General features: G+C 51.0%; 2 protein-coding genes and 1 long non-coding RNA gene across 3 annotated transcripts; 2 read left to right on the top strand and 1 right to left on the bottom strand.

The window, feature by feature from the left end:
• The first annotated feature begins 28,974 nt into the window (after positions 1-28,974).
• On the top strand, positions 28,975-45,250 carry COL1A1 (collagen type I alpha 1 chain). Its single transcript, XM_031469629.2, has 51 exons — positions 28,975-29,212; positions 30,742-30,936; positions 31,071-31,105; positions 31,205-31,240; positions 31,330-31,431; positions 32,247-32,315; positions 32,554-32,598; positions 32,759-32,812; positions 32,993-33,046; positions 33,577-33,630; positions 33,747-33,800; positions 34,133-34,186; positions 34,274-34,318; positions 34,436-34,489; positions 34,605-34,649; positions 34,813-34,866; positions 35,122-35,220; positions 35,306-35,350; positions 35,452-35,550; positions 35,682-35,735; positions 35,854-35,961; positions 36,040-36,093; positions 36,361-36,459; positions 36,618-36,671; positions 36,762-36,860; positions 37,610-37,663; positions 37,872-37,925; positions 38,044-38,097; positions 38,207-38,260; positions 38,718-38,762; positions 38,855-38,953; positions 39,226-39,333; positions 39,765-39,872; positions 40,081-40,134; positions 40,347-40,400; positions 40,635-40,742; positions 40,830-40,883; positions 41,005-41,058; positions 41,196-41,357; positions 41,443-41,550; positions 41,716-41,823; positions 41,924-41,977; positions 42,075-42,182; positions 42,610-42,663; positions 42,779-42,886; positions 43,236-43,289; positions 43,619-43,726; positions 43,816-44,098; positions 44,208-44,398; positions 44,682-44,924; positions 45,040-45,250. Exons 1-51 carry the CDS (start codon positions 29,104-29,106, stop codon positions 45,184-45,186), a joined length of 4,398 nt encoding a protein of 1,465 aa, XP_031325489.2. The 5' UTR covers positions 28,975-29,103; the 3' UTR covers positions 45,187-45,250.
• Positions 45,251-50,597: 5,347 nt separating this feature from the next.
• LOC105104824 (histone H1.9) lies at positions 50,598-58,785 on the top strand. Its single transcript, XR_838604.3, has 4 exons — positions 50,598-50,686; positions 50,812-50,920; positions 52,762-52,918; positions 56,937-58,785. It is a non-coding gene; the product is annotated as a histone H1.9 (long non-coding RNA).
• Positions 53,805-63,437, bottom strand: SGCA (sarcoglycan alpha). Its single transcript, XM_010998583.3, has 9 exons — positions 63,384-63,437; positions 62,434-62,553; positions 62,177-62,331; positions 61,929-62,001; positions 61,370-61,568; positions 60,778-60,940; positions 59,641-59,849; positions 59,424-59,450; positions 53,805-53,985 (listed from the first exon to the last, which is right to left on the bottom strand). The coding sequence occupies exons 1-9, from the start codon at positions 63,418-63,420 to the stop codon at positions 53,805-53,807; spliced, it is 1,164 nt and encodes a 387-aa protein (XP_010996885.1). The 5' UTR covers positions 63,421-63,437.
• Between the last annotated feature and the right edge of the window lie 6,090 nt (positions 63,438-69,527).

The raw sequence follows: 69,527 nt of genomic DNA, 5'->3' as shown, positions 1-69,527 counted from the left end.
GTCAACACTCTTCCTTGGATCCATCATGGGGCAGATTGCTGCCCTTCAAGCTGGAGAGCAGGCAGGCAGGTAGGTGTTGAAAACTCACAGCTTATCCTTGCAGAAACCCATGAGCAAACACCTGCGCAGGAACCAGTGCTGATGTAGGAAAAACCTAAACTATAATTGATGAATTTCAGGAGACACAGTGTGAACAGCCTGAGAATTAAAAACTTCAGGGACCCAGTTATGGTAATTCTACTCTTTAGTGAATTTCACTTCCAAGACTCCACAAGTTTCTCACAGTAAATATTGGGGGAAAATTCTCACGCTTCTGGCAGGAGGAGGGGAAAAGTAACCAATTTAAAATAGCCAGAGCTTTCTGTTCTTTTTAACAAGGCTTGCCCTCAAGAGAAATGATTTCAATAGAGCCTAAATTATTGGAGTTTTTTTAGAGTCTAACTGACTTGAGGAAGGGAAATACCCAATTCTAGCCACTCTAACCATCCTGTCCCACCTAAGAGAGGGAACAAAAAGCACTTATGAAGTTCATAATCCAGAGGTACAGATTCATTAAGAGACTAAGACCTCCTCAGAGGACCATGGATGCTTCCCCTCCCCCCACATCTCACCACATTACTAAAGGCTTATTTACTGCAGTTGCTTTTACCCAACACATCATATCTGGCTATCAGGAAAAAAATCCAAGGCATACTAAAAGACAGAAAACACAGTTTGAAGAGACAGACAGCAAGCATCAAAACCAGACTCAGATATGGCAGGATGTTGGAATTACTAGACCAGGAATTTAAAACAACTATGACTAATATGCTGTTGATGTGGTGTGATGGCTGATTTTATGTGTCAGTTTGATTGGGCTAGGGGATGCCTAGACAGTTGGTAAAACATTATTTTGGGGGTGTGTCTGAGGATATTTCTGGAAGAGATTAGCATTTGATTCAGCAGAATGAATAAAGCATCATCCAATCTGTTGAAAGTCTGAATAGAACAAGGAGCAAGAAATGACAAATTTTGTGGAAGATAATAAAAGCAACAATGTATTTGATTATATATGCTTATGTGTGTGTGTATATATACTATATATATATATATATATATATATATATATATGCTTATGTGTAAGTGAAATGAGTGACAGCAATAATACAAGGGACTGGGAAGAACTGGGATTATTTTGTTTTTATAAGGTACCCATACCACACATGAAGCTGTATAGTTATTTGAAAGTGGACCTGGATTAACTGTAAGGGTATGTTGCAAACATTAAGGCAACCACTAAAAAAAGAAATATTATTAATATGCTAAGAGAGGAAAGAAAAATGGAACCATATAAAATGCTCCATTTAAAGTACAAAAGGCAGAAAAATTGCGGAAGACAAAAATAGGAACAAAGAACAAGGGCAGCGAATATAAAACAGTAACAAGTGTGGTAGATATGAATCCAACTATACCAATAACCACTTTAAATATCAATAATCCAAATGCCTCAATTAAAAGACAAATAATCAGAGTGGGTCAAAAAACAAGACCCTTTGCAGATACTAACTACTATATAAAAAATAGATAAACAAGTTTATACTGTATAGCACAGGGAACTATATTCAATATCTTGTGACCTATTATGAAAAAGAATATGAAAAGAAATATATGTATGTTCATGTATGACAGAAGCATTACATAGATGCAAAAATCCTCAGCAAAATATTAGCAAATCAAATCTAACAATGGATCAAAAGAATTGCACACCATGACCAAGTGGGACTTATTTCAGGTATGCAAAGCTGATTCAGTATTTGAAATCAATTAATTTAATCCATCATATCAACAGGCTAAAGAATAAAAATCACATGATCCTATTACTAGATACAGAAAAAGTATTTGACAAAATCTAACACCCACTCATGATAAATATTCTCAGAAAACTAGAAATAGAGGGAAAGCTTCTCCTCTTGATAAAGCATATCAACAAAAATCTATAAACAACAAGGACCTACTGTATAGCACAGAGAACTGTATTCAATATTTTGTGATAACCTATAATGGAAAATAATCTGAAAAAGAATACATATATGTGTATATACATATATATATACACATACACTGAATCACTTTGCTGTACACCTGAAACATGGTAAATCAATTATACTTAAATAAAAAAAGTTAAAAACAAAAACCCTACAGCTAAACACCATACTTAATGGTGAAAAACTTGAAGCTTTCTTGTTAAGATCAGGAACAAGGCAAGGATGTCACTTCTCACCACTCTTTTTCAACACTGTATTGGAAGACCTAGCTAATGCATTAAGACAAGAAAAGGAAATAAAATGTATACTGATTGGGAAGGAAAAAAAGTTCACAGATGACATGATCGTCTATGTACAAAATCTGAAAGAACTGACCAAAAAACAAAACCTCCTGTAACTAATAAGTGGTTATAGCAAGTTTGCAGGATACAAGGTTACTAAACAAAAGTTAATTACTTTCCTATATACCAGCAATGAACAAGTGAAATTTGAAAAAAAGAACTCACAATATTAGCACCCCCAAAAGAAATACTTGCGCAGAAACCTAACAAAATATGTACAAGATCTGTATGAGGAAAATGAGAAAACTTTGATATAAGTAGTCAAAGAAGAACTAAATGGATGTAGTGTTATTCCATGTTCGTGAACAGGAAGATGCAATACTGATGAAATCAGTTCTTCCCAATTTGATGTACAGATTCAAAGCAATTTCAATCAAAATCCCAGCAAGTTATTCTGTGGACATCAATAAACTAATCATAAAGTTTATATGGAGAAGCAGAAGATCTAGAATTGGCAAAACAATATTGAAGTAGAAGAACATAGTCAGAGGATTGATATTACCCAACTTGAAGATTCACTATAAAGCTATAGTAATGAAGAGGGTATATTATCAGTGAAAGCATAGACAAGTAGATCAATGGAAAAACCTAGAGAGCCCAGAAATAGATCTACATAGATATGGTCAACTGACCTTTGAGAAGAGAATAAAGGCAATACAATGGAGCAAAAATAGTCTTTTAAATAAATGGTGCTGGAACAACTGGACATCCATGTGAAATTAAGTATATCTACACACAGACTTATCACCCTTCACAAAAATTAACTCAGAATTAATCATAGACTTAAATGTAAGATGCAAAACTATGAAACTCCTAGATGATAACGTAAGAGATAACCTTGGGTATGGTGATGACTTTTTAGGTATGCCAAAGGCATGATCCATGAAAGAAAGACTTGATAAGCTGAATTTCAATAAAATTAAAATTCTTCTACTCTGCAAAAGACACTGTCAAGAGAATGAGAAGGCAAGCCACAGATTAGGAGAAAATATTTACAAAAGACATATTTGATAAAGGACTGTTACTAAAATATATAAAGAACTCTTAAAACTCAACCTTAAGAAAATGAATAATCCAATTTTAAAATGCACCAAAGATCCAAACAGACAACTCACCAAAGAAGAAATACAGATGGAAAAGAAGAATACGAGAAGATGCTCAACATCACATGTCACTAAGGCATTGAAAATTAAAACAACAAGATACAACTATACACCTATTAGAATGTCCAAGATCCAAAACACTGACAACATCAGTGAGGATGTGGAAAACAGGAACATTCATTGTTGGTAGAAATGGAAAATGGTATAGCTACTTTAGAAGACAGTTTTGTGGTCTCTTCCAAATCTAAACATACTCTTACCATATGATCCAGCAAATTGTGTCCTTTGGTATTTACCCAAATGATTGAAAACTTATGTCCACACAAAAGCCTGAACAAGAATGTTTACAGCAGCTTTATTCATAATTGCTAGAACTTGGAAGGAACCATGATGTCCTCAGTAGGTGAATAGATAAACTGTGGTATATCTAGATAATGGAATGTTATTCAGCACTAAAAAGAAATGACCTATCAAGCCATGAAAAGACATGAAGCGGCCTTAAATACATATTACTAGGTGAAAAGAGCCAGTCTGAAAAAGCTACATACTGAGTCCAACAATCTGGAAAAGGCAAACTATAGAAACAGTAAAAAGATCAGTGGTTTCCAAGGGGAGGAAGGGAGGTGGAATGTGGGATTTAGGTGGCAGTTGAGTTATTCTGTAGAATAATGGTAGATACAAGATATTTTACTTTTGAAAAAAAAAAGAAAGGAAGAACACAAATTTTTCTTACAGAGAAACTCTTACAGAGAATAAAGGAGAAAAATGAAAAGCACTTCCTAACTTTTTGGATGAGGGCAGCATAACCTTGATATCAAGAGCAAACTAGGACTCTGCAAAAAGGATAATTACAGAACAATTTCTGTAAAAACATATGTATAAATCCTAAACAAAATAATAGAAACCAAATCCAGTATTATATAAACATGACAATGCATCATGACAAATTTGAATTTATTCCAGGAATGAGAGGTTGGCTTCACATTTGAAAACAAATTATGTAATTCTCCACATTAAAAGTATAAAGGAGTAAAGTCATTTTTCAATATATGTGAAAAATTTCATAAAAATACATTTATTTATGATAAATTTTTTTTTTACCAAGCTAGGAATAAAGGAGATTTTCTTAATCTGATAATATCAAACAGAAAAATCTACAGCAAATTTCACACTTAATGGTAAAGTATTGAAAAATACCTCCTTGAAATTAGAACAAATTGAGGATGTCTACCATCACCACTTCTATTTAGTATTGTAATGGGAAGTCATATCCAGTGCAATAAGGCAAGAAAAAGAAATAGAAGATGTGAGGCTTGATAAAAAACAAAAAAACCTGTGGCTATTCACTGATAGCATGATTATGTATGTTGGAAACTAAAAAAAAAACTACGGACATGCTATAAGAATGAATAAATTCAGCAAGGTTTTGGAAACAAGGTCAGTATACAATAATAAATTGTATTTTTATAAGTGGACAGTAAGAAGTTAGAAAATTTTAAAAATTACATCAACAGTAGCATTTTTTTAATTAAAAAAAAAAACAGAAACAAATCCAACAAAGTATAGTCATGATTCTACACATAAAACTACAGAATATTACTGAGAGGAAAAGAAGACTTAAAAAAAAATAGACATATACTGTATTCACAGATTGGTAGCATTAGTATTGTAAAGTAGTCAGTTCTTCCCCCAATTGATCTACAGATTCAATTCAACCTCAATAAAATCTTGTACACTGCTGATGGGAATGTTAAATGGTGCAATCTGTTTGGAAAACAGTTTGGCTGTTCCTCCAAAGGATAAATATAATATTACCATGTGACCCAGAAATTCGAATATTTAATAAGCAATTCTAATTTCCCAAAGGAAATGAAACCATGTCCACACAGAACATTGCACATGAATGTTCAGTGGCATTATTCTTGATAGCCCAAATATTGAAACAACCCAAATAACCATTAATTCAAGAATGGATAAATACAATGCGGTACATCCATATAATGAAATATTATTTAGCCATGAAACAGAATGAAGTACTGATAGATGCTACAACACGGATGAATTTTACAAACATTTTGTTAAATGAAAGAAGTCACAAAAGACCACCCATTTCACATTTATGTAAAATTTTCAGCGTAGGCAAATCTATAAAGACAGAAAATAGAATTGATGATTACTGAGAGTTGGGAGTGGGGGTTGGGGAGAGGAGTGACTGCTAATGAGCATGAGGTTTTTCTTGAAGGGTGGTGAAAATATTCTAAAATTGATTGTGGAGATGGTTACACAACTCTGCAAAAAAAAAAACTGAAGTCCATTGAATTATACACTTTTAAACGGGTGATTTGTATGGCATGTGAAATAAATCTCAAATCTATTATTTTTTTAACTGAATAAAAAAACCTGAATTTTTTTGGTAGAAATTGACAAGCTAATTCTAAAATGTATATGGAAATGCAAAAAGCCATGAATGACAAAGATGATCTTAAAGAACTACAAAGTTGGAGGATTTAAACTATCTGTTAGTAAGACTTATTACAAAGCTACAATAATTTAAACAGGTAGTATTGGCAAACTTGTTGACAAATAGACTGATGGAACACAATGGAAAGTCTAGAAACAGACCCACACCCATATAGTCCAATGGTATGATGAGCAAGAAGAGTGTTCTTTTTAATAAGTGGTATTGGATAAATTTAACACCCATATGGGAACAAAAATGAACTTTGACTCCTACCTCACTCTGTACAGAAGAACTAGTCCTAGATGAATCATTAATCCACATGTGAAGAACAATCAAAATATACCTTCAAAATTCTAAAGGAAAATTATTTGGCACCTAGAATTCTATACTAAGCAAAATTATCAATCAAGTATGAGGGTAAGTTAAAGGCAATTTCAATATTCAGAGTTTCAGGAAGTATATCCCTTTGTACTCCTTCTCAAGAACTTATTGGAGGGTACATTCTAAGAAACAAGAGAATAAAACAAGAAAAAAAGAAGACATGAGCTTTAAGAAATGAGGGAATCACATGTAAGAACAAGGCAAAGGGAATCCTAAAGAGGATGGTGAAAGGAAGTTCCAGTATGAGAGTTGTTCACTGGAGCTAGGGAGCGATTAGTCAGGATTGGTGTGAATCAAAGGTCTGAGGGGCATATAGCTCAGTGGCAGAGTGTGTGCTTAGCATACATGAGGTCCTGGGTTTAATCCCCAGTACCTCTATTAAAACAAACAAATAAATAAATAACCAAATAAATAAATAAGCCTAATCACCCCTCCCTCTGATCAAAAAACAAAAACAAAAACAAAAAACAAACAAACAAACAAAAAGGCTGCAGAGGAAGTTGCTTCAGGAAGAGGAAACTGACAGAAAACTTGATGTGCCTCAATGTCTTGACAGGGAATTTGGACAACTGAGGTTGAAATAGTGGTCATTCCATAGAAAATTAAATGAATGTCAGCAAAAACAAAGCAAGATTAACTCCAGGAGAACAAAAAGCAGAAGTGATCATAGTACACTGCACAGTTCAGACACCAATACCAATTGCATAATCAGAGTAAACACTGAATATTGGCCTAACCAAAATTAACATTACATGTTGGGAGGTTAGTGAGACTGGAAGTGGGACTGAGTGTAGTAGAGGGGAGGAGTTGAAAAGAAGTAACTCCTCATCTTCCATACAAGGAAGTCAAAAGAGAATGCCCAAAACTGAAAAATCAAGAATTGGCAACAAAACTTGTTATTTAGTGATAAGGAGAAGCTTTCTCAAAAACATCAGCTGAGTGAGTTGAAAATCACTGACTTTGGGGAGCAGGAAATTAAGTCTGAAGAGGTATGAGACTGCTGCTTTTCTTTACATGCCTTGTAAATTCTTTGCCTCTTTAACCATGTTCATATATATCTTTGTTAAAACTTAAAATTGCATCTATAAAAACTAAATGTGAACAGCAAAAGAAAAGGAAAGCTTCTAGAAGAAAACCATGGAAAATAACAAAAGACAGTAAGTTCATGACCTTGACATTAGGCAAAGAATTCTTGAACAACAACACACACATAGCTAATAATAAATTAATACATTGTACTTCAGTAAAATAAAAGACTTCTTTTTATCAAAAGATATCATTGAGTGAGAAGTCGAGTCACAGAGTGATAGATATCTTCAACATATGTATCTGACAGAGCTCTTATATCCAGAATTTATTAAAATTATCCTACAAAATAAGAGAAAAAGGCAGACAATCCCTTTTTTAAATGAACAAAAACTTCACATGTTTTTCATAAAAGAAAGTATCCAAATATCTAATAAATGCATGGAAAGATATTCAACATAGAGAAATTCAAATTAATACCACAATGAGATACCACTACACATTTACCAAGATGACTAAAATTAAAAAGACTGACAATACTAAGTGTTGACAAGGATGTGGCTACTGGAACTCTCATACTGCTGGGAGCAAATGTAAATTTGTGCAACCACTTTAGAAAAAACTGACAATAACTACTAAAGCTAAACATATGCATTTTGTATAATCTAGCTGTTCCACTCTTCAGTACATATCCAACAGAAGTGCACACACACACACACATATATACCAAAAGGGCATTGCAAGTTTATTAGTAGCCACATTACTCCTCGTGATAAAGAGCCATCAATAATAAATGGGTAGATAAATAGCTGCATATCCATTCAATGGAATACTATACAGTAACGCTAAAGAACAAACTACTGCTACATGCAACAATATGGATAGATCTCATAAATATAATATTGTGTAAATGAAGCCAGTCACAAACAAAACAATATATTATATGTTTCCATTTACATAAAGTTAAAAAATAAGAAAAGTTATTCCAGAGTGACAGAAGTTGGTTTATCCTGGGGAGGGCGATAATTGGATGGGGTATGAAGGAGACTTCTAAGGTGTTAGCAATGTTTTGCTTTGTAAAAATTCACTGAGGTGTGAATGAGCTTAACATTTGTGCATTTTATATAGCAAATATGCTACAGCTCAATTTTTAAAATTTCTCTTCCTCTCTCTTTCCCCTTCCCTCTTTCATTTCCCCTTTATTTCCTTCTTTTCCTTTCCTTCCATACCTGAACAATTCAGCCCTATAGCCACTGGGTGAGCCAGAGCAAGGTAAGTGCCTGTGGTGGTGCTGGTGAGAGCCACAGTGGTCCAGAGCAAAGAATCAGAGCCAGCATTGGGCAGTGAGGGCATCCACTGTGGAGGTTGGGGTGGGTGGTATCATTAGTCAGCCTGATGGGAGTGAGGGCATCCATGCAGTGGAATGGTCCATGCAGGTTATTAGAGCCTAGTGGAGGAGAGTATCCCTGCACAGGGACGATCTGGCATGGGAAGTCAGAACCACAGTATTGTTAAGAAGGGTTCCATGCATATAGAGTGGCCAGGGGTGAAGTGTCAGCCTGAGAAGAGTAAGGGTGGCCCAGTGTGAGGAGTCAGCTTCACTAGCATGGGAGGGCATCCATGCAGATGGGTGGCCTGGAACGGGATAACAGAGTCCAAGCAGAGAGTGGACAGTATCTACCAAGAATGAAGTGGCAGCAGAGACAGAAACTGGTTGTAAATAGGAGAACTGATCAAATAAATAAATATATTAAGGATAATGGAATCTAGGTTTCTTGCTGCTGGAGGATGTTACAAATAAGGGAAAGGGAGAAAACTAGAATGAATCCTATTGTGTTGGATTAGAATTGGAGGTATCTGTATGAACCCGTAATTTTCAACATATACAGATAAAGAAATAAATACTGACCTGAATATGTGTAGGTTTTTGTGTTTCCCCAGGTCCATCCCTTGAGAAGTCTTGGGAACAGTGGCATTGCAATAGCAATGAGCGCCTAGCACTCGTACCTTGGTTTCTAAGTACCATTTTCCGCTAAAAAGAACTAAAACTCTTTGGAGAAATTATTGGCCCCAGGGCTGGGGCAGGTAAAATACAAAATGAGCCAGGAACATCTTATGCCAGAAAGTAAGCAATTGCTCAAAGAATGATAGGGACTATATTCGTTTGCTAGGCCTGACATAAAATACCACAGACTGAACGGCTTAAACAACAGAAATTACTTTTCTCAGGGTTCTTGAAAGCCAGAAGTCCAAGATCAAGGTGTTGGTAGGTTTGGTTTCCCCTGAGGCTCCTTTCTTTGGCTTGTGGATGGCCACCTTCTGGCTGTGTCTTCACACGGCCTTTCCCTTGGCCATCCTGGTGTCTTTTCCTCCTCTTATAAGAACACCAGTCCTATTGGATTGGACTCCCAGCCTTATGACCTTATTTAACCTTAATTACCTCTTTAAAGGCTAAATTTCCAAGTACAGTCACACTGGGTGTTAGGAATTCAACATAAATTGGTGGGGGGGGGGGCATGATTCAGCCCATATCAGAAACAAAAAAGACAGCTGTCAGCTTGAAGAGGCTCCCATTGGTAGAATCTGGACAATTTGAGCATCAAAATAATAATCTTAATACTGATATAAAGAAGGAAATATAAAGCTTTTCCACTGAGTACAATGACAAAAGGAATGATGGCATTAGATAATCAACATTAGGGCACTATCATAATACAGAATATTTCAGCCAAGAGATATCATTGGATGCAAAAATTAATGGGTCCAAGTTGGATGAGGAATGGGACTTTACATAGTACCTTACAAAAGTACCCCCCCAAATTTGTTAATTATAATGGAAAAATAAGTAATTTTACAGTAGATAAATGTGGTAGACACTATTTTAATCAGAAGATCAAAATTAACATCATCATTAATGGGGCAAACTGAAGTCACTAATCACCTGATAAGATGCAGTGAGAACATAGCATTACTCCTGTGATATTCCTGCCTAAAATGCATAACTTGAATCTAATCATGAGGAAACAGACAAACCCAAAGTGAAGGGTACTCTATGAAATCGCTGGCCTATAACCTTCAAAATTTATGAAGTCATGATCGGCAAGAAAAGACTGCTTTCAATGTGGTCTCTTTCCACACTGAAAGAGACTGAAGAGGCGTGGCAACCAAATGCAAAGCGTGATACTGACTCGGGTCTTTTTGCTATGAAGAGCTTTATTGGGACAAATGGTGAAACATGAATAAATTATAGTAATAGATCTATAATTTGTATAGTTGCCTTGTGGTTATTTCAGAGAATGTCATTGTTTGTGGGATTTATGCTGAAGTACTTGGGGATGGTGGGATGTCATGTTAGCAATTTACCCTCAAATGCTTCAGGGAAAAAAAAAGCTCTTTGTACTAATCTTGGAACTTTTCTGTAAATTTGAAATGATTTCCAAATGAGAAGACAAGATGGTGATAAAAAGTTTGTAAATATTATGTGTATGTATATAAGTATATATAATATATAAGAATGTACATAAGTATATGTAAGTATTTTATATATATATAAATATATATGTATGTGTGTGTGTATATGCTACCAGCCAAGGTGTGGAATGTTTTGGACATCCATTGCTTCTGGCTTCCCTAATATTCATTCCTTCTTCCTCCAGAAATAGCATCCAGATTTTATTTAGGGGAACTGCCCCTCCCCAACTCTTTTTATAAACTTTTATTTTATTTTTTTTTTGGTTTATTTTTGGGGGGGTAATCAGGCTTAATTAATTATTTTTTAATGGAGGTACTGAGAATTGAACCTAGGACCTCGTGCATGGTAAGCCTGCACTCTACCCCTGAGCTATGCCCTCCCCTCCCCCAAGTCTCGGTTTCTGTGTCACTGATGTGGGCGTGTGCCCAGGTCAATCAGCATATTTCATCTGCTTGGCCACAGTCATTGGTTTAGGGAAGGGCTCAAGTTAGCTTAATATAGGTCAACGTTGGGACTTTTTTTTTCTGAAACTATTGTGAAAGAGGCTTTTTTGTTTTTCTTCTGGGGTTGCTTAGGTTTTAGAAAATAAACCTGGAGCTGCTTGAGACCACCACATGGAGCCGGATTGAATAAAAAGCCATTTCAAAGAAAAGCAAAAGAGACCGAGAAACTGAGTCTTCCTGGTATCATTTTAGCCCAGAGACCCAGTTGTGTTTTGACTTTTTGGTTAAACAACCCAAATAGATTTAATTTTCAGCTTAAGCCACTTTGAGTTAAGCTGTTGGCACTTGCAACTGAAAGATTCATGACTAATGTTAGGAAATTCCTAATTCAGCTGGACTGGGTCACGGGGGCGGGGGGAGGGGGCGGGGAAGGAGAGTTGGAGCTGACAGTCAGACATGGCAGCGCCTCTGAGCATCAGGATTCAGTAGGAATCTTGGGGCCCTCAGGGGCATGTGAAGGTACTTTGGAGAAGTGGTGAGAGCAGGTGGCGGGGACACAGGGACCAAGCAGTAGTCCTTGAGTGACTCTGGACAAAGCTTGGGCTTAGGCTTTTCCCCAGTCAACCCCACCTCACAACAGTTTGCTGGAGGACCCAGAGCCCAGTAGTCACACCCTTGGCACAGCCTTGACCACAGACGCCTGCAGGCTTGGTCCTGATCCACACTTCCAACTCCATGGTAACTGTGCCTTGCATTTCTTCACACTGCCTGTTTACAAAGCACCCTGTCTCCAGTTTGTGCAACTGAGCGTCAGGACAGCTCTATGAGGGAAGCAGGACTGGGTTTATTCCCATTTTACAGGTGTGGAAAAAGTAAAGCTCAGAAAGGTAAAGCGACCTGTCCAAAGTCACACAGCTGTTCAATGGCTTCCTGAACAGGGTTCCTCTCTCCAAATCCAGAGCTCTAGAAACAGCTCTCTGGGCTTTGAAATTTCTGAGAAGGGGCTGCAGGATGGGAGATGTGGTAGAAGACAGAATCTCTCCCTTTGGATTTTGGGGCTGTTCTGAAGTTGAGTGAGCAGAGGGCCAGGCTTTCAGGGATACATCATCCCTCAGGACAGGGGAGTAGGGTGGGAACACTGCCAGGGGTCAGGATGTTGGTTGGGGCCAGGTAAGGGAGCTTCACAGAATACTGAATTCTCAGGGCAGGACCCAAGGGACAGCTGGCATGCTTTGGGCAGTGCTCTAGGGAGTTAGGAATTGAGGATTCCTCCCACACCTAAAAAGTCTGCTGTTTAGTGGAAGAGACATATATGAAACAGTAAACTAACAGCAAAAATAAGGTTAATAGTAATTATAAAGTACCAAATATTATTTATGCCGGATACTGCTTTAAGTTCTCACAACAACCTCAAAAAAGATCTATTATTAGCCCCATTTTAGAGCTGAGGAAACTGAGGCACAGAGAAGGTAAGTAAGTTGCCCAGAGTCACACAGCTATAAGAAGGAAAGGTTGGGATTTGAATTGAAAGTCTAAGCCCAGGGCCCAAACTCTCAAGAGTTCCAGTTACTCTCCTAGCATATTCACCGAGCATCCACTCTGCACCAGGCCCTGAGCCAGGATGAAGATGACAGACCAGGGCTCCACTGGAGGGTGGGATGGGAGGGGGCCACCAGCCAGGCAGGGCATGGGCTCTGGTAGTCTTGTGGGAGAACCCTGACAGGGTGAGTCTGGGCAGGATGAGGAGTTGGAGACACATAAGGGAGAGTAGGAGTCGGGCAGCAGGTGGAGGAGAATGCTCTGGGCAGAGGAGGGGCGCCAGCACCAAGGCCTCCAAGAGCGTTAGAACTCGTGGTCCAAAGCCCTGTCAAGGCTGCAGAGTTAAGGGGGCTCCTGCCTCCCAGGGTGGGTGCAGGCAGCTTGCCTGGGAGTTGGCCTGGAGCGGGTGGGGCACCCATTCCAGAAAGGTAGACCAGAAACAGGACAGTTGGGGACAGGCGGGAAAAGCCCCGGATTTTAGAGACTCGGAGGAAAACGAATCTACAGAAGTGACTGGGGACAGTGAGTGGCCGGGGAGGGGCACACGTGGCAGAGGTGTGTGAGCATGAGCGACAGGAGTCGTCTATGCCGGAGAGTCACACGTGGGAAGAGCCGGTGGTGTCGGGCCAGCAGGGTGTGGATCCATGCGGAGCCGGACAAGCCCAGCCCCGGAGCCCAGGAAGGTGGCCGGGGGCTCAGGTCCTGCCCAGGTGAGGGGGGCCGCTGCGCCAGGGGCAGAGCCAGGTGGAAGGAGCCCGCATGCATTCGGAAGGCTGCCCTGGCCTTTTGAGGAAGCAGTTAGGCATGGGCATAGAGAGGAGTAGGGAGGCTGCTGCCCAGCTTCGCAGAGGTGGTGAGGCAGGTGAGGAGAGAGCAGCTGGATCCGAGCCAGTGGATGGAGAGATTTTTAAGGATGGAGAACTCTGCATCCAGTGCGATGGTCTTTTGTTGTGGGGGTTAAAAGCCCCTTCCTGGCTGTCGGATTTCAATTTGAGGCTGGCGTTGCCACTCCTTAGCAATGTGACAGGGTAAGTTACTTAACCTCTCTGAACCTCAGTTTTCTCATCTGTAAAGTGGAACTAATGATATATCGCATATGGAGTATCTCAGGAGGCTGTTGAGAAGATTGAGGCAATGTGAGCGCCGGGGCCTGGTACTCAGTGAGTCCCAGGTACACTGTAGCCATTATCATTTTGCAGTTTAGGTTGTTTGCAGACATTTAAGTGCGGAGGAAAGAGCCTTTCCAGGGCCATAAAAAGGCTTGGATTCTTATCCTGGCCCCTCCCCCACAAGCTGAGTGGCTTTGGAGAGAAGTTCCCTGGACTTCTGGGTCCTGTCTGGACGGTGAGAACATTCTGACCTCCCACACCAGACTTGGGATGGCGCAGACGGGCACTGTGTGAGCAGGAGCCTGTGACCCACTGGGAGAGGCTGTGATGGAGGTAGTCAGTCCAGCTGGCACATGGGCCTGCACTGGACCAGCAGGGCTGCCAGATCTTAGGGGGCCCCTTGGATTCCCTTTAGGGATTTCTTTATCTGCTGTGGAATGCAGCCACGTTAGGCCGTAGGGAAGAATGTTTCTCACACTGTTAGTATTAGCAGTTCTTTAACGGGCGTTGAGGAATGCACCAACCACCAAGTTTAAGCAAATTTAGGAACAACATTGTGTTTCTAAAGTCATTTTAAAAATGTAACTTCACAAAAGTAGTATGAAAGATAATTGTTTCATATCAGTGAGAGAGGATACTGTCTGAAAATTTCCAGCAGGGTCTCTGTGTTCTGTGTGACAAAGAGGAGCCATGAGGAATTTTCACATCCTGTCAGTTTCTTTTCTTACTCTTTATTCATACTAAATTAGAAAATCCTAAACCTCAATAGCAGGTCATTAGAAATGGCAGCAAATATTTGGTGGCTGTTAGATGGTTGTGAATTCAGACCAAACAAGAATTTAGAACTCACAGAGCTATTTCTCCCTGAAGACTATTTTCCATTCTCTTGGCTACTTGGTCAACAGGTACAAAGCTTCCAAAAGTTAGAAGACTGAGTGCTTCACTTTGAGAAAGAGAGTAACATACTCCTCTTTTTGGTTGAATTTGATTCTGGAAAGAATTCTTTAAGTTCTGATGTCATATTTGGATGTGGTTTTAAAAATAATCTTAATAATATGTCACTGATTCCTTTCTCCTGCTCAGAAACAAAAACCATCAAGTATTGAGAAAGAATCAAACTCTCATAATGGAGCAGTCGCACTGCAGTTTGGTTTTAAGGAATTCTGCTAACTTGATACTCAACAGGAAATGTAACACTTTGGTGATGTCTGGGCAACACAGATGCTGAACATCTTGCCATCTGAGCAGGACCTTTAAGATCTAGAAGTGGTTTTGAGTGGCATTATCAGTGACATGAAAAGTGGTTTTATCTCATCATTCTTTTCAAAACTCCTTGTGGGAACCTTTTCCCTCCATAGCTAGAATATCTCAGGGTGGAAAAGTGAACTCTTGAACTTGCCGTCTTTGTCTTTGCATAGGATGCTGAGAAGTATGCTCAGTGAATGAGATTGAATCATACTCACTATTTTCAGTATTTCCTTCAACTGTGTATTGGGTAGGATTTAGGTTTGGCCATTCGTTACAGGGATCCATAAAAATAGTGGCTTAAACAAAACAGCAGTTTGTTTCTCTTCCATCTAATAGTCCAGAGACAAGCGGTCCAGTGCTAGAAAGGTGGTTCTTCTGCACTAGCTTGTTCAGAAACCCAGGCTCCTTCTGTCTTCTTGTTCTGCCACACTTAGGTCTTGCCCTCATGGGCAGGATCCAAGGCGGCTCACAATGAAATGAAGTTCCAAGCAGTAGTTGGAGGGAAGTGGGTGGAAATGCATGTCCCCATAGGGACCTGAAAGTCAGACTTCAGCTCACATCTCATTGGCCAGAACGTTGTCACATGACCACATCTAGCTGAAAAGAAGTTTAAAAAAATGTAGTTTTTACTCTGAGTGGTCACATAAACAGCTAAAAATTGGGAATACTATTACCATGAGAGAGAAGGGGGGAAAGGAATATTAGGGGGCAATAGCTGGCATTGCCAAAATGTTGAGGAAAGTTCCAGAAACAGATGGAATTAGCTTTCGGGTACAACTTTTTTCATCCTTCGAAGGGAGCCCTTTCTGGTTCTCCCTCAGTAGTGTTTGCCAAACAATCTTCAGTGCAGATCATGATTCACAAAATGACCACATAAGCAAAGAATTTTTTTTCCTGAAGCGTGGGTTTTAAGTGATAAAACTAACAGTTACTGAATGCTTTTCTCTGATGTACGAATGACATATAAGCTAAGTGTGTTTAGACTCTGTACATCATTGATTGTAACCAACTTTACATACCTGGGCCCACATCTGTCTTTTTTTTTTTTTTTTTGGTGGGGGGAGGTAATTAGGTTTTATTTATTTTTAGAGGGGGTACTGAGGATCGAACCCAGGACCTCGTGCATGCTAAGCATGTGCTCTACCACTTGAGCTATACCGTCCCTCTCCCTTGGCCCACATCTCTTTTAGGAAAGAGAGATGAGATAAAAACCATTTCTTAAAGTCATTTATTATGCCACTTGAGAACAGTTCTGAGATCTCAAGCAGCTTGTTCAGATGCCAGTATGTTCACTGCCTGTGATAGCCCAACCCTAAACTTAGAAGAGTAAAAATATACAACTTTCATGAGGAGTCTCAGACAGCAGGATTTAATAAAACAAAACTATTTTCTCATAGCGCATACCATTGACACTGTGAGATGCCCAACACTGTCATTTGATAAAGGAAATTTACCAAAAGCTGGTTCTGCACTCTCTCTGAGAAAAATGTGTGTCATTAATAACACAGCTGTTTTACAAGCTTCTCAGATAGTTCCTCGTATCTATGTTTTACTAAGAGGAATGCAGTTTTAAATGCTGCCTACGTAGTTTTGTTTTTCTTCCTTCCTGCCTTCAGTGGGTGGGTGGGGGGGAATCCATCAATTTTGTCCTGGAAAAGCTTATTTTACTCTTGTTCTGGAAAAGAAAGAGAGAGAAGGCTCTAATGGTTTACCAGAAAGGTCACTGTGCTTTGTTTGAAAATGATGTGAAAGGCTTGATGGCTTTATGCCACTATTTGACAAAGTTTCATAACACACAACACTCTGGGGATTAGGATGGGATGGATATCCAGTCCAATGGAGCGCAGTGTCGGAATTCAATATCCCACACTCACTATTTACACTTTTCTTTCTCAGCTACGTGTGTGAAATCATCATACACGTCCGATTTCTTCGAGACTTGCATTTTTGGGAACTAGATTCTGGTTCATTATTTACTTTTATAACACTGCTCTCAGTTGTAGTATCTGGGTTACTATTTTCATCACTCTTTTTCAGCTTCAGAAAGCCACTTTTGAACCACTGACTCCTTACTTGAGTTGAGGACATTACACATCGCAAATTAATAACCCCAAATCCATAAATGATATAAAAATATATCGTCTGAGACAAACTGCCAAGATAGATCAACCAAATGCAAACCCTGTATCACGTACAATGTTGAAGAATGTGAAGTTATTAAGAACACAATGGGGTTGTAATGAAAATCTTAAATCAATTTTGCATTTCCAAATTTATAAGTAAAATTATTCTGTTCTTTTTTCCTTAGAAATCTCTAACACTTATGGACCACTCATGAGGAAAGCTCAGGTTGTATCTTCAAGGAACCTCAGTCTTGTGGGAGAGACACAATCCCTGTCCTCAAGGAGCCCTAAGTCTGAACATGGAGACATGCTTCTGCCTCTGATGGGAGGGACATGGCTTCCTCCCCCCATGTGAAAGGCAGGCAGGTCACATCCCAGACATACAGACTGGTGATATCAAGGCTAGTGTTCAGACAATGGACAGAGAGAGCCTGGGAGGAAGGCTTGAGGAGAAGAGGACTGTGGTCCTTTGTAGAGAGAAGGCCAGGAGGAAGGGTCCTGGGACAGAGCTGATGGGTCCCCTGGAAGTGGGCCCAGCTTAGACATGATGTCCACTCTGGTGGTGGGTGACCAAGTCCTCGATCCACAGCCCACACAGCAGCTGATAAACAATAAAAGGACAGGGAAAGACAGGAGACAAATGAATATACACCAAGAGACAGATACGGAGAGAATCAGCAGAGACGCCAAGACAAGAGCTGAGATAGATTAGATGTGAGCAGGAGACCAAAATGGGGGAAGATGCAGAATGGTGTCCCTGCCCCCTCCCAGCACTGCCCCCTTCTGCCCCACCCCCACCCCATTTGCATTGCCCTGCCTCCCGTACTGGTTTTGGCACCGCGTGTCCTAGCTCGCTAGGGAGGAGACTCTCTGGGAAGGAAGGAGAGTGAGAGCGGGTGCAGTCTCCATCTGCCATGTGGTACCCGGCAGGGGCAGGTTGGGGCGCCAGGCTTGTTCATCTCTGTGTGCTGGGCCCAACAGGCGGTCAGTAGCGGCTACTGACTGACTGACTGAATGGGTAGTAGCCAGTCAGTATTAGAGAATGGGCTATAGCATAGTGGTGAGAGCCTGGATCCTGATCTCTTCTGCAACTGCCGAGCTGTGTGACCTTAAGCAAGTTGCTTAACCTCGCTGAGCCTCAGTCTCCTTATCTGCAAAATGAGGGTAAGGATATTAACAGAAACAACATCATAGGATTGTTGTAGTCATTCAGTGAGCTGCTACTGACTATCTGGCACACAGAAAATGCCCGGTAACTCTTAGCCTGGATTGTGCAGGAGCACCATGGGTATGATTTTCCTGTGTCCACGCGAGGCAATGAAAAGAAGTCTGATCTGGCTGCTGGAGCATGTGGGCTCCCTCTCAGCTCTAGGAAGGGGGTTTGGGACAATGCCTTGTCCCTTCTGGGTCTCAGGTTCTCCATCTGTAAAATCAAGGTATTAAGACTGACCTCCCAACCCCCAGAGCTACTATGAGGATTAGATGAGATGATGTGTGTGGTGCCGTCAGCTCACAACAGTTCCTCGGCAGATGGGAGGGAGGTGGCACCACCGCCTGAGTGCTTTCCAGCTGTGACGGTGCCTGTGGTCCAGCTCCAGCCATGCGATGTTGTGATCCTTAGCCTCCATGCACACAGATGGAGCGTGTGTTTGTGCAAATGGTCACTTCTTAAGACTAGGTGGGAGAGCACTCCTTGCATCCATCTTGGGTCTCCTGGACTTGTCATGAATAGCAGTTAAGCCTGTGAGCTCTGGAGCCAGGCTGCCTGGGTTTGAAGCCCAGCTCAGCCACTTCCTGGCTCTGTGACTTCAGGCAACTGACTCAAGCTTCTCTGTGCCTCCCTTTCCTCTTCTGAAATTGGAGACAATAATAGCACCCACCTCAGAGGGTTTTGTGAGGAGAACGTTAGTTGAAACGTGTGGCGTGCTTAGGGCATAGCCTGGTAGAGGCATTTGCTATTATTCCTGGTCGGGCTGGGTCTGCGGGGTGTGCTCTGCCGCCCAGTTCCCACGCCTTTCCTGGCCAACAGATAGCTCATCCCCTGGAACTGTCCTTTCTGAGCTCTGACCAGTCTCCCTCAGGCAGGAGTTCCTAGAAGGGTGCAGCCTGGGGCAAGGCGGCCAGTGCAAGCTGCTAAAATCATCACACTTCAGGGGAGGCCCCAGGATGGACGGACATTTTTGCAAGTAAATGTTAATAAGGCTCAGCTGGGAAGAGAAGCGAAGCCTCTCTGCTCCACTCCTCTTCCATCTCATCTCCCTCCCACCCAACCTCAACCAGCCCCGCCCTGAGGGCATGGCGGGAGTGGTCTTTGGCAGGGGTCAGAGGTGTGACACTCCGGGTTCACATCTCACGGCCCACTCTTCCCTCTTGCCCTTGCCCTGCCAGTGACCTTGGGAGGAGAAAATGTAAAGGGGCAGGAAGGCGGGGGCAGTGTGATGGGTGGGAGGGAAGAAAGGGCTCTGTCAGAGAAGCTGTGGGGGATCTGCTGGCCCCAGAGTAAGCTGAAGTGCGTGCACATGCAAATGCGGGTGTGACAGTGGATGAATGCATGTGTGTGAGAGAGAGCATGTGAGCCGGTGGGCATGGGTGAGGATGTGTGTGAGTGCCCGGGTATCTGATTGGGAAGAGACAGAATCCTAGTCCAACCTCACCAGTAGGGACTTTTTTGATCTAGGCTCCAATTTTACAGATGAGGAAACTGAGGCTCAGCAATGGGAAGTAAAAAAAAATGCCCAAAGTCACCAGGCAAGTCTGGTCCTAGACATCTGGTCTCTATACAACTAATCCAGGGATGAGGGGGAGGTGGGGGGGACAAGGGGGCAGCAGACACATTTGGAGTAAAGATGGGAACTTTTCTAACTCCAGCCCTTCCCCTCCATCCCCCCTCCGCCCACAGCTGTTTCTTCAGGCTGGAGAAGGAGGAGGCAGGACAGGGTTGCTTGGGAGAAGGAGAGGAGGAGAGGACCAGAGGCAGCCTCACAGGGTGCAGGGGCCCCGTGGGAAGGGGCCAGGCACCAGCCTCCCCCTTTCCTGCGGACGTGGACTCCCCAACCCAGCCAGGACGTGTCATCCTTGGAGTCCTCCGCGGTAGCAGGGCCTCTCTCCAGCTTTCTTGCCAGACCCGGCCTTGAATGTGGGGCGGGCCCTTCCGAAAGAGGCTTGGGCAGGTTCCCAGCTTGGCCCTGACCCAGAGGAGGGGAGCCGCCTAAGCCCCCCCACAGTCCTGGTCTTTCCTGCCTGCCCTGCCTGCTTCCCCACCTGGGGGATGGGAGAAAGGACGAGACACTCTATCTGCGATGGGCAAGGTGGAGTCTGGGGGAGTTCTTTTAAGCCCATCCTCACCGCACCGGGGGAAGCAAGGCCTCGCCACAGATTCACACACAGCCTTCCTCCCCCTCATCCAGAGCCCCCTGCCTGGGGGAGGGGGGGCCGGAGGGTCCACAGCCTGGGAGGAAGCTACAACCAGAGCAGACATTCCCGATGACTCACAGGCCGGGAACGCCTGGAGGAGAGGCGGCTGCAGTGGGACAGCCCCCTGTTCTGCTGTCGAAGAGGACCCAGGACCCGGGGGGCAGGGAGGCGAGGGGAAGGCAGAAGGTCAAGAGGCAGAGCCCAAGAGAGGCTCTGGCCTGGAGACTGGATCCAGGATGGGAGGAGAGGTCACTGAGAGGGGCCTGAGGGAGGCGAGACAACGTGCCTCCCCACTGCCATCCTGGTCATAAATCACACTCCCAATGCAGCAGGATCGAGAAAGTCTCCGTAGAACAGAAGATGCCCGCACGCAGACCTTCAGGAAACTCCCTTTGATGAGAACCACTTTAGGAAAGGAAGATGTCCTGCCCTATGTCTTCCTGGGTCTGAGAATGACACCCTCCTGTCGTGAGGAAGCAGGTCACCCTCCTGATGACTTCCCCCCTGGTTCTCGCCCACTCCAATGTGCTTCACGTCATGCTCCCCTCCATTATGGGCCTCATGCTTGGGGAGGGAAACTGAGGCCCAGAGTGATCTGGGGGCTCAGGGAATACCACTGCTCCCCCAGGTCTGCCTGATCTGGCAGAGTCCCGGGCTCAGGGTGCCTGTGTCCTTCTGTCCTCCCTCTCCCCAGCAGGAGATGCAGCTAAAGGCTTCAGTCTACGTGGCAGGCAGAGGGGGGCCTGCGAGGGAGGGGAGCTGGGAATGAGGTCAGCGGGTTGGATGGGCCAGGCCGGGGCTGTGAAGGCATCTGGACTGCAGCAGGCTGGAAGGTAGGGGCCTCCAGGCCGGGCCACTCCCAGCCCCAGCCCGCTGTCCACCCGCCCACTGTGGCCTCTTTCCCGTCTCCTGCTCCTCCCCTCTCTGCAGCCCACACTCCGCCCAGGCCAGATGGTTCACATCAAGCCTCTTCCATGTGGCAGTTCCACCCTGCCCACCAGGCTCCCTCCCCCCTCTGGCCACATGGCTCAGCAGAGAATTGGAGAGCAACTTCCCAGGCCTGGGCAGGGATTATGTGGGATCCCTGTGTCATGCAGGCGCCCCCATCCCCAGTTGCTCCACTGGCCCCTCCAGTTCCCCACCCCCTCGACCCCTGACCCCCAACTCCCACCTCCCCTCCCCAAACTCAGGATCTTGAAGTACAGCAGAGATCTTACCTCTGACCTCTGAATCTCAGCTGTGTGACATTAAGCAGGTCACTTCCCTTCTCTGGGCCTTGGTTTTCTCCTCTGTGCAAGGAGAGGAGGACAAGGCAGAATGAGTTCACCATTTCCTTCCAACTGAACATCTATTGTTCTATGATATTCTCACCTTGAAACGACAGAGTTCTGGAATCTAGTAAAAAGTTGAACTCCAACTTTGGAGGGATCATCTGGTTTACCTCTTTGCCTGCTCCCACACCATATTTTCTTGTTGATCTAAGAGCCACAAATTCCATCTGGTTTCCTTGCGTCTCCCCCTCCTCCCAAAGGCCCTAGCTTTCTCATTTGAGTTCTTCTGCCTTCAAGGCATTGGTTCTCTGGACAAGAACTTGGCAAAAGGCTCACTAGTATACCTTACTTAAAAGCGGTCACTGACTCTCTGTGGCCACCAAATTGATTATAAATTTCTCTCCTTGAATTCCAGGCCTCTAGAAGTTGGCCCCAGCCTTTCTTTCCAGCCTTGTCTTCCACATTTCCTCTGCCCAAGGCTCTCTCTCTCTGCCTCTGTCTCTGTGTGTGTCAGGCTTCCCAGGTTTGGTGATGCCTTCCCTCCCATCCCAATCCTGCATTTCAAACCCTCTCAGGCCCAGCTCAGAAGCAGCCTCCTCCACAAAACCTGCCTTGTCTCTCATTGGCATTCTCACCGTCCCTCGCATCTCTCTGGAGGCTTCCATTTACCTTGCTGGGTGCGCCAGCAAGGTGATCTTATTACTACCCCATTTCACAGGTTGGGGAAATGAAGGTTAGAGAGATGAACTAACTTACTCAAAAGCACAGCCAGTGCTGCCTTGGGTGAAAGACATTTTTATATTTATTTTACCCTACTTCCTGACTCTGAACTCCCTGAGGACAGGAGCTGTTGTCCCCAGAGCTCTGTCCAGCCCAGGGCTGGCCCCAGGCGGTCTGCAATAACCATCCACTGAATACAATTAACTAGAGTGTCTGCAACAGGCATTGAGCTCAGGATCTTCTTCCCTAAACAGGGTCCTCGCCCAGCCTCTTCTCTTCCAGGGTACCACACCATCCAGGCTCTCTGGTCAGAAGACCAGGAGTCATCCCTGCTCTTCACCAGATTTTCTCATCCAACCCCAATGCCTGTAAATTCTGCTTCCCAAAGACCTCTTGAATCCATTCCCCTTCTCTGTCTCCATCTCCTTCAACCTGGCCCAGGCTCTCATCAGCTCTCACCTGGTTGCCTGCAGCAGCCACCTTCCACCACAGCCATCCTCCAGTACCTGCTCCACTGAGTGACCATGGTGATCTTTGACAAATGCAGACCTGATTGTGACCCTCCCTGCTTTGGACCTCCTACTGGGGCCCAAAGCTGTAAGGATAAAGACAAACTCCTGATGTGGCTTCCTCGGCCTGCCTGGCCTTGGCTCCCTGTGCTCCAGCTACATGAGCCTTCTCTGGGTTCTCTTAGCATCTAGAGCTTGCCATGCTTCCTCCTGCCTGGGATGCCTGCCACTCAGGGCTCTCTGGGTTCCCTTCTTTCATAACCTCTACTGTTGCAATTACACGTTTATTTATGTGATTTCATTCGTGTCTGTCTCTACCAGATGTAAGCCCCATGAGGGCAGGCACTGTATGTCCAGTGCCCAGCAAAGTGCCTGGCATATAACGATGCTGAATGAATAATTCTGGATCCTTTCCCTGTCCAAGCCAGACTCTGTCCAGAGGGGTGCTCTGCCCAGGGCTGGGGCAGTGGGATCGCCCCTGTTCACCCTCCCGCCCAGGAAACTCCAGACTCCCAGGTTTGCCAGGTGGAAGAACTGGTGGCTAATGTAGAAGAGGGAGAGACTCCAGATTTCTGTGGCCGAGGCTTACCTGTGAGGGGAGGGGGTGGGGATGAAGGGAGGAGATCAGGGTCTGGACAGGTGCCTCTGGCTCACACAGGCTGCGTCCTCACTCTTCCCCCCCCCCCAAATTCAAGCTTCCAAGAAACCTTTGCATTTATCTCCTAAACACTTCAGCAAGACTGACATCTGGTTGTGATGCAATCCTTAGCCCCCCCTTAACCCCGCCCCTCCGAGGCTGCTGCAGCTCTCTCCTCTGCTGGAGCGCATGCCCACAGGAGTCAGCCACCGCCCCCCAGGAAGGGATGGAGCACCAAGAATATTAAAAGAGAACATGAGAGGAAAAGAGGGAGGGAGGGGGTGTGTGGGTGGAGGGGTGGAACAATGGGACAGAGGCAGAGGAGAGAAAAGGAAAGGAAAGAAAAGAACTTAGAAATGGAAGAAAAATACACCAAAAGGAAAAAGATTAAGAGTGTGATAAAGGGAGAAATAAAAGAATAGGAAAAAAAGAATAGAAAAAGAAAAGAAGTGGGGATGAGATAAAGCAAGGGCAGAATTAAATGAAACCAGAAAGGAGAAATAACAATTCCGTTAGTTCACTCACTCAAACTTTAACGAGACTCTACTCTGACTTGAGACACTGAATGGGGCCATTGATCCAATAATGACTTTGACAGGTCCCTGTCCCGGGAGCTTGTGCTCCAGCAGGAAAGATGGGCATTGACCCCTCCCTTGTGATCACCACAGAACAGACGGGAGGCTATGGCCCCCAAGCCTGACAACGTCCCCATCCAGCACGTTATTTTCAGTTGGGACCTGGCTGTGGACCCGGTGGGGCTGGAGTGGTCCTGGGCGTCCTAATGTCACCTAAGGACCACACCCCAGCCCTTCTCTCCCAGCTTGTCCCAGCTCCTTCCCTGGTTTCTTTGCCCCAATTCCCCTCTCTTGGACTGAGGGGTCCCAGAGAATGTAACAGGATCTGCAGGAATAGAAATCAATCCTTCTCCTCAAGAGCCTGGACCACTGGCTCACTCTATGGAGAAAATGAAATAAAGGCTGGTCCTGGATGTGGATATTTGAGAAAAGGATGAATGAGAAAGGCAAATGGGGTCTGGAAGAGAAGCTCCAGAGAAGGAAGAGTAGAAAAAGAAGCAGAGTTCCACGAGAGAGAAAGAGGAGGGAGGTAGGGAACAGAAAGACAGACAGGAGTGGGGTGGGGGGATGTGAGGCAAGAAAGAAAAAGAAAAGGAGGGAGGGAGGGGGGAAGTCCACACGCTCTCCTCCCCCTCACAGCTAAACTCCTCCTCCAAGTTGTCTGCACTCTGACCCCATTTCCTGGCCTCCCACTCACTCCTCAGCCCACTCTAGTCTGGCTTCCTTGCCCATCACTCCACTGAAACAGCTCACACTTAGGGCACCAGTCACTGCCATGTTGCTAAATCCAGTGACCATTATGCTCCCTTCATACTAATTTTCCCTGCAACATAGAACTCTTCCTCCTTCCAGAACAACCTTCCCTCTGCATACATGACACCCTCGATCACTTCCTCCTTGCCCTCCTACTCCTCCTACTCTTGTCCTGTTTTTTGTGCAGTCTCCTCCTCCCCCTCCCAACCCTTAAACCCCGAGGGTCCTCAAGGCCTAGTCTCAGCCCTTCAGCTCTCCTCCCTCCATACTTTCTCTGGGGACAGCTCCATCTACACCAACATCCTGAGTAGGTTGGTGGGGGGAGGTCCCCACGTTTGTCTCTTCTCTGGACTCCAGACCCAGACACCTGAGAGTTCCCTCCATGTTTCTGACTGGATGTCTCATAGGCACCTAACTCCCTACATGGACAAGCTTAATTCATCATCTTCCTTCTAAACCTGGAAAGGATGAAGAGATGGAGGGAACTCCCAGGTCAAAGGACGTGGGTTGAGGCTGAGACAAGAAAGAGCAGAGCAGTGCCTGGAAGCTAAGGAACTTAGCTAAGGACCAAAGGACCCAGGCAGTGCGATGCTGAGGAAAGGGAAGAAGAGAGAACCCCCACACCTGGGATCTGTCCCCAGACTCTGCCCCTAGGGATCCTCAATAGCAACTGGGCAGGACTCCACGATGGGGACGCACGGAGACCGAGTCCACTGCAGCCTCACTCTTAGGCCCCCTCCCCTTCTCTCTCCTCAACCCCTCTCCCAAAGACCCTCTCTCCGTCACCAGTCTGGAGCCAGAGTGGGGGCAGAAGAACATTCTGGAGGGGCAATTATGGGAAAGAGGGCAACAGGACCTCAGCAGGGGGCAGAGAGCTAGGACCGTCTGACCAGCCTGCCTGCCAGGTGCGCCAGCACCTGGGTAGCCTCTCCTCCCTTACCCCACATCACGGAGTCCAGACTCGGGGCTTGAGGGGCTCCAGGGGGAAGGGGAGCACAGGCCTGACTCTCCGGCGTCGAGGGAGGGCACTCGGGGAAATTTGGAGAGGGAGAGAAGTCAGAGCTCAGCACTTTCCTCCTTCTGTTTTTCTTCTTGAGGAATTTTTTTTCCCTAAGCACTGATGACTTTACCATTTCTTAGGGGTGGGGGGGCAGATTTTGGCTTTTGCTCCCCCCACTCCAAATGCCAGACAAAGTCTTACATTCCACAAGAAGTCAGGGCTTCAGAGTTTCCTAAAGATGAGGTGGCGTCTCCTCCCCTCTCCGGCCTCAGCCCTCTCCCTCCTCCCTCCTCCCTCCAAGTCTCAAGCCCTCAGTTCTGGCCAAGGAGGCCCAGCCAGGCTGGGAGGAGACCCCAAGTACATTCTTCCTCTCGCTGTCATGCTACAGAAATTAAAGACACATCTTCGGGCTGGGTGCCCGCCACGCATTTCAAGTGAAAAAGTGGCAGAGGGGGCCCTGGGCCTCAGCTCTCTGCCACGTGTAAAGCATGCTTGGAAACCTTCTGCCTGCAGCCCCTGGGATGGAGGTCTGAAACCGGACATTGGGGCAGTGGCTGTCATACACACAAAGCTCACCCCCCAATCTCAGGGGTCCCTAGCCATTCTCCAGAACCCCAGGCCCAAGATGTAGCAACTTTCAATCCACATCTCTTAATCTGTCCTTTAAGGTGGTCCAGGAGCAGCCTGAACAGAGAGCATCTGGGGAGAGGGCTGTGGGCAGCAGCCCTCCTGGCTGCAAAAACTCAGCAAGCAGGGGTTGGGCAGGTCGCACCAACCCTCACCCCAAGCCTGTGACCCTCTGCCCCAGACAACGACTCCAAAAGGGTGACCACTCTGAGGGGCAGGACCCTTGTCCCCTGTTGAGGTGAGGGGGGTGCTCCTTGTCCCTGATCCACACTGGAGGGTGCAGGAACTGCCATCTCAGCACCTCAGCCCCCTATCCTGCCCTGCAGTAGCTGGCACTAGGCGGGGGCAGATCCTGGGCCACAAGTTGCTGCCACATGGTGGGGATAATTGATGAAGGCCCGTCCCTCCATTGCTGTCTCCAGCCCTGCCTCTCTGGAAACTCTATATTTTCCCTTTAATTATAGCCCCTGCAGTCTCCCTCTGTTGCCCCACCCGCACCGCTCATCCTGGCTGCCCACGGCCAGCCGGCCAGCCGACGTGGCTCCCTCCCCTTCTGTTCTCTTGGTCTTTTTTTTTTTTTTTCCTTTGCCTTCGTTGCACAAAACCAGCTGGGGGAGGGCGTGGAGAGGGGCGGGGGGAGGCAATGGAATCTTGGATGGTTTGGGGGAGGCGGGACTCCCCGCTTCCACGTTTGCAGCTCTGAAGTGATGGGGGTAGGGGAGCTGTGCAGGAGGGACTGGAGTTGATGGGGTGCTGCAAAGGGACCCTCACTGCCTTCCTTTGGGCCCACGGATTTTGGCAGGGCCAGGCTCTGGATAGATTGGGGTTGGGGGTAGAGCATGGTTGGGAAGCTACGACTTGGAGAAGAGAGGACACTGGCTTCTAGAGGCATCTTCTCCAAAGGTAGCCTGTTGTTCTTAGGGTCTCCACTGCCTTTCAGGGTATAGATGATTCTTTCCTGGTTTCAGGTACAAATAGCAATGCCCTAGGTTTTCAGGAAAGAGGTAAGGCAGAGGGAAACATCCTCTAAAATAAAGTCACTCATCGTTCCCTGTAATTCCATACCAAACCCCCAAGGCAAATCTCCTCCAGACACCCAAATTCCCCAATAAGCCCCCAACCCTGAGTCCAGGTACAGACAGAGACAGGGCTTTACGCAGCTCCCAGAAGGAGCACCCTCTCTCTGGTCAAGTGTTCTCTGATGGAGTTCTCTCCGGTTTGACTGTGTTGGGTAGGAGGGTCTGTAACCAAACCCAGCCACAACCACAACAGACCCTAACACAAGACCCTTTTCTAAGCTGCCAAGAGCACAGCCCTCCTCGTGCAAACTTACTCCCCCTCCGGTGGAAGAGTCTTAGCAATTCCCCATCACCAGCCTGCTGCCCCATCACTCAACACCAGAGCTTCCTCCTGGAAAGAACTCGTAGTCAAATTTCTCACCCAGTGACTCGGGTTCCCCACCCCATCTCTCAATCATGCTAGGGGAGAGCATTTGAGTCCATCTTGGGGCCTCAAGACCTGGCAGGAAAAAAAAACGACATCTTCAAAATAAAAATCCTCTTGCCAGCACCCACCACCAAGTATCTGATTCTTAATTCCTATAAATGAACCTCTAATTTGTTCCTTAAATATTTCTAAGTTCTATACCCCAGCCACACCAGAAGACACCCCTAAACAGGCATATCTTTTTAGTTCTCTGGTTCTCCTGCTTTAGAGTGGTCCCTAGCCTGTCTCTTCATATCCATCCCTTAGCTCTTGCCAAGGATGTCAGGAGGGTGAGTGGGGCATGACCAGGGGACCCTCTCTCAGTCACCCCCAATCCTTCCATCTTTGGAAGGCACCCATCCAGCTCCCCAGTTCCAGTTTCCCCAGACTGGGGGACCCAGGAAGAAAGCTGAAGAGATGCCCCTGCCCACTCATTAGCCCACACTACATTGAGGACCTAGCCGCACCCTAGCGGCAGCATCTCTGGCCCAGGCTGAGCTGGGGGGCTGGGGAGGCTGAGCTGCTGTGAAGGGGGGAGATGTGCGGTGGACTCCCTTCCCTTCCCTCCTCCTCCCCCTCTCCATTCCGACTCCCAAATTGGGGGCCGGGCCAGGCAGCTCTGATTGGCTGGGGGACGGGCAGCCGGCTCCCCCTCTCCCAGGGGCGGGGTTCCTCCCCGCTCTCCATCAGGACCGTATAAAAAGGGCCCGGGCCGGTGGTCGGAGCAGACGGGAGTTTCTCCTCGGGGTCGGAGCAGGAGGCACGCGGAGTGTGAGGCCACGCATGAGCGGACGCTAACCCCCACCCCAGCCGCAAAGAGTCTACATGTCTAGGGTCTAGACATGTTCAGCTTTGTGGACCTCCGGCTCCTGCTCCTCTTAGCGGCCACCGCCCTCCTGACGCACGGCCAAGAGGAGGGCCAAGAAGGCCAAGAAGGCCAAGAAGAAGACAGTAAGTCCCAAACTTTTGGGAGTCCAGGGTTGTTTGGTATCTTGTCCTGCGCTTGGTCCTGAGGGTCCGCCGCTTAAACTGAGACTCGGGATGCTCCGGAGACTCAGGGATGGAAGGAAGACGGTGAGGGCTCTTCCTGGCGTCCTGGGATAGAAGGCAGTGCACTCTGGGTGGGGGTGTGGATGAACACCTCCCCACGAGAGTGGGAGAGGAAGATGCAGCACCGCGTGAGCTGGCACGCGAGGAGTCTTGAACTCGCACTGTGAAGTACAGCGGGGAAAATGGGGTCTGGGCCCCGGGTGGGGGGAAAGTACATCGAAGATGGGATTGGGGAGACGAGTGGGGAATTTGGAGCCCAAGATGTAAAAGCAATCACGAAGGCTATGGGATGATTCATAAGGAAAGATTGTTTGCTCTCTCTGCAGGATAGACAGTGTTCCGGGGGCAGCGGAGGTGCTGGGCTGAGGGGGGAGGGGAGGGGGCGCGTAGAGTGGGCGGGTTGGAGCATGAGAAACTTTGGCGCGGACTTGGCCAGGCAGGGTCCTTGCGCCCTCTGCTGATCAACACTAGGCACTACGCCTCCCTGTCCAGCGCTTCCCCGCTCAGGAGCTAGAGCGAGAAGACCCGGGTGGTTGCCGGGTGTGTACCCAACCCCTAGACCTGGAAAATAAACCTGGGGATGGGGTAACCTCTGTCTCTGAAAGAAGTGGCCAGTTGAGGGAAATTGCTTAGTGTTGCCCGCCATCTAGTGGCCGTCTGGGTAGACGCTCCGTGGTGGGCGTGGTTAACTTATTGCATTTACTGTTTGCGGACTTCTAGTTCTTTGGCTAAGGAGTGACCAGAGGCACTGGCTGGCTTTGGGAAATGGAGATTGTCCCCGAGAGAGGCCCTTTGAGATGTCTGGGCGCCGGAGATTAGGGCGTATCCTACTTTTCGGGTACATCTCAAGTCTCTGGGTGGGATCCCACCCAACCAGACCCTTTCCATCCTTCTAGCCCCGCCCACGCCATCCCACCTGCCCCGGGAATGGGGCGGAATCTGGGCTGGACCTCCCATCTCTCCTCCCATCCCCTCCTCCTGTCTCCACCCAAACCACACCCCACAAGCCTGACCTTTGGATGGAGCGCTTACTGTTGTTTCTCTCTTCCCACTTCCCCACCCCTACTCCCCCACCCAATGGCTTTTTATTTCACTTGGCTTCAGCGCATATGGACTGAGGTTGGGATTGGAAGCAACCCCGGACTAAAGCTTTGTTTAAATTCCTAAGAACTGGAAAGAGTTATAGCCGCCCTGGCCAGGCGCCTCGGCCCTGTCACTGACGCTGATGAGGAGCAGATGAGCTTCTAAGGATTTGGGGAAAGGGAAAACAAAAACCAAAAAAGAAAAAAAAGGGGGGGGGGCGGGAAATGGCAAATCTAAATATGCCTCTAAGACAGAGGGGAAGGGATGATGGGGTTGGTGTACCTGGAGCCCCGAGGTGCAAGACTCACGAGCCGCTGACCGCCCCCACCTTCCCCCTCTTGTCACAGTCCCACCAGTCACCTGCGTACAGAACGGCCTCAGGTACTATGACCGAGACGTATGGAAACCGGTGCCCTGCCAGATCTGTGTCTGCGACAACGGCAACGTCTTGTGCGATGACGTGATCTGCGACGAAATCAAGAACTGTCCCGGCGCCAAAGCCCCTCCGGGCGAATGCTGCCCCGTCTGCCCCGATGGCGAGGGTATAGCTCCGGGCCTGGGGCGGGGCGGGTGAGGCTGGAGGGGAGCACTTTGTTGCCCCGCGCGGGCAAGGCCACTGCCGCCGGGAGCATCTGGAGCAAACCCTGCCTCTAAGCCGCGTCTCTTCCCTCCCTAGCGTCACCCACGGACCAAGAAACCGCGGGAGTCGAGGTAATCCTCTGCCCTCAACTTCGCCACCCCGCCCGGGACTCTTCACAGTTCTCCTTCACTAACTCGGCTTCTTTTGTTTCTTCTCCCCCAACCCCATAGGGACCCAAAGGAGACACTGGCCCCCGAGGCCCAAGGGTAAGCGTTGCCCTCTCTCGGCTGTTGGGGGCTGGAGGTGGGCGTGGCTTCTGGCCTGCGCTCACCCCGCCCGCCCTCTCCCGCTGCAGGGACCCGCAGGCCCCCCTGGCCGAGATGGCATCCCTGGACAGCCTGGACTTCCCGGACCTCCTGGACCTCCCGGACCTCCTGGACCCCCCGGCCTCGGAGGAGTAAGTGGATAGTCCTGGCGTTCGTGGAAGGCTTTGTGTGCTGGGCATCACCACATCCCGCCGCCTCCCCCCCCCCCCCCGCCCAGGATGTTTTTCTTTGCTGGGGTTTTTGAGGGGCAGATGGCATACTTTATATTTTGAAATAATTTTAAACTTACAGAAAAAAAAAAGAAAAGTTGCAAGAATAATGCAAAGAACTCACACATCTCCTTCGGTTCATCACATTTCCTTTATCAGTCTATATGTACACATATAATTATCAGGATGTTTTTCTGAACCATTTGAGAGAAGTTGTTGATGTTACATCCCTTTGCTCCTAAATACTTCCGCATGTTATTTCGTGAGAACAAGAACATTCTCTCATTCTCATACACGACCACTGAACAATAATTATATTTTGGAAATCTAGCTGATGCAATACTATTATCTAACATGCAGTCCGTATTCAAACTTCACCAATGTCCCAGTAACGTCCTTTGTAGCATTTTCTCCCCCTATCCAGGATCACAGATTGCATTTCACTGTCATGAATGTTCCTTTCATCTGGAACATTCCTTAGGCTTTGTCTTTTATGCCACTGAAATTTTTTGAAGAGGCCAGTTGTTTTGCAGACTGTCGCTCAGTTTGGATTGGTTGGATGTGTCATGATTAGATACAAGTGATGCGTTTTGGGCAGGACTATGCCACACATAATGTCGTCTGCATAGCGCATCACATCAGGAGGCACATGACATCGGTTTCCCCATTACTGGTGATATCTTCTGCCTTTCAGCTCACCATCCTGACCTTGCTTTCTCATGCACTCTCTCTTCTAGAACTTTGCTCCCCAGATGTCTTACGGCTATGATGAGAAATCAACAGGAATTTCCGTGCCCGGCCCCATGGTGAGCTACCAGCAGGAGGTGTAGATGACAGAGGAGCAGATGGGGATTCAGACAAGATGGGCTAATGAAGGCATCTGGCATCCGGGGTGGCCTAGATAATATAGGAGGTCGAGATGACCTTTGAGACCTCAAAATCCAGAGAGGATGCAAGGCAACTGGGTGGTTCGAACAGGGACCATGGGAGATAACCTTTCCTACACAAGCATCACTGTGGCCTCCCTTTCTTTTCTTTCTGTAGGGTCCTTCTGGTCCTCGTGGTCTCCCTGGCCCCCCTGGTGCACCTGTGAGTATCCAGGATGTCTACACTACCTTGGGCTTCGGTCTTTTGGAGGGAGGATTGGGATGAGCGTAGGGAAAGTGCTCAGAGATTTCTTGGTGAGATGGGGGGAAAGTTTGGCAGGGACCTGCCCTTCTTACCCTATCTTGCTCTCCTTGTTCTCCAGGGTCCCCAAGGTTTCCAAGGCCCCCCTGGTGAGCCTGGCGAGCCTGGATCCTCCGTAAGTGCCACGGACTTGTACTCTCTATGCAAACACACCCTTCCTCTGCAAACATATGGATTCTCCTATTGAAGGACCCCCATCTGGGATCTTTCTTGACTCCTCCTTCTGATCCCAGCCTTCTCCTTCTTATTTTCTTATCTTGGTTATCCTAACATCCTCTCTTCCTGTCTCCTCTAGGGTCCCATGGGTCCCCGCGGTCCTCCTGGCCCCCCTGGAAAGAACGGAGATGATGTAAGTAGCCCTGGTGAGGAGAGGTCACCTGACCCCCACCACCTCCATGGGCTAGGTCCCTATAATCTCCACTCCAGTGCCCCATCACCTTTAGAGCTGATACCCAGAGGAAGGAGGGCACATTGTCCCTGATGCATGGGACTGCTCTTGAACAAAGATCTTCATCCTCCTGGGATGTTTCCCAATCTTCCTAACAGGGGTGGCTGTCCCTCCCCTCATCCCAGCCACCTTAAAGCAGTCCCCAACCCCGTCCCTTGGGGTGAATGACTTTCTTATGCTTAACCACTCTGGGCACCTCAGATTTGCACTCCATATGGTGAGATTAAGATGCTGGTGACAGAAATAGAGAAATTCCTTTGGAGGGACTCAAAATTCACCAAGCAAGTGTTTCACGATAGATATAAACCAAGATAAGATTCTGAGCCCCTAAGCCTGACTCTCAATCATCCAATCCCAGGAGGGCTTGGACCTTCCCTGGTTTTCCAACTCAGGGGACACAGGCACAGTGACCTTTTCTCTCTCTCTCTCAGGGTGAAGCTGGAAAGCCTGGTCGCCCTGGTGAGCGTGGGCCTCCTGGACCTCAGGTGAGCAGGATGGTGGGGCTGGCCCCCTAGTTTTGCTGCATTTGGACTTCGTTTGGGAGCTGTGTCCACGGTGTTGCCTTCTAATGGCTCTGCCTTTGTCTGTCTTTTCTCTCTAGGGTGCTCGGGGATTGCCTGGAACAGCTGGCCTTCCTGGAATGAAGGGACACAGAGTGAGTCCCCTTTGCATCATCTAAGTTCCCAAAGTCCCAGCATCCCACCATTCCAGCCCTTTCCCCAAAGGATCCTGGTGTCCTGATGGGGTGGCAGCTACATAAGTTCCAAGGGGTAGAGAGAGTAGACATCCAGAAGAACTTCCCTTCATTGGGAAAGAAATCCCAATAAAGGGATGGAGTGAGATCTTGGGCCACTTGGGGTTTAGTCTAGCTCAGACACAGCGGGTTAGCTGTAATGGCCCGCTGAGGCTTCTCCTCAGGTCTGGGAGGGTGTCAAGGTGATCCACCATCTCCATAGGATCTCACTTTGGCCCTTCTTCCTATCTTAGGGCTTCAGTGGTTTGGATGGTGCCAAGGGAGATGCTGGTCCCGCTGGTCCTAAGGTAAGTGGCTGTATGAATGTTGCGGTCCTCTGCCTGGCCCCTGGTCCCCTCACGAATGAATTCCTAACGCTATTCTCTGCTCTGTAGGGTGAACCTGGTAGCCCTGGTGAAAATGGAGCTCCTGGTCAGATGGTAAGTGTGTCCAGTTCTAGAAGGAAGAGATGAAGCAGGGTGTAGGGGCAAGACGGGGACTTGGAGGAGAGGGTTGTGTCTCCCATCTCACTTGGCTTCTCTTGGTTTTGTTGTCAGGGCCCCCGTGGTCTGCCTGGTGAGAGAGGTCGCCCTGGAGCCCCTGGCCCTGCTGTAAGTACTCCTGGCCCCTTGGGGGCTCCCATGGTTCTGGAAGGGGTTCCTCAGGAACTAAAGGGACTGGGCAGTGCTCAGTGAAGGTAACCCTGGCTTCCCCTCTCTCCTGCAGGGTGCTCGTGGAAATGATGGTGCTACTGGTGCTGCTGGACCCCCTGTGAGTACAGACCCTAGACCTCAGCGCCTGGGAGTGGGGAGGGGTCTCAGTGCCAGCTCTTGGGGCTGATTCCGGGGGCAGGTCTGAACCCTAAGACCTCTTCTGTCCCAGGGTGTGACTTGAAGCTGCCATCTTCTTGCTAACATCTCTCTTTCATTCTCAGGGTCCCACTGGCCCCGCTGGTCCTCCTGGCTTCCCTGGTGCTGTTGGTGCTAAGGTGAGACGCCCTACCCTCCTCCTCTGAGCACAGATCCCACAGGCCAAGGGGTGGGTGTCTCCCTGCTCCTCAAACCAGAGGGACCCAGAGTGGCAAGAGAAATGCCCAGTCCCCAACACCTTTGTCCTGGGGTCCCCTTCTCTGATCTTGGAGTCCTGACTCTCGATCTTCTGTCTCGACACTTTATTCCCTGTCATCCGGAGGTAAGGCTGGGCTCCCAGGGTGGCTCCTGACATGCTCTTTCTTCTAATCCAGGGTGAAGCTGGTCCCCAAGGAGCCCGAGGCTCTGAAGGTCCCCAGGGTGTGCGTGGTGAGCCTGGCCCCCCTGGCCCTGCTGGTGCTGCTGGCCCTGCTGTAAGTGTTACCTCCTCAGTGCCCTGTGACCCTCCTCAACTCAGAGTCCTTGCCTGTCTCTCACCCACCTCTCTCTGTTCCACAGGGAAACCCCGGTGCTGATGGACAGCCTGGTGCTAAAGGTGCCAATGTAAGTATCCTGCAGGTTTCAGAGTTGCCCCTGGTACCCACCTTCCTCTGCTCCATCCCATGACCTCCACTCCTGGGCTCAATTTGTTCTGCCTCCCGCAGGGCGCTCCTGGTATTGCTGGTGCTCCTGGCTTCCCTGGTGCCCGAGGCCCCTCTGGACCCCAGGGCCCCAGCGGCCCCCCTGGTCCCAAGGGTAACAGCGTAAGTACCACCTGTCCCTCCTGCCCCACCCCATGCACTGCTGGCTGGAGTGACCCTCGTCTGGGGAGCATGAAGATCCAGGCCAACTGAGCATCCCTCACTTTCCACTCATCCTCTTTCCCCCGACACAGGGTGAACCTGGTGCTCCTGGCAACAAAGGAGACACTGGTGCCAAGGGAGAGCCTGTAAGTCCCCTGCAGCTCCATCTGTCTGTCCTGGGAGCCCCTGGGGGGAGGCCCAAGCTGGAATGGGAGCCCCTGGTGCTGGAGGCTCAGCCTCAAGCCAGCTCTCTACCCTCCCCAGGGTCCCACTGGTGTTCAAGGCCCCCCTGGCCCTGCTGGCGAAGAAGGAAAGCGAGGAGCCCGAGGTGAACCTGGACCCGCTGGCCTTCCTGGACCCCCTGGCGAGCGTGTAAGTGCCCCCTTCTCCACCCCCAGTGCAGCCTGGCGCCTGCGTGTCTGAGCTCACTGACCTCCTCTCCTCCTACAGGGTGGACCTGGTAGCCGTGGTTTCCCTGGTGCAGATGGTGTCGCCGGTCCCAAGGTAACCTCTCTTCCTCCCTGGACCTTACCTTCCTCTTCCAGGTGTAGTCACCCACTCCCTCTCCCACCACCCAGTCATCAGTGCCCCATCCTGGGGCTGCAGACCTCCTTCTTCACACTCAGCCTCACCTTGACCTTCCCACCACCACCAATGCCCCTCAAAGCGCTGCCCCGCCTACCCAGTCCACTGCCCAGGAAAGAAGACGCCGGCCCCTGGCAAAGAGGCCCAGACTTGAACCCTAATTGTTGCTGTGGCTCCCCCAACCAGGGTCCCGCTGGTGAACGTGGTTCTCCTGGCCCTGCTGGCCCCAAAGGTTCTCCTGGTGAAGCTGGTCGCCCCGGTGAAGCTGGTCTGCCTGGTGCCAAGGTGAGACCCTAGCCCTCTGCCCAGCGTGGCCCAGGACCCTGCCCATTCTCTGTGGGCTCTGGGATGAAGCACTCTGGAGCAGGACCACAGATCCGCCTTCTAGAGTGTCCTCCACCCTTGTCCCCCAACCTACTCACATCTCTCTGCCTTCCCCTTAGGGTCTGACTGGAAGCCCTGGCAGCCCTGGTCCTGATGGCAAAACTGGCCCCCCTGTAAGTATCACTCTCCTGTGTGGCCCCCTACCACTCTCCTGACCTCCCACCCTCCGTCCTCACCTCTACTTTTGTACCTTCCATCCTCAGGGTCCCGCTGGTCAAGATGGCCGCCCCGGACCCCCAGGCCCTCCTGGTGCCCGTGGTCAGGCTGGTGTGATGGGTTTCCCTGGGCCTAAAGGTGCTGCTGTGAGTATTCAGCGAGGTGTAACGCAGAATCTCAGAGCCGGGGACAGACACACTCAGGGTGGGGGTGGGGAGAAGAGTCCTGGCGTTGGGGCCAGCTCTGCCACTGACTTGCTGTTTGTCACTCACTGCCCCTCTCTGGGCCTCAGTCCATAAATTTTATCCATAAAATAAATGAGAAACCTCTCCTGGCTCCACTGCCATTGCTGTATCCCTGCAAATAAGTTTTGTTGGTGCCCCACATACATACATACATGGGGAGAGGATGGGCCTTTTACATGACAGTCACCCCTAAATCTTGGTGGGTTCTTTGAGGTTCAAAAGGAGATATCAGAGGAGATTAAAGCCCTTTGCAGCTCAGATCACCACAGGCTTGTGATGGAGAGAAGAAAGGGGGGAGAGGGTGGAGAGAGAAGCCTAAAGGCAGGTGGTCTAAGAGGAGAGGGCTCAGGGAGAGGCCAAAAGACAGAGCAGCTGAAGCCAGCAAAGGCCTTCCCCCGCTGCCAGCGCAGTTAATTTTTAAAAAGTAATAAAAAGCTCCTTTAAAAAATTCCAGTCAGTGGTGGTTTCATAGGTGTGTACATCTATCAAAATTCACCAAATTGTCCATCTGAAGTGTGTGTAGTTCACTGTACAGGAATTATACCCCAATAAAGGTGTTAAAAAAGTTCCACTCAAAGTAAGCAGGTGGGACCCAGGACGCCCCAGTTTCCCATTTTAGCCCCTTCAGCCCTAACTCTCTTTCCCCACAGGGAGAGCCCGGCAAAGCTGGAGAGCGAGGTGTTCCTGGACCCCCCGGCGCTGTTGTAAGTATCTCTTTGGTCCCTGTCCCCTTTCTGCCTCTGCCCACGTCACCTCCCGACATCCTGCAGGAGGGGGGATGCAGCAGGCTGCAGCCCACCACCAGGGCGTCAGAGCCCCAGGCCCAGGCCCTCCCACCCCGGGCCTATGCGCTCTTCCTCAGCTGCCCGACTGCCTCACCACCCTACGCCTTTTCTCACTGTCTCCCCACAGGGTCCTGCTGGCAAAGATGGAGAAGCTGGAGCTCAGGGACCCCCCGGACCTGCTGTGAGTGTCCCTGACAGGGAGGCCTAGAGAGGGGGCATTGCGGAGCAGGAAAGGGGAGACATCCCCCTGTGCCCCTTCTCCTGGGCCTTCCCTTGACCATGGCATTCCCTCTACGCAGGGCCCTGCTGGTGAGAGAGGTGAACAAGGCCCCGCTGGCTCCCCCGGATTCCAGGTGAGGCCTCATGACTGTCAGGGTGTTGGGAGAGGGCTGCGGGGAACACCCCTTTGTACTCTTCCAGATTCTAATCCTTCTCTTCCTTCCCCCCTTTTCCCACCTATAGGGTCTCCCTGGCCCTGCTGGTCCTCCTGGTGAAGCAGGCAAACCTGGTGAACAGGTAAGAGGTAGCAGCCAGCTGGAAAGATGAGGAGTGCAGGGAATACAGAGGGAGAGTCCAACCCTCCTCGCTAATCGGACAGCCATCAGTTAGAGGGATCAAGGTTAGACACGAGGAGGGACTTCCCATCATGAAGGGCGTTACACAGAGGGAAACAGGGAGCTGCATCTCTGCCCGATAGGCCCTGGAAGAAGCTGCATGGCTGCTGGTCTGGGTGACTTCTTTTTAGAGCTGCTAAATACTCTGACTTTCCCTCAACCCCAAGTTTGGGGAGAGGGGTGGGCTTTGGCACATCCTAAGAAGAAGTAAAGGGATTATCCCAGTTTAGTGCTGAGGAGGGGGTCGATCTCTAATCACAGACCCCGGGGGCCAGCCCCCCGGAGGAGGACAGGAGTCCTTTGTAGTTGGGAGGGCCAAGATGGATTTCACTCACTGTCTGTCCTTCCCTCCTCCTCAGGGTGTTCCTGGAGACCTGGGTGCCCCCGGCCCCTCTGGAGCAAGAGTAAGTAGAGCCTCTTGCTGCTTCCACAAAGATGTCCGGCGCTTGGCCCTGCCTCTGGAGCGGCCATCATGTGCCCTGTCCTTCCTTTCCAGGGCGAGAGAGGTTTCCCTGGCGAGCGTGGTGTGCAAGGTCCCCCTGGTCCTGCAGGTCCCCGCGGGGCCAACGGTGCCCCTGGCAATGATGGTGCTAAGGTGAGGGCAGCATGAGGACCAGGCCTCACCCTTCCTGTGGGGGGTGGATGCCTGGCTGTCACCACAGCCAACTAGATGTTGGGAAGGGACTGGGGACAAGACTGGGGTGGGGTCCATGTGCAGCCTAAGGTTCTGGGCTGTGAGCTTTCCTCTCAGCTACTGCTTGTCCTTGGCCTCAGAACCAAGGCTGGGAGAAACTGAGAGGGGGCTCAAAGCTGTGACCCACTTCCGAGACCCCAGGCCTCACTCCAGTCTTCTTGGTTGTCACATAGGGTGATGCTGGTGCTCCTGGAGCCCCCGGTAGCCAGGGAGCCCCTGGCCTTCAGGGAATGCCTGGTGAACGAGGTGCAGCTGGTCTCCCAGGCCCTAAGGGTGACAGAGTAAGTTGAACTCCCCCTCCCTTGAGCCCTGTTGGTTCCCATCTCTCTGCTGTGGATTCCTCTGCATCTCTCCTTCCCCTCCCTGGGGCCTTTCCCTCTTCTCCTTAACCTCCCTTCTTCTTCTCTGGCCTCTTGGCTGATGAATCCTCTACCTGCAGTCCAGGCCCTTCCCTTCCCTTGTGTTACCATGGCAACAAGAGGTGGAATGCCTCCTACATAACGGCTCCTTCATTCATCCTTCCACGCAAGGCGTGGGGCTACTTAACCTAGGTTCCCCCAGAATCCCCACACAGACACCTTTCCACTGAAAGATCTTGAGTCCTTGGCACAGGTAGGGGCAGGGCAGAGCTGGAGAGGGGTCACACAAGCAGGATGCTATAGGTCACCTCCTTGCCCAACACTGGAAGTCTCAGGCTTTCCCCTGTCTTTAGGGAGATGCTGGTCCCAAAGGTGCTGATGGTTCTCCTGGCAAAGATGGCGTCCGTGGTCTGACTGGCCCCATTGGTCCTCCTGGCCCTGCTGGTGCCCCTGGTGACAAGGTGAGGTGGCTGCCTCCCCACCTTCTTCCCTGACACACAGTTTCCCCAGCAAGCCTGGGCATGATTCTGAGGGCAAGGCAGCTCCTGCCTTTCCAAGCTGGTGACCCGAAGTGGCGGAACCAGGAGGGAGGGGGACTCTCCTGGAGTCATCTACTGGGACCATTTGGTGTGGACCCCTGACCTTGAGCCTCTTGTCCCTCCCTCTCAGGGTGAAACTGGTCCTAGCGGCCCTGCTGGTCCCACTGGAGCTCGTGGTGCCCCCGTAAGTACAGAAGACCTGGTTAAGGCTCCGTACTCAGCCCTTCTCTCCCTCATACTGCCCCCTGGCCCTCTTTCTGTCCCTCCTCCACCTTGGCCCCCACCTGTTATGGTCCTTGGGGAGTGCTCCTCAGGCTTCTCTGCTGCCCTCCAGTCGACCCCATCCCGCCTTCTCCCAGATCAGGGCATCTTTCCATTTGCCTCCTTTTCTTCTAGGGAGACCGTGGTGAGCCTGGTCCCCCCGGCCCTGCTGGCTTCGCTGGCCCCCCTGTGAGTACCAAGATCCCCTTCATATTCCATCTCCAGGCGGACCCGGGGCCTTGGGTGACTGGATGAGGACAGAGGCATTGGGAGATTCAGGGAAGGAGGGTGGAGGTGGAATTGTCTCCCTTTCAAGCATCTCCCCGCCTGGAGTTCCTGTCCTTCCTCAGCCCTGTGGAACCGCCCGATTCCCTGGGCTGGCACAGCCCTCTCCTCTGCTCACCACACTCCCTCCTCCCCCAGGGTGCTGACGGCCAACCTGGTGCTAAAGGTGAACCTGGTGATGCTGGTGCTAAAGGCGACGCTGGTCCCCCTGGCCCTGCTGGACCCACTGGACCCCCTGGCCCCATTGTGAGTATCTCACCCTCTGGGCTCCAAACTGCTGGCAGGCTGGACCCAGGACTTGCCTGTCCCTGACACCTCTATGCTCTCTTACAGGGTAGTGTTGGTGCTCCCGGACCCAAAGGCGCTCGTGGCAGCGCTGGTCCCCCTGTGAGTACCTTGCTCTGACTCTCCACTGAGGCTCTCCCTGGCCTGTGTTTGGAGGTAGGGGCGGCTAAGCCAGGTAAGGGGGCTGTTCTCCTCTGATGACTTGTTTGTCCTCTTCTGACAGGGTGCTACTGGTTTCCCTGGTGCTGCTGGCCGAGTTGGTCCCCCCGGCCCCTCTGTAAGTGTCTGTGGTGGAGACTCCGCTGGTCTGGGAGGGTGTGGGCCACAGGCTGTCAGGAGTGTGGTGGGCCTGACAGTTCTCAGTGATGCTCCAGAATCCACTGGACCTTGACAGCCCCTCTTCTCCCCGCCAAGGGAAATGCTGGACCCCCTGGCCCTCCCGGCCCTGTTGGCAAAGAAGGCAGCAAAGGTCCTCGTGGTGAGACTGGCCCTGCTGGGCGTCCCGGTGAAGTCGGTCCTCCTGGTCCCCCTGGCCCCGCTGGCGAGAAAGGAGCCCCTGGTGCTGATGGACCTGCTGTAAGTGTTGGGGCTGAGGAATCCAGAGATGGGGCATTGTCCCTGGCCGCCAGAATTCATCTTAACCTCGTCTGCCCCTCCACAGGGCGCTCCTGGCACTCCTGGCCCTCAGGGCATTGCTGGACAACGTGGTGTGGTCGGCCTGCCCGGTCAGCGAGGAGAAAGAGGCTTCCCTGGTCTTCCCGGCCCCTCTGTGAGTGCCCCTTCACCTTGCGGACCCCTGGATGAACTGTTGCAGGACTTGGAGGGCACAGGATGAGGGTGGTGGCGTCAGCGAGGACAGATGTGGTAGACGAGCTGGGAGGCCCTAGGGCCCTCTCCCACCCCTTCTCTGGCCTGACCCTTTCTTCTCCCTCAGGGTGAACCCGGCAAACAAGGTCCTTCTGGACCAAACGGCGAACGTGGCCCCCCTGGCCCCATGGGCCCTCCTGGATTGGCTGGACCCCCTGGCGAGTCTGGACGTGAAGTGAGTTTGCCAGCCCCATTCCAGTGCCCTCAGTGTAGCCATTTTGGCCTTTGCTTGAGCCTCCCTCCCCCTGATGCTCACCTCTCCTCCCTCTCTGTAGGGAGCCCCTGGTGCTGAAGGATCCCCTGGACGAGATGGTTCTCCTGGCCCCAAGGTAAGACGGCTGCACACCAGGGCCACAGCCCCACCTGCCACTAGACCTGACCCCTTCAGCAAGGGCTGACCTGGATTTCTCTCCTCTCCCCGCTCAGGGTGACCGTGGTGAGACCGGACCTGCTGGACCCCCTGGTGCTCCTGGTGCTCCTGGTGCCCCCGGCCCTGTCGGCCCTGCTGGCAAGAGCGGCGATCGTGGTGAGACTGTAAGTCGCTGGGCTCTGGCCTGCTGCCTCTGGTCAGGCCAGGGACTCTCCAGGCCTGTCGGTGGGCCTGCAGATGGACACCTGACTTCACCTAGGCAGGGGAGGAGAGGGAGTCTACCAGGATGTCTGGGCCCTTGGCCTCTCTGAAAAAATTGAGCCACAGCTCCACCTTAAGGCCCCTCCCACTGGACAGTACCCTGTCTCCCCCAGGGAGTGAGGTTTGTCCTCAGGTGTTTGCCCCAGCTTACTTGAAGCCTGAATCTATATGAAGATTCATCTGGGGCTCGGGAGAGATGGCTATGGTAGGAAAAGATGTGAGGAAAGAGGAATTCGGCTGAGGGCAGGTCTCATCCTGCATCTCAGGCTGTGCCAGCCCTCAGCTGGGCTCTCCCTGACCAGGATCTAATGTTCTCTCTGCTCTCCCTAGGGTCCTGCTGGTCCTGCTGGTCCCATTGGCCCCGTTGGTGCCCGTGGTCCTGCTGTAAGTGCGCTGCTCTGGCCCTCATGTCCTCAGAACCCTTGTCCACATGTGAACTGCACCCCACTCAGTGCTAATGGAACTTCCACCTGACAGCCTGTCCCCATCTCTCTTCTAGGGACCCCAAGGCCCCCGTGGTGACAAGGGTGAGACAGGCGAACAGGGCGACAGAGGCATTAAGGGTCACCGTGGCTTCTCTGGTCTCCAGGGTCCCCCTGGTCCTCCCGTGAGTACACCCAGCCCCTCCCCAGCCCCCAGCTGCCACTGCATCTCCTTTCATCATCTCCCCAAGCCCTGCTGTGTGATGGGTCGGTGGCAGGCACTTTGCCTCAGTTTCCCTCTCTGGACAGGCATTCTCTTCCCTAGTGGGGACTGGGGTCTGAAGAGTCATGGGCATTTCCAAGTAGTTTCTGAGAGGGTGAGGGGTGCACAAAAAGGGATTGTGGGGGGCGGGGTCTCAGCCTATGGGCACCCTGGGGCTAGACTTCCAGAATGCTGAGGTGGCCAGCGGGGAGAGGTTGCTGGCTGAATTTGACCCACACTCAGCCTGAACTGCCTTTGCATCTCTCCTTCAGGGCTCTCCTGGTGAGCAAGGTCCCTCCGGAGCTTCTGGTCCTGCTGGTCCCCGCGTGAGTCATGTCTTCTATTTACCTGCTCTTTCTGGGTCCCAAGCCCAGGCTCACTTCGGGGCCCTTTGCCTGGGCCACAGGCGTCTCTGGCCTCTCTGGAAAAGGGTCTGGGGCAGGGGATGAAAGAAGGGAAGAGAGGTTCTGGACAACCTCACACAGGCCTCAGTCTCCCCCTTCCTGTCCTTCACCCCACAAAGCTTCCTGGCCCGGCCGTAAGAATGAGCCATAATGGGGCTGAGGAGGCAGAGTGTATGGTGGGCTTCTCTGCCAGGGCAGGGGTGGGGCCGTGCTTTCTGGTAGGCTTTCTCCAACCAGTTTCCTCCTTGCAGGGTCCCCCTGGCTCTGCTGGTGCTCCTGGCAAAGATGGACTCAACGGCCTCCCAGGTCCCATCGGTCCCCCTGGTCCTCGTGGTCGCACTGGTGATGCTGGCCCTGTTGTACGTAGCCCTCCACCTTGTCTGCCCATGCCCTCCAGCCCCGAAAGTGCTGAACCCCGGTAACTCCACTGTCCTCCCTCTCTGCACAGGGTCCCCCCGGCCCTCCTGGACCCCCTGGTCCCCCTGGTCCTCCCAGCGGTGGTTTCGACTTCAGCTTCCTGCCCCAGCCACCTCAAGAGAAGGCCGGGGGAGATGGCCGCTACTACCGGGCCGATGATGCCAACGTGGTCCGTGATCGTGACCTCGAGGTGGACACCACCCTCAAGAGCCTGAGCCAGCAGATTGAGAACATCCGCAGCCCTGAAGGCAGCCGCAAGAACCCCGCCCGCACCTGCCGTGACCTCAAGATGTGCCACTCCGACTGGAAGAGCGGTGAGCGCCCACGGGCTGCGCCTCCTGCTCCTGCCGTGACGGGGCTGAGCCCTGAGGGGCCCCCATCCCCAGTGTCCCCTGACTCTTATCTCGCCCTGCCCCGCCACAGGAGAGTACTGGATTGACCCCAACCAAGGCTGCAACCTGGATGCCATTAAGGTCTTCTGCAACATGGAGACAGGTGAGACCTGCGTGTACCCCACTCAGCCCAGCGTGGCCCAGAAGAACTGGTACATCAGCAAGAACCCCAAGGACAAGAGGCACGTCTGGTACGGCGAGAGCATGACCGACGGATTCCAGGTGCGGGAACTGGACCCTGTAGCCACTCTTATAAGATGGGCTGGCCCAGGGCTCAGAAGGGCCTGAGGGTAGGTCCTGGGTGGATGGGTGGACCAGACCACTGCTCAGTTGGATGCACAGAGCTGGGTTGGGAGGCAGGAGACCTGGGTCTGTCATACTGACTCAGACATCGGGTGCCTGTGGGCAGGGATTCATGGGGATTCTCTCAGGGGACTCCAGGGAGGGCGGCCAGGACTAGAAGCTCCAGCACAGCTACTCACACCTCCCTCTCTTGCCCCCACAGTTCGAGTATGGCGGCCAGGGCTCCGACCCCGCCGACGTGGCCATCCAGCTGACTTTCCTGCGCCTGATGTCCACCGAGGCCTCCCAGAACATCACCTACCACTGCAAGAACAGCGTGGCCTACATGGACCAACAGACCGGCAACCTCAAGAAAGCTCTGCTCCTCCAGGGCTCCAACGAGATCGAGATCCGGGCCGAGGGCAACAGCCGCTTCACCTACAGCGTCACCTACGACGGCTGCACGGTGAGCCCAGCGGGCCCCCACTCTGGCCTTTGGCTTTCCAGGCCGGCCACAGTCCCTCCCCCAACTCAGCCCCACTGGATGACACCCCTCTCCCGTTGTCTCCCCTTCACCCCAGAGTCACACCGGAGCCTGGGGCAAGACAGTGATCGAATACAAAACCACCAAGACCTCCCGCTTGCCCATCATCGATGTGGCCCCCTTGGACGTTGGCGCCCCAGACCAAGAATTCGGCATCGACATTGGCCCTGTCTGCTTCCTGTAAACTCCCTCCACTCCAACCTGGCTCCCTCCCACCCAGTCCACTCGCCCCTGACCCTGGAAACAGACAAACATCCCAAACTGAACCCCACAAAAAGCCAAAAAATGGGAGACAATTTCACATGGACTTTGGAAAATATTTTTTTCCTTTGCATTCATCTCTCAAACTTAGTTTTTATCTTTGACCAACTGAACATGACCAAAAACCAAAAGTGCATTCAACCTTACCAAAAAAAAAAAAAAAGAATAAATAAATAACTTTTTAAAAAAGGAAGCTTGGTCCACTTGCTTGAAGACCCATGTGGGGGTAAGTCCTTTTCTGCCCGTTGGGCTTATGACACCCCAACGCTGCCCTTTCTGCTCCTTTCTCCATGCCTACTTGGGGCCTCCCCTCCACTGCTCCCCAAATCTGAGTCTCCCCAAAAGACACAGGAAACATTGCATTGTCTGCCCAGCAACCAAAGGCAATGCTAAAACACCCAAGTGGCCCCCACACTCCTAGCCCACTCCCTTCACCCAGCACCCCCAAACCCTGGGGGGACCTGGAGTTCACAGACTGCCAAAGAAGCCTTACCATCTGGCATCCCCGTGGCCCCTGCAACATACTCCTCTTCGTTTTTGAGGGGAGTGTGCCAAGGGGACCACTGGCCCTTCACCACCGGGTTTGGAGGAAAGTCAGAGGGGCCAAGACAGAGCAGAAACATCGGATTTGGGAAACGTGTCCATCCCCTGTGCAGCCTGGCTGGTGGGAGAGACTGCTCTGTTCCTTGTGTAATTGTGTTCCTAAAGGACTACCTCGTTCTTGTCTTTGTGTGTCACCGGGGCAACTGCGTGGGGGCGGGGATGGGGGCAGGGTGGAAGGGGCTCCCCGTTTTATATCAAAGGTGCTACATCTCTGTGATGGGGTGGGGTGGGGAGGGAATCACTGGTGCTATAGAAGTCGAGATGCACCCCCCTCAGGCCAGCAAATGTTCCTTTCTGTTCAAAGTCTTTTTTTATTCTTTGTTTTTTTTTTCCTTGTGGATGGGGACTCCTGTGAATTTTCTAAAGGTGCTATTTATCGTGAAGGGAGAGAGTGCTGGCTCTAGACAGAGCCACTCACTCTCCACCCTCTTCTTCATCCCCTCGGCCGCCTCTCACCACCTCCGGCCTCTTTCTCCCCACCTTTCCTCTGAAACCCTCTCCTTCTCAGCTGCATCCCATCCTCATGGCCTCTCTCTCCGTCTGTCCTGCGTCCTCTCTCACTGGGTTTCAGAGCACAATTTCCCAAAGCACAAAGCAGTTTTTCCCCTTAAGGGTGGGAGGAAGCAAGAGACTCTGTACCTATTTTGTATGTGTATAATAATTTGAGATGTTTTTAATTATTTTGATTGCTGGAATAAAGCATGTGGAAATGACCCAAACAGACCTGCAGTGGCCTCCTAATTTCCTACCTTGGAGTCGGGGGAGGGGAGACCTGGGAAGGGAGCTCTGGGGTGGTTGGTCGTCTCTCCTTGGGTTTATGCCCCTTCCCCCCTGCTCATCTAGCATCCTCGATGGTCCCTCCCCCTTCCTCTTGCCTTTCTCACGCCTTAACCCTGTCTCTCTACTCTCTCCTGCAATCTTCTCCCACCCCCTCTTTTCCCTCACAGTGCTATACAGGCAACCCACTTGTGCAGCACACTCGCATACACGTGCACACACATGCACACTCGCACACACATGCACACACACACACGCCTCCCTTCAGATTCTGAGCTGCCCAAGCCTCATGCCCAAGCCTGTCAATGCGATCAACTCTTACTGCCCCTCCTCTGCTGTGAGCACCCCGCAAGGTTGGAGGGCTGTGGATGGCACTGCCCCAGGGGCACTGGGAGGCCCGTGGCTGGGCGAGGGAGGAGGGACAGCAAGGAGTACCTAGGGCCTCGATCCCGGCCAGAAAAGCCTCTCCCTGGGGAAACTCAGAGGGTCATCTGTCCTCGTCTCCTTTCTCGCCCGCCCTCTCTGAGTTCCTCCAAGGGAGCAGCCAGCAGTGCAGCACAAGGAGGCTGTACCGAGCCTGCCCTGAGAGCCGGAGAAGACCTGGAGGGGGAAATGCCTCCTCTCCTTCTCCTGGGCTCCCCAGGGAAGGAGAGAGGAAACCACTGACCCTCAGCAGAGCCTCCCCAGGACCTTGGAGAGCTGCTGTCCAGGCGTGTACCTGGTGCCACCACGAAAGCAATAGGCCCTGACCCCTCAGGTCTCCCTTGGCCTTTTAGGTCCCCAAAACATAAGATCCCAGGGTTTGGAATGGCCTGGGGATGTCATTTCGCCCAGCCCTTGCCTCCTGCCCCTTTCTTCTCCTTTTAAAAACCTCTGGCTTCCTCTTCCTCCTTCTCTCTCCATTCCCTTTCCTTCTCCCTCTGCCTGTCCCTCCCTGCTGGCCTGAGAGTTTGAAGTGCCCAGAGGGAAGGTGACTGGTCAGGTCCCCAGTCACAGGGAAGGAGGACAGCAGTGTGAGGTCCGAGGGGACACAGAGGATCCAGAGAGTCAGAACTCTAGAGCAGACCAGGCACCCAGAGACCTAGAAACAGGGAGAAGCTGTCCTGCCTCTCTCCCAAGGTCTCAGGGCCTAAGCCTCAAAGGCAGGAAAGACCCTTGGGTCCACAGAGAGATGGACGAGTCCACAGAGGTCATCACCTTTGATACTAGTACTGTGGCTGTTATTAAGTTGTCATGGTTGTTAATTACAGCCTTGAATAATTCATCATTCACTCTTCTACCACATTCAGGACAGCATAGAATTAGCCTAGAGAGAGTTAGAAATTGTGGCAGGTAAACAAAAGTTTATTCATATGCACATTACCCGAAGTTGCCTGGTGAGCCTCTGATCAGTCTGTTGATTGATGGGTGATGCCTGCCTGACACCAGCCTAGGTAGCTCCCATCCACCTGGACCTCCTGCTCCCTGGGGCCCTTGGCTGTCTTGGCCCCATCCCTATCTGCCTCCATGGGGGATCCAGAGACACCCCCAGCCTAACATTAAAGGCTTTACCTGGCCACTACCCACCTGTTCACAGTCACTGTCTCCTCCCCTGCCCACACCTGTCATACCAGCCAAAAAGGGTGAACAAAATTCCCCGTGATGCACCACCCTTCTCAACTTCCAGGCCTTCCTTTATGTTTCACATGTCTCACTGTGCCTTCATTCTCCTGCCTAACCCCGGGGCTGAGTTCGACTTGGAGTTTCCAAAGCCATCCACATCTGCGAAATTCACCTTGGCATTAAGACCAGACCTCGGTGCCACCGTTAGGCTGACGTGTTTTCACCCTGTGTTATTCTCTCCAGGCCGAGCGGAGCCAGCTGAGGTCGGAGGCCAGGTGCTGTGATGCAGGGCTAGGCGCAGGGTCCGGGCGAAGATACAGGGGAGGTGAGGTGGAGAGGTGGCCCCTCTAGGTGAGAGTGTGGAGGTGTGAGCGTTGATGTGAAAAGGTGTGGGCAAGTGTGAGAGGACGAGCAACTGCAGACCAGCCCCCGCGTGGGAGCAGACAGTGATGGAAGGTTCTGGGCCTGTGCTTGCTGCAGTGACAAAAGTGCTCTCTATCTGTGCCGTCCAGTACGGTCGCCACTAGCCGCAGGTGGCTATCGAGTGCCTGACATGTGAATAGTGCCACTGAAGGACTCAATTTAAAACTTTTTTTTAATTTCTTTTTTTTAAATGGAGGTACTAGGGATTGAACCCAGGACCTTGTGCATGCTAAGCATGCCCTCTACCTAGGGGAGCTATACCCATTTCCCTAAATTTTAAATTTTATTGTAATTTATCTTATTAGCTACTCGTAGCTATTGGCGAAGGTGCTGGGCAGCAAAGCTCTAGCTAAAGCAGTGACTACGCCGCACACTGCATGTGTGCAAATCTACTGGTGGGCACGCGCATGTGCAGGCAGTGTGTGCACACGCACGTGTGAGGGCACACAAGGGGACGACGCACGTCAGGGCAGGAGTGGTGGCAGAGCCCCGCTGTGCGGCCCTCCCAGTGTCACATGATGCGGGGCCAGATTGTGGTTCCAGTGTGTACGCCGGACAGGAGGGGAGGGGGACAAAGGGGCCATTGTATCACACTCCCCACTGAAGCCCTCCTCTCCCCTGACATCACTGCTGCCCTAAATACAGCTGCCCACGCCCGCTCCCCCAGACCCGCTGCCCGCTCGGAGGCGCCGCGTGGCCTCCCCACCCTGCTCTGCTGGCTCATTGTTGCCTTCTCTCTGAGAGGACGGGCCACATCCTTGTAGCTGATTTTTCAGTCAAATCCAGATGGATAATTCTAGAAAAGGAGGAGACTTCATTTGGAATTGTTTTTTACTTTTGCTGCTTTTTCAGAAGCCTGGGTCTCTTGTGGCAGGAGCCCAACTCCTGGCAGGATTTTCTAGAACCGAAATTTGGTGGCTTTTCCCTCTTTTTTTTTTTTTTTTTTTCCAACTCCTTAACCCTCAACTTCCCAGGTGCCTCCAAGACCTTCTTAGACAGAGCTGGGTGAGGTTGAGAGGGGTTTCTAGCTGGAGTGAGGGAGCCTCAGGTGAGGGGGCATGCAGGGCCGGGTGGGGCTGAGTGGGGGCGCGTGAGAACATGGGGCTCTCAGAGACAAGGCCACGACTGTGGGAGTCTGTGTGGTGAGCGAGGTGGGTCTGCCTCAGTCGTCCTGTGACTACGCACCCACCCAGGAGCAAACACGTCTGTGTTCAGAGGGGCCCTGCACATGAGTGGGTGTTTGGGGTGGGCAGGATCTGTGCATGTGGAGACAGCTTACACACACACACACACACACACACACACCCCCGCAGCCGGAGAGATGCTCTCTGAGCTGTGAGAATGCGTGTGTCTAGGCATTTGGGCCGTATGTGCATGTAGGCAGGACAGAGGGCACCAGAGGGTCTGTGTGATAAGGATGAAGGGACAGATAGAGCAGGGAGGAGTGAAGGGAGAGGAGGAGGAGCTGCGTGCTGGAGGAGGCCACCATCCTGAAGTCCAGGGCCGCTGGGACCCCGGTGATGCTGAGCAGCTCTGTTGCTGCATCCATTTCCTGGTCTGAGAAATGTCCACGGACCAGGAGACAAGACCCGGGAAGAAGGATGGCCCTTGTTTCGGAGGGTAATCAGGCCCTTACATACACAGAGAGTCCAACGCTTTGCAGAAGATGTGCACGGCAAGGCCGGGAGGAAGGTGAGTTTGTGCACTTGGGTGCTGGAGAGAGCGGGGTTTTCTCTGCATAAAACAGTGGAGGAAAAGGAAGATGGGGTGGGGTGGGGACCAAAGCACATTTTAGAACAAGGAGATCACATATTCAAGTGTGAGATGACTTCACTGCTGTGAGGCAAACCCTTCTCGTTCCTCAGGTCTTCGGAAAACCCTGACACATGCAGAGGCGTGGTGTGAGTGGGTGTTCTGGAAGCGGGCTGAGTTCTGGGTTTGGATCAATCTGCAGTGGAGATAGAGGAAGGAAAATGAAACCAGCACTGCTCAAGAAAAATATATTGTGAGCCACATATGTAAGTTTTCATTTTCTAGCAGCAATATTAAAAAATTAAAAGAAACAGGAGATATTAATTTTAATAAGATATTTTTACTGACTCCAATATCCCCAACTATTATCATTTCATCACCACATTTGCAGCACATCTCAATTTGGAACCTACATGTCAAGTGCTCAGCAGCCACAGGAGGCCAGTAGCTGCCATACCCGACAGAGCAGGATGGAACAGCAGATCAGAGCCGAGGACCAGGTGAATTTCAGCCTCCACTTGCAGAATGGAAACTGAGCTCATTTAATTGGAATCTTAGGGGACAGGGAAACTTCATGAACCTCTGGTTTTGGGGTGACCATGGGAGTGCTTGTATGTATTAAAGTCTCCATTCTTGTGAGCTGCCAGTTGCCAGGCGCTCTCCTGGTCCTCTCAAATTCTCACAAAAGCCCCAAGACAGTTATAATTAATGTCTATGAGTAAACTGTCAGAGCCATGATCGGAGCCCTGCTCACTATGACTCCAAATCCCAACAGATACATCAAGGGAGCTCTCTGTGAAACGTGTGTACACGTGTCTCAAGAATAAAGGAGAAGAGTCCACGGGGGGCTGAGGCTAGCTGTAGGGGTGCCCTGTGTCCCCACTTCTGGCAGAGGGCCTCCTCACCAACTTGAGGTGGTGAGGAAATGTCTAGAGTCAGGCCATGCATGAGGGCTGGGTCTGGGATGCAGGTGGACACACGGGGTCATGTGGGCAGTGTGGTTGTGGCACTTGGAGGGGACAGAGGAGTGAGGTCAAATGTCAGGATGGAGGGGACAGCTGCTATTTGTTCTCGGTTGTGAGGGGCTGGGGTGTGGCTGCCAGATGGAATCCTGCCCCTCGGGGAGTAGACGGGGAGCTGAGTGTGTCCACACCGTCCCCACGTGCTGCCAGGCGCAGTCGGGCGGGTGTCTGTGCCCGGGCACAGCCCGCTGTCCTCCGCAGTCACGCCATCCTCCCAGCTCCTTGTCTGGGCCACTTCCTCCCCGGCCGGCAGCCAGGCTCCCGTGTGCTCCTGTAGCTGAGCTGGGAGGGAGGTGCTGCCAATATCCCAAGGCAAAGTCCAAAGCGGGGCTGGCCTCGGACTTTCCCATCTTTGGCCGGCATGGGAAGAGCACAGAGGTCCAAGGTGGGAGCACGAGACAGGGAGACGGGAGCCCCCGCTTCACAAGGACAAGGATCAAACAGGAGCCACCCCAGACAGCGGGCTGACTGCACGGAGCCTCCAATCAGAGCAGACTCGGTGCAGGTCCTGGTTTTGGCCAGACGAGGGGCCCCCAGGAAAGGAAGAAATTGTGAATGGGAGGTCAGAGGCACTCTCCTGTCAGAGAGCCTGTGTGGTAGGGGGTGGTTACCTAAAGAGCCCTTCAGTCAACAAATGTTTATTGAGCACATGCACCGCTTGGCGAAGCCTCCTCCTGCCTCCACGGATGCTCTGGGATTAACTAACGGACTAGCGGGTGGAGAGTGGCTATCGAGGTGGGGAGAGGACCCAGAAGATAATAGTGGAAGCTTTAGCAATGGCCTTGCTCACCCGTTTTGCCCAGAGAGGAGGTCAAGTTCCTTAAGGGCTCTGAGCAGCCCAGCCCTGTTGGCCTCTCCTTCCTGAGCGCCTACCACATGCAGGCACTGCGCCCACTGGGGGCACACAGAATCTTGCCCCCTTGGAGCTTACATTCCCGAGCTGAGGCTGACCCCAAGGAGGCACCCATACAAAGCACATCCTCAGAGAGCAAGGAGGCTGTGCGGGGTGCCCTGGAGGCCAGGCCGGAGGGGGCTCTCTGAGGACCTGCCATTTGGGTCTGCACTGCACTCATTGGGGAGTCATGTGGACATGGAGGGGCCTGGGGTTCCCAGCAGAGGGAACAACAGGAGCAAAGGCCCTGCAACAAGGGTGTGTTAGGAGGTAGTGTGGCTGGAGCAGGCAAGTGGAGGGAAGGAGGGGATGAGGTCAGAGGGATGGACCGGGTCTGTACCAAGAGTGTGGCTTCACTCGGTGTCAAGGGAAAGCGCTGGAGGGTTGAGGGCAGAGAGGCGAGACTCCCTGACTGTTCCTTTTAAAGGATGGGCCTGACTGCTGCTGGAGGCGAGACTGAAGGAGCAGGGAGGAGGCAGGGAGGCCACAGGGAGGCTGTTGTGCAGGTCCGGGAGCAAGATCCTGGTGCTGGCCTGGGAAGGTCATTGTGGAGGCCATGAGAAGTGGATGGATTCAGTACAAAGGTAAGGATTCTGGAAAGTGAGACAAAGGGGAGGAGGTCCACGGGCAACCTGGGGCCCTCATGACTCCTCGCCTATACATTTCTGAACAATGGGATGCCATATTCAGATACTCAGCCCTCCTCAGGGTCCTTGGCCCTGGGGACACCACCATTAGACTGTGGGCTGCTCCGGCCCCTTTGGCCTCCCCTCAGCCCCAAGGCTGGGCCTTTGCCTCCAGGTGAGGGAAAACTCTGGTCCATGCCCCCCCCGCACCCCCAACCCCCACCATGGGGAGAAGGGATAATTGAGCGTCAGCGCCAGGTCAGTGGGGGAGGGTCCAGGCCTAGTGTGAGGAGTCAGAAAGGGATTGAGAGGCCCCCTCCTTAACTATGGCCCCTCTGGGGCTTAGTCTCTGGCCTGTCCTCCCAAGGGAGCATCAGCATTGAGACTGAGTGTGCCCTTGGGGGAGGGGCAGAGCCAGCCTGTGCTGGTGGTGGCCACCTGGGGAAAACAAGCTGTGGCTGCTTCCTGGCCAGCCGAGCTCTCCAGGGCTCACATGGGGCCAAGCTAAGCCGGTGACATTAAGCTCAACAAGGATTGCAGGCTGTGCAGTGTCCTGTGGACCTTGGCCCTGTCCATGAGGAGCCCACCAAGCTTGGACATTCGGAGTCCTGAATCCCAACCCTGTCTCCATATCACCCTACACAGCTTACAAAGGGGCTCCCCCTCCAGGGGATCTGGAGCCTGGATCTCCTGCTTCCAGAACCCCTCAGCCCTCCAGAAGGCAGCGTGGAGGTGGAGGTGCATCTCTTCCCATCCCCCTACCTGCCCCAGCCTTGAGATGGAGGCCACCTTATTCCCAGAAATGAGGCTGACATCTCCCTGCGGACCCACCTGTGCAGGCCCCTCAGTGCTGGTCCAGGATGAGGGGCACCTGGGCGCTGTCCACCTGGGGGGGCAGCCGCTCACCGGTGCGCACGTTGAACATAGGCAGGGTGGAGAGTGGCCGGGGTACGTCTCGGCTAGCTGCCATCTGTCGCAGCTCCTCTGTGTTCCCTCGAATGGTGCAGTGGTGGACCATCTGGATGCTGTGGGCACAGGGCCAGCAGTCATCAGCTCTGGGAGGCAGCCCCTACTTGGGGCCCAGCTTGGCACTACCTCGGAGCCACCCCAGTCTTCCCCACCTGTGATGTGGGGGAAGATGCACACACGTGATGGGTGGGGAAGGACAAACAGAAAGTTCTATGGTGCCAGCTCAGTGTCCAGTGACTAAGGCATGGGATCTGGGTGCAGACAGCCTGGATTCAAAGCTGGATGTCCTTTGCAAGTTGCTTAACCAGTCTGTGCCTCAGTTTCCTCAACTGTAAAATGGGTATAATAATAAAACCTACTTCCTAGGGTTGTTGTTGAGAGTAAATGAGAAAATGCAGGCTGAGTGTTTAGAAGAGTGCCTGGCACATGGTAAGAGTTCCTGAGCTACTAAGACTTGAATAGATACCCACAGAGGATATGTATTTCCAGAGGCCATTGCTTGCTGGGCTTTATCTTGTTTTTATATTCTGATGACCTCCTGGGTCCCTTCTAGCAATCGGTTCCCTCTTCTAATACTCTCTCCTCACCCTGAGCATCCCTTCCCTCCCCACCACCCCCATCGCAGTCGGGCCGACCTACTTCCTCCACCTTTTCCTAGCCTTTGCCTGAGCTCTTTCCTGCAAGGCTTTTACTGCTTATCTTTCAGATCCTCAGACCCGTGTTCCGCTCCCGTTGTACCTTGCCCTTCTCCTGCCCCGCCCCAGGCTGCCCCCAGCATTGCCCAGCTCAGGATACTAAGTCTTCCTCCCTGTATGTGTTTCACACCAAGGCTCCTTGAAGTGGAACCAGGCCCCGCCCTGGAAACCCCAGCAGCTCCCAAATGCACCGACCACCACACCCATTAGGGAGTCTTTCCTGAGCTCTAGCTTGAGTTTCTCCTAAGAAGGCTGAGCCTCATTCTCATGGGACATTCCCATGGGCTTGCTTTCTGCTGTCCAGAGGCAACTTTGGTTCGTTCTGAGGAGGAGGGTTTAAGCATGGTTAAGCATGAGGATCAGCTTTGGGTTTGAATGTGAGTTCCACAGCTTACTGGCTGTGGGACCTTGTGTAAGTTCCTTAACCTCTCTGTGTCACCATTTCCTCCACTGTCATGCAGTTGTTGTATGAATTAAATGAGTTCATACAGGAAAAACATTTACAAGTCTACCGGTCAGCATGCAGCAAATGGTAGTTATTATTATTATTATGGGGAAACTTCAGTTGCTATTAATATCGTGGGTGTTGTTTTATTTTAGTGTGATTACTGCTGAACTTGGCCTCCAGGAGAGGGATATGTTCAAACCCTTTCACATGAAACCACCCACATTTTGGGGCTCAGCCTGGAAATGTTTTGTTTTAGACAACCTGGTTGCTGGGTCAGGCAGACGGCACAGACTTTTCAGTACAAACCATAAGAACTGGTTTTCTTAAAGGGGTGTGTGTGGGGGGGTCTCCCAGGCAGGGCGGAAGCAATCATGCTTAGCACTGGATTACTGATCAGGTTGGGGAAGGAAAATAATCCCCACCCATGTCCAAGTCTCAAGTAGTGGGCACAGACTCCAGCTAGAGCCTGAAAGATTAGACAGGAAAGACTTTTTAGCTTCCTGCTGAATGAGCCACACTCCTCCCAGGGGAGTAGGACCAAGTACTTCCTGGAACAGCAGGAGGAGGTGGAGTCATCCTCTTAAGGCTAGGGGAGGGTCAAGATGAGCTATTGAGTCTGGAATTTGGCAAACTGAGTTGTCCAAAACACAATTTTCCATTCCCAGGCAAGGGGAGGCTGAGAGGGAAAGGGGGCGAGAAGAGTATGGAAGCAGAGGCAGCCAGACAGGTATGCTCCCCTGGTGGGGGTGGGGGTAGTTCAAGGGCCCCTTCCCACCCCCAGCCCCACATCTGGGTCTCATTACTCTGGCAACACACACAGGTGGAAAAATGTTTTGGGGACGTTTTTCCAGAGCAGGAGAAGAAGCCAGACCCACAGTGCCTTCCTCTATAGTCCTTCCACATCAGCACTTGGGCAGACAAATGGACAGGCAGGCATTTCTACACATGCACACGCACATGCACACGCACATGCACACACGCACGCACGCACGCACGCACGCAGGCACCCACAGCCCTGCCTCAGGCACACAGATCCCAGGGGCGGGTCTTTGAGCTGGAGGATGTTCTGACCACTAAAATCTGACATAGGCAAAAAACAGGGAGCAGAATCACAATTTGTGGATACTTTGGAAAATAGCAGGCCTTGAGAAAGCTAAAAAAAGAAAAAAGAATTGGATTTTGTAGAAATAAATCAACAGAAAATCCAAACCAACAAGGGCTAATATCGCACATGGTAAAATTGGTTATTGATTCAAAATTGATAGAGGAAGCAGATTTTCCTGACACCATCAGAGCTAGAAAATTGCCCCAGGAAAGCTAGACGTGGTGGAAATAGCTGGTCAGAAGAGAACACCCACAACGGCAGAAGATAAAATTGATCAAATTTGGCTCAGGCCAAAAAAATTAAGCCTTGTAAAATTTACATAGAAAAATCACTGATCCCAATGGGGGGAAAAATCTACCAAATAAAAATGAAAATAGAAAAAAAAAAAAGCAAATCCTTTTCATTGCTTTGTATCAATGTTGATTGAGGAATTAAATCAACTTGGATAGATCAAGGAACTACATTTCTGTTCACTTTGGAAATTTTAGTCCCCATAAAAGTTCATAAATGTCGGTGTAATTCTGATTCTAAAAATGTTTGCACTTCTTAACCCAGTGAGTTGAGATGGTGGGGTCAAAACGGCGGGTTTAAAACTGAGGTTATTGGCCCAGGAAAAATTCGGCCCCTATGAGTGCTTATCTTCAGATCGATAATGTGTGGCACAGAAAAACCTGTACATTAAGACATCTGGTCTCATTTACTGTTAATAGTGATAAGCCTACTCTTCCTTCTTAAACTTTTTCTAATTTCTTGGTAAAGTTTGTGTCTTCCAGGTTGCAACAGTCTCACATCCGATGATGGCTACGTGAGGATTCTAGCCCATATTGCCCTCTGATGCAAAAACAAAAGGCTGTCCTGCCCCTGGGGCCCCTAGGTTAGTCATTCAGAGATTTTTACTCCCTGATAAGCAGGGGCAACGCTCCTACTCAGCCCAGAAGTAGCACCCGCATAAGATTTTGGGAGTAAAATCTCTGAGGGGGTGGAATGAGACAGGAGGGAAAGAAGCAGGGCACAGCCATTCAAGGAATGACACAGCAATAAACACCAAAATGGTGGAAGATTCAACCCCTCAGTGAGCCTTGAGGCTCAATATGGTGGGAGATTTGACTTCTCATAGACCTTGAGCTTCATTATATGCTCATTGTAATATATCCTGGTAAATGGCACTACCACAGGCACTATGACAGCTCCAAGGCTAACCGTGAAAGGTCAAAGAGTGGGCAGTGGCCAAATTCCTGGGAATCCCAGTCCCTTCCCCAGGGTGGTTAGAATGATCTTCCCACTTGTTAGCATATGAAGCTACTGAGCCCATAAAAACTGGCAACACCATGACACGTGGCAGCCTCTCTCGGTCCCTCAACTTCAGAGATGGCCCGTACTCTGTCTATGGAGTGTGTATCTACTTTTACTTTAACCTGAGCACCCAACCCCAACACCTCATGGCCTTTCTCTTGCCTTCTGAAACAGCCTACACTCTATGCAGTATGTATCTCTCTAAATAAATCTACCTTTACTCAAAAAAAAAAAAAAAACAAAACAAAAAAACAACTGGGAATATCAGAACACCCTTAAATCAGCTGGCAGGCACACACACACCATGTGGGTCCACCCACAGGCTCACTCAGCCACAGCCCTTCTTCCCAGGCTGCCTGTCATGTCAGATGCCCACACTACCAGGCATCTCTGTCTGCTCCTCCCTGGAGGGAACAATGAGGCCACTGTGACCCTCACAGGATTCTGATGGCCTCACATTGTCCTCCTGAGGTCACCACAGAGATAACCTCACCACCCCCTGCACCTGAGGCACAAGTCTGCTGAGGCCAGCGTGGGTGAGCATCCCTGGTCCTCCTTCTGGCTGCCCAGGGCAAGGCTCGGGCCAGAGCCCTACAAGGAAGCCTCTAAGGGCACCAGGACTTGGGACACACCTAAGCCACCAAGGAGCAACCCAGTAGAGAATTCCAGCCACCATCCTGGAGGTCCTCACACCCAGTTCCCTTCATCTGCCCCAGGAAGAGATGCAGAAAGACACTTCACTGCCGCTCCCATCTGCACCCTTGGCCTCCAACAGTGTCCTGGGTGCTGGCCAGCAGGCCAGCATGTCGGGGCTCCCTGGCAAAAGCAAGGCTGGGCGCCGTGCCTACACCAAAGCCCACCGGAAGCCCAGCATATCCAAGGTGATCCTGGGGATTGTGGCGGAAAAGGGGGCACGCAATCGCGTCTCCCTGGCCACTCTGAAGAAGGCCATTGCCACCAGGGGCTACAACATGACACGCAACGCCTGGCGTTTCAAGCGAGTGCTCAGGGGCTTAGTGGACAAGGGCATGCTCAAGCAGGTGACAGGCAAGGGGGCCTCGGCCTCCTTCCTCATGGTCAAAAAGAACGCCTCCAAGTTCAGGCTCAAGGCTAAGAGACTGCAGCGGCGGCGGCAGCCTGGACAGCGCCAGCCTGGGCAGCGCCGGTTGCTCAGGGGCTCCAAACAGGGCCACAAGCGGCTCATCAAGGGGGTTCGCAGGATGGCCAAATGCCGCCGCAGTTAACCAGGCAGGCTGGGCAAGCAGGCCGGGGTTCCAGGCCTGCCATGGGCTCAGTGTGGTGCGAATAAAAGGAGCCTGACTTATTTCACACCTGCTTCCTGTAATCTCTGGGGTTCAGGGGAGGTGGGGAGACAAAGAGGTATGGGGGCACAGAGGAGAGGTAAGGCTATGGGGGGGTGGAACCTGGGCAAAATACAGGTGAGATGGAAGTAAGGCCAGGGGGAGGGCTGGAGCAATTGAAAGCATCCATAGACATTAGCTCATTCAACTACATCCGCTTGCAGGTGAAGAAACTGAGGCCAGAATGGTTCACAGAAATTGCAAGGCAGAACGTGGCCTAGAACCCCCATGTGTCTGACTCACCTGGAAGTGTAGTTATGTGGTTGTGTACGAATGTGTGTGTGTGTGCGTGTGTGTGCTGGAAACCTCTTAAGTTGCTTCTCAAACCCTTCACCCCAGGGTAGCAGCAGATCCCTGAAGCCTGGCTCTCCTGTTTCACATTAGATTCTTCCATGGAGACCAGAAAATGAGAACGCCAAGTCAGGATAGGTTAAGCCAGCACCCAGCCAGCTCAGGGCTGGAGCTCACAGGTCAAGGATGGTCCCCATCATTCCAGAGTAATCTGGTTTGTTTGTGCTGCTCAGGGAAGTCAGAGGGTCCAGCTTGATAACCCAGGGGAGCTCCCACCCAGCCCCCAGATTTTCATACTCACTCAGAGGTGGCTTGATCTCTCTTCAGCCTGTGGGAAAGCAAAGGAGAGGATTAGCTATTATCCACAACCCCTCCTGGGGCCAGGCCAGGCCAGGAGCTCCTCACTCCTTTCCTCCCTGAGGGGTCTGGGTCCCCAGACAGCACAAGTGCCACAAGAAGTCCCACCAATGTGAGCACCAGCCCCAGTGCCCTCCCTGCCCTCAGCTCCCCACACTCACCGTCCTTCCCGCCGGCAGCACATGACATAGGCCAGCAGCAGGGTAAGCAGCAGAGCCACCAGCAGGGGCACCAGGAGGGTGATCAGTGCATCGGTCAGGAAGTCTCGGGCTGTGGCCTCGGTGGGAGGGCAGAAGAACAGGTCGTGCTCCAGAATGCCATCGCCTGGAGTGGGTACCTCGTCTACAGGCTCTGGAACTGATTTATCCACCTGCTCAGAGAGCCCAGGGCTGAGCCAGGGGTGGGTGGCTGGACACGGAGACTCCCAGGGCACAGGGCAGGAGTTCTGGGGCCACCCTACTCTGTGCAACCACAGGGATTCCTCCTGCCTGGCCTCCCCCAGCTCTTGTGACCAAGCAGGACTAGGAGCCAGGAGAGAAATCCGAGGAGACGGTACAATGGTTAGGGCACAGCTCTTGAGTCCAACTGCGTGGGTTTGAATTCTGTTTCGGGCAAGTGCTGTGATGCAATGACTTTGAAGTGTCTCGGTTTCCTCACCTGTAAAGTCAGATGCTAATAGTGGTACCTACCTCCCGGGGCGGTTGTGAGGATAAAATCTGTTGATTGCATAGTGCCTAGCACAGAGCAAGTGCTCAAGAATGTGGATTACCAGTCCCCGTAATGTTGGTCAAGTCTCAGGAAAGGTTCCTAGGCCTGGGAATAGGATCTCTAGGAGCCCTAACCACCTCAGCTCAGGATCCCAAAGAGCAATAATGAGCGTCTTTGGTTTCTAACACGGGGGTGAGAACTGTCGGTTCCTTATTGCAGGTCGATTTGCTAGGTGACACCTCAGAGGAAAAAACAGAGCTGTCACACAGAGGTCTTTGGTGGAGAAAGGGATTCAGAACTGCCCCGTGAGAGCGACTGTTCTGGCTCTTGGTTTGGGCACTTCTGGGGCTCCAGGAGCTACAGCGATCCCTCGTCCAGATCATGGATTCTGTCGCCCTCTTGTGGAAGAAGGTAGAACTTCAGGGTGTGTGTGTGTGTGTGTGTGTGTGTGTGTGTGTGTGTGTGTGTGTGTGTGTGTGTCTAACTGAGAAACAACTTAAGAGAAACAGAGAGATGGGAGAGTAAGGTGGGATGCAGGAGACCATGATGCCATGCCCCACCCCACCCCTGGAGCTAGGGTCCCTTCTCACCAGGGACACATTGCACCAGTCAACGCGGAAGTGAGGTGCCAAGGTGTCATAGCAGGACAGAAGAGGAGGCTGGCTCTGGGCACAGCGAGCGTGGCTGTCAGGGGATGCCACCATCTTCAGGCAGGTGGAGAAGGGTGAGGCAGAGCCCACCTTGATGTACACCCTGGGCCCAGATAGAAACCACCATCAGCAAATTGGAGGGTATCACTGGGCACTGGAGATTTGGGGGTTACGACCACTCCGAGATCTGGGGTTATGATGAGAGTACACAGAGCACTTCAGTCTTCTGGTGGCCTTGTCCCCGCCAGGAAAGAACAAGGATGGATATTTCATGTCCTAATGGGCACAAGGAAGTGCAGAGTTCAGGGTAACTAGGGTTTGGGCCCAGGAAGGACAAGAGATGAGAGGGTGACCAGAAGAAAGGAGACAGTGTCATGATGCTGCGAAGTGAAGATGGGCATGGTGAGCATGAAAAAAGGTGGGTAAAGCCCCACTTGGAAATTAGGGAGACCCATGTTCTATGCCAACCACCCAGACAAAAGACAAGCTGCCCTCTCCTCCTCCAAGAAGCCTTCCTGGGTTGCATGCCTACCCTTCTTTGCGGCCCTCGATAGGAAGGGGAACTCGGCCCCCACGGTCCAAGGCAGAGGTGATGTTGAGCAGCTGGAGCTCCCCAGGCTCCCAGAGCCCTCTCAGGGCTGTGAGGAAACGGCTGGCAGGTGTTGAGGGCAGCACCTCCTCCACATCATGGCTGCGCACCAGGAACTCAGCCTGGTATGGCAGCAGGGGGCCTGGGAGGGCCAAGTGGGTGCCTGAGGCTGCACCCATCCCCCAGCTCTGCCCCCAGCCCTGCATGGATCCTTCTCAAGCCCTCCCAACGTAACCTCCTCCCTGTATCCCCTCAGCTCCCTTCCTTCCTCCTCAATACCCCACACATCACAAGCCTCAAAAGCTCTTCCCCCACACCCACAGCCTCAACGACTTGCCCAAAGCCCCATAGCCTATCAGCAGAGCAGCCAAGAATACAGCTCCAGAGTCTTTCCAGGATGCCCTGCCCCTCCCCAGTACTCCAAAATCTCCCCTTCTACACCCCTTTCCAGGGGAGAGCCTCCAAGACTGGCATTGGTGGGGTGGGGCAGGGCTGGTGGTACCTTCTGGATCCCCAATCAATAGCACCAGACTCTGCTGGGTGGTGTCGAAGCTGTCCCGATTGTAGGCTGTGACCTGGAGGATGGGGTAGAGGGCTGAGAGCCAGGGTTAGGGGAGAAACGTGGTACAGCTGGGCAGGCAGGAGAGGACGGAGATACCGCCCCAAATTAAAGGCACGTGACTTATGTCAATGAATGAACACTGGATCCCTGCTGCAAGTGGCACAGCCCACCAGGGTCCCTGTTGGTACCTCGATGACCTGGCGTCCACGATCTTCTGGGGTGGCGGTGCCGTAGAGGAAGCCAGGGTGATGGGGGCTTCGCTGGGTGTAGCGGAGCCACCGGGGCAGGTCTGGGTGTCCCTGGAGGTGGGCATGGTAGGTGACAGGGACAGAGGGTGGGACAGCTGGTGGAAGGAAGGAGAGAAGGTTGGAGACACGACGAGGGCCTTCTCCAGACCTGGACCAGGCACCCCTACCCACCCTGGCGCCCCTCAGGCCCCTCTCACCGACATGCTCAGCAAGGCGCAGGAAGGCCTCATGGTCCAGGGTGTGTACAAAGACGCGGCCCACAAGCGGGTGCAGGGTGGTCTCCTGGGCCTCGGTGCCCACCAGCCCTGCCAGGAGACCTGTGGAAACTCATGAGCCCCAAACGTAAAAACCAACCTCAGTCCTGGCCAGGGAATGAGCTCGCCTTGTCTACCCAGCCCCTGGCGTCCCCGAGGGACAGGAGAAATGTGAGCGAGGAGGCAGATGGCTTTGCTGGATCCCAGCAAGGATGCGGTGGGGTCCTGGCTGTGCCACACACTTTAATCAGTGACAAGACCCAGACTTTGGTTTGGTTTTGATTCATGGAAGCCCCTTCACTCCTCATGTTAGGCCCTCAGTCGGGGGTCACAGTGGGAAGGGACTGATGTCTGGCTGAGAGGGGTGTGTGTCTGAGTGTGCGTGTGCGTGTGCGTGTGTGTATTAAGAGCACTTGGAAAAGAACCCATGCTGTCGGGAGGTTGGAGAGAGTGGAGTTGGGGGAGGGAGGGCAGGACCCCTTGGAGGTGGCAGGTAGCCATTCTGGGGCTCCCCCACAACATATAGGGGGAATAGGGCCCACACTAGAGGCGGGTAGGAACTGAGTGAAGGGGATCCCCCGGGAGAGGACCTGCCCCAACAGCCCCCACACATTCCCAGGGCCAAATTTAGCCTGGACCCAGAAAGAAGCCAGCCCAGCCAGCCCATTAAAGGGCCCACGACACTCTGGGCCTGTGCGGTTAGGCCCGGCTGGGCCTAGGACACCCCACCCCTCAGAGATCCCAGCCTTAGTTCCCGGGAGCTCCCACCGGCTGTGGAATTTACACCCCAAAGTCCTTCTGGTCCTGGCCTCATCCCCACCCCTGACTCCTCCCCTGAGGAACTTCCCACACCCCCATCCCGGGCCTCTGCCCTGAAGAAGATCCCAACTTGCCTACAAGGAGAGGAATCCAGATTAGCGTGGCTGCCATGGCTGCCCCAGCCCGGCCCTGCCCTGTGAGTGACAGAGACAGGAGCCGGGGGCAGGGAGGAGGGAGGGACGGGAAGGTGTCCCAGAGCAGCTGCGCTGGCTTCAGCCAGCGGGGCCCTCCCCCTCCCCACCCAGAGCAGGCACTAAATCTAGGGTGGCCACCCTCCTCGTGTGACAAGGTCCATCTAATCATCCCCTCCTGGGGGCCAGAGTCTATCTCTCAACCACCAACCTGACTGCCTTGATCCCCTCTTAGAGCCCGAATGGCTCCCATTGTCCTGAATTCCCCACCTGTTGAAGGCTTGCAGGCCTCTCCTGTACCGGGCCATCCGGTCTAGAATCCCTCCGCCTTCTACTCTCCTCACCTACCCCCCCCCCCCACACACACACTACCCCAGGCTTCTGCCCAGCCTCACTCTGCTGCCCACAAACTAATACTCTCTCCTGAGTCCACACACCTTTGCACAAGCAGGTCCCTCTGCCTGGAGTTCCCTTCTAGCCTGCACCCAACCAGCAAACTTCCATTCACCTTTCAGGACTCAGCGCAGGCCTCCTCTCCTCTCTGAAGCCTGTCTGGCCTCCCTTCCTCCCCTAGGCTGGGACCCCCTTAAGCCCCTGTGCACAGCCCAATCACACAGTGTTTCAGGGCGGACTGGGATCTTACCATCCTTTTATCCCTGGACCTGCCACAGGGCCCGGCAACTAGCAGGTGTAGGGGGCAAGGCGATGGCTTCCTTAAGAGCACATGAGGGTGCCCATTCACCCAGCCCAGTCCTCAGACCAGGCACTCCAGCACTTGCCCCTGGTCTGGGTAGAGAGCCCTGGGTGGGACCAGCCAGGTCAAGACAGGGGAGTAAAAGAGGTGGCCCAGGCCTGCAGGCCTACAGCCCTGGATGTGAATCCCACCTTGACCCCTCACTGGAGAATGTGGCCTTGAAAAAAATCCATCAGCCTCTCTCTTTCCACAACTACAAAGGGGCGAGAATAATGCTGGCCTCTTGGTGTCTTCCTGAGGAATCCACAAAATCATGAATCCAGTACATATTTACAAAGTATCTACTATGTCCCAGGCACTGAAGGGGCAGTGATGAGCGGCCTCTGCCCCGGGGGAGCTGCCCCGTTTGGTATTATGCTGAAGGTTTTATATATAGTAACTCATCCCATCCCCACAGCAGTTCCATGAAGCAGGTATTATCTTTGTCCCCATTTTCCAGATGAGAAGCGGCATAAAGGGTGTGTAACTTCCCCGAGGCCACCTGACAGACAGCTGAATGCATGGCAAGCTCTTAGCATGGTGCTTGACTCAACCCAGGGTCCTGCCAATGTCCTGGTGGGGGTCAGGGTGGGGGTCAGGGGGAGCATCACTGCCCCCTCCTCCCTGCATCTGCCAAAGGATCTCAGTCCAGGTGTGAAGGAGGCAGGGCATCCTTCTTTCTCTGGGCTTCCCATTGAGAGCAGGCAGGGGGGCACTCTCCCCAAATGTCCTGAGAAGGAGGCAGGGGACCATGTGTCCCAAAACTCTTGGTGCCTGTGCAGGCATTCTTCCTGGGCCTTGAGACAAAAGGGATTGCCACCTCACCCCCGCAACCAAATGCCCCAGGCAAGGACATCAGGGACCTGCCCTGAATGGGCCTGAGGAGGAAGGGGTTGGCCTGCAGACTGGGGTGACCAGTGGGCAGGTTACTCAATCCTTGTCCCTTCCTCCCTCCCCACCTGGCCATCCCTTCCGTCGTGGATAGCCAGCAGATTCCAGAGTCAGTGGCCGCTCAGGCTCTCAGACAGAGCGAGGTACGTCCCAGAGTCACCTTGGCACCTTTCTGCCTTCTCAGAGGTGGAGGGCAAGAGGAAGAAAGAGTCTGAGGTAGAGGATAGTCAGAGGGCTCTGGGGGAGCAGGCCGAGGTGCCAGAGCCTGGCCACCTGCCCAGGCCTCAGCCCCTCCCTGGTTCCATGTGACTCCCCTCCCTCTCCTGGCTGCTATTTTTACAGCCACCCACTGGCACCCTCAGCCTCAGTATTGCCCAAACCCAGTGGCCACCAGGCCCGCCAAGGCCAGCCTTCCTTACTGACCCGTCTCCCCCTCCCCAAAACCAGGAGAACCAGGGACTCTGCCAGGAGCCAACCGGAAGTCCCCTGAAAGTCTCCTCAGGTCCACCAGAGGACCGCCCCACCTCCGAGCTGTCTGGATTGCAACCTGCTCCTGGAACCCTCAGGACCTTCTGTTCCTTGAGGCCTGGGGATAGGGAGGGGGAGGTCATGGGTATTTTTTAAACCTTATTTTGGAAAATGTAAGATAAAACTAAAGTATACAAAATAATACAATAAGCCTCCATATATCTCTCACCCAGCTTCAACAAGGATCAACTCACAGTCTTGTTTCATCTGCACCCCTCCCAATTCCCCCCCAGTTAATTTCCTCAATATTTCATTGTGAATCTATGAAAGATAATGACTTTTTTTTTTAACATAATCACAATCAATATACCCAATCACATGATTTTACCTTAAGGGTAATAATAATTCCTTAATATCTGAGCTATAGTGTTCAAATTTCCAATTTCTCATAAATGTCTTATTTCTTTTTGCAGTGTATTTGTTTGAATAAGGATCCAAATAATATGTACACATTGCAATTGATAGGTCCTTTTGAAATCTCTTTAAATCTATAGATTCGTCCTCCAACTAACTCTCTCTCTCTCTTTCCTTGGGGTAACCATGTAATTTGCTGTATAGTTTTCCAGTCTGGATTTTGCTGATGGCATCTCTACGGTGTTCTTTAACATGTTCCTCTGAGTGCTGTACTTCTTCCAAATTGTATTTCCTGTACATTGTTATTTCTCATAAATTGTAGTTGGATCAAGAGCCATATCAGGTGTAGGTTCCATTTTCTTTGGCAAGACCACTTCGTAGGTGGTCATAGGAGCCCATCTTGAGGTCCTGATTTGGTCCTACCCAGCTGGAGCATCCATCTGGGAGAAGAGGGGGGTCAGTTCTGCATCTCAGTCTCTCAGCCTTGTCTCTACGAGCCCAGTCCAGGTTCTAATGCCTCTACTTCACTTCTGCTACCCCAGCCCTGACCTCAGCTAGTTGATTCTCTGTCTCTACTGCTTTGCCATCCGCACCTGTCTCCCCAGGTTTCTGCCTCATCTTGGCCCATCAGTGTCTCAGTTTAATACTTTAAGTTCTTTGTCCTTTTCTCTCCCCATCTCAATGAATGTTTACTGAATAAATGAATGATTGATTGAATAATATATCATCTTCCCAACTCTGGCTCATTCCACTCCCATCTCTATGAACCCGTCTCTTGATCTCTAAGGGCCATATTTTCTTCATCTGCATCTAAAACGGAGGATTAGATGTCGTCAAGAGGGACAAAGGAAAGAGATTCTCGTCATTTTTATCTGATTGTCGCATCTGCCTCCCAGACTCCACCCACATCCTTCTCCTGCATCCTCTTCGCCGCCCCCAGCCCTACAACAAAGGGTGCGATCTGTCAATCTGCCACGAGAGGGCGCGTTCGCCGGCTCCAGCCCTAACTTGCGCCTGCGCAATATTGGGCCGGAGCCGTGTAACCAGTCCGGATGGCCCCAGAGCGCCCCGCCCAGGGCAGGGATACGCGTCAGAGGTCCTTGCTGAGCGCGACGGTAGAGAAGGCGACGGAGGAGGGGACTCACAGCCTCTAGCTCTGCCTCATCCTCCCGTTCCGAGTCCAGAGGATGTTCTTCCAAACAAGGAGGAGAAGCCGCATGGAGGCAGGGGGCTGGACACAATGCCGTCTTCCCCACCCTCCCTGTCATCTGTATCATCCCTCCGACTTGCGAGGATATTTTCATCTTTCCCTACCCCCACGACATTTGGGGGCACCAGCCTGAGGACCTAAGTATACCCAGAATCCTCCTCCTCTTTTTATTGGTGAACTTCAGTCCTCAAAGGGGTTCCTTGAGCCTCATTAGGGCCCAAAGCTATCCATCATGGGTCTGAGAATGCCAGAGACCATCCCTGGCCAAACTTTTCAGCTTACAGGAGAAACTGGGAAGGGGAAGGACTGTCAGAGGTCCCACAGCACAGTATTCTGCACAGCTCCATCTCTGGACTTGGAGCCCAGGGCCCTTCCTATCCAGACACTCCCTCTGTGTAAAGTGGAGGCAATAAGGATCATCGATGAGATAATGGAAGCAAAAGTGCTTTGTAAACTGTAAAGCTCTAGAGAAAGTAAGGGGTCTTTTATTTATTTATAACTGACAGTGCAAGGCAATAGCTGCCTAGGGCCAGCCCAGTGGCACAGCCTGTGAGCCAGGAGAAGTCAGATGCAGCAGCCACCATTCAATGACAGAGGATTAGGAAAAAGAAAAGAAACAAAATCACTGACTTTTTTTGTGGATGGTGTGAGTACTTATATAGAAAGCCCCCAAAATCCCATAGGCATGTTGTCAGAGTTATTAAGAGAGATCAGCGAGGTTGTTGGGCAAAGTTTAACATCCAAATTTAAAGAAAATACAAAATTCAACCGTATGTCTACACATGAGCAATCGTTTATTAGAAACTGCAATATCTTTTTAAAAAGAAATGATTTACAATAAAATGAAAACTGTACAGAGCCCAGAAAAAAACTTAGAAAAGTTATTAAAAGATATTTGTGAAGAAAAACTATATGCTATAAAACTATAAAAACTATAGGCTATAAAAGGAATAAATCGAGAAATGGAGAGATGTGTTAAGATCAAGAATGAGAAGCCTCAGTGTCACGAAGACGATTCTCTCCATAAAAATCTATCAATTCTATGCAAGTGCACTAAATATTCCAACAGGATTTTTTCAGAGAACTAGGCAAACTGATTCTAAAATTCATGTGGAAGAACAGAGGACTAATAAGAGACCAGACGATTCTGAAAAAGAATTAGCCCCTAACAGATACCAAGACTTATTTGGAAGCGATAGTAATTAAAACAGTGTGGTCTTGGTGCTTGGCTAGACAAAGAGATCGATAGAATAAAGTGCCCAGAAACAGATCCAGGCATATGTGGGAATTTGATTTATGATGGCAGTGGCATTGCAACTCAGTGAGCGAGAAGAGACAATTCAAAAAAAAAAAGTTCTGTGACAATTGACTTCTCATATAAACAGTCTTTTTTTTTTTTTTTTTTTTTGGTGGGAGGAGGAGGTAATTAGGTTTATTTATTTATTTAATGGAGGTACTGGGGATTGAACCTAGGACCTTGTGCATGCTAGGCACACACTCTACGACTGAGCTACACTTCCCCCCTTCGTATAAGCAATCTTCACATCAGCCATAAATATGAATTTCAGCTGGATTAAAGACCTAAAAGTAAAAAACAAAATTTTAAAACATTTAGAAGAAAAGATAGGAGAGGTCAGGGTAGGAAACGTTTTCTTAGATGAATGACATAAGTCACAAAAGATTGAATGATTTTACTACATTAAAAAAATCGCTTTCTTCTATGAAAATGACATTACAAATGAAGTTAAAAGACAACCAGCAGCCTGGGTGACAATATTGGCAGCACATGAAACAGATAAAAGGTTAGTATCCAGGGTATATAAACACCTCCTACAAGTCAATAAAAAAAAGCACAGAACTTTTGAGTGCCACCCTAGACGGTATTCTTTCCCTTCTTCCTTGTTACTAGAACCCTGATTCAGTAATCAAGGATCAAGGCTTTGGGTGAGGCTGGACCTTCCCCATTCCCAAAGGGGTAACAGTGATTGGTCTAAATATAGCAGGATAATACGGTTCCTCTAATCAATGATTGTTTTAGGTGTGGACATAAATGCAGTTCTGTCCAGTGAGACCAAAAGGGAGATCTCCTGCGGGGTCTTTAGGAAAAAGACACTGAGAAGAAAGCATCCACTTTCTTCTGCCTCTGGACATTGTTGTCTGCCTGAGCTGCCCGGAGCCATCTTGCACCATGAGGGGGCCCGTCTTGGAGGCAAGTCAACATGATGAGGATGGTGTTACGGAAAGATAGAAAGAACCTCTTCCTCAGTGTCACAGTTGAGCCTCTGAATGAACCAAACCTAGAACTCCTTGTTATGTGAGATAATAAAATTCCTAACCACTTCTAGTTGGGCTCTCTGTATCAACAGCTGCA

Source organism: Camelus dromedarius, chromosome 16 (assembly GCF_036321535.1).
Source record: "Camelus dromedarius isolate mCamDro1 chromosome 16, mCamDro1.pat, whole genome shotgun sequence".
Taxonomy (NCBI): domain Eukaryota; kingdom Metazoa; phylum Chordata; class Mammalia; order Artiodactyla; family Camelidae; genus Camelus; species Camelus dromedarius.
The sequence above is the reverse complement of the archived record's forward strand: the minus strand, read 5'-3'. Positions and strand labels throughout refer to the sequence as shown.

Bases quoted from the DNA above. Each gene is read 5' to 3' on its own strand.
- COL1A1 (XM_031469629.2), top strand. From the start codon at position 29,104: ATGTTCAGCTTTGTGGACCTCCGGCTCCTGCTCCTCTTAGCGGCCACC. The intron at 33,631-33,746 runs GTGAGCAGGATG...TTTTCTCTCTAG, and splicing joins GTGGGCCTCCTGGACCTCAG to GGTGCTCGGGGATTGCCTGG. The intron at 42,887-43,235 runs GTGAGTACACCC...TCTCTCCTTCAG, and splicing joins AGGGTCCCCCTGGTCCTCCC to GGCTCTCCTGGTGAGCAAGG.
- SGCA (XM_010998583.3), bottom strand. From the start codon at position 63,420: ATGGCAGCCACGCTAATCTGGATTCCTCTCCTTGTAG. The intron at 62,332-62,433 runs GTGAGAGGGGCC...TCCTTCCACCAG, and splicing joins GCGCCTTGCTGAGCATGTCG to CTGTCCCACCCTCTGTCCCT. The intron at 53,986-59,423 runs GTGAGTATGAAA...CTGTGCCCACAG, and splicing joins AGAGATCAAGCCACCTCTGA to CATCCAGATGGTCCACCACT.